The following is a 71,287-nucleotide window of genomic DNA, read 5'->3' on the forward strand; positions in this document are numbered from 1 at the left end:
ACTTCAGAAATGCACCAGAAATTCCCTAGACCTCTAAAAATCTCCAAATTTTGTGGAGAGGTTTATTGTACCCTTGTTTACTTGGGAAAAATACATTACAAAATGTATCTATCACAAATCCCAAGATTGACACAAAATTCAAAACTAGCTACATGATTCAATTGAACTTTGACCTAAAGTCCTAGTTTTGGCTTCCTCTTGATGTATTTGCCCATACCAATCCACAATGCATCCCTAGCATTGGTTTATATGGCATCTATACATCCAAAACCAATTATTATACTATATGACCCCAAATGTCATATTTCTTGCATGAAACACAAATCATGTGTGTCAAATCCCTAGGTTTGAGACTCAAATCCGTCTCCAAACCTTTTGGCACATTTCATGACTCATCTAGAATCCCAAGTAGTATCCACTTGAGATCCATTGGTCATGGGTCCCAAATTGACTCTTTGAGCTCCCCTTAGAGCTCTTAACCTTAGTCACCTCCCTAGGTGACTCATCCACACTTGCTAGGCCACATCGGTGCACCTCCGGTGACACTTGTCCTACGAACCTAACTTTCTTAGCCTTGGACACCTTGTCCTTGGTTAATTTCTCCTTACCTTTAAATGACTTTCCCTTTTCATTTATTGGCTTCTCCTTGCTATAGTCATATGCAACCCTAGCATACGACTTTCCTTTAGCATTGGAGACACTAGATCGGTATCCTAGACCTGATCTATCATTGTTGGGTCTTTGACTGCCCAACACCATACCCAAACCCTTAGATCCAATACTGAATCTTTCTAGGGTTTTCTCCAATTTATCAAGCTTTGCCTTCAAATCTTGATTTTCCCTTTCTAGGTTCCTAAACCTAGAATCAACATGTCCACTATGGACATTCCTAGACCTACCCATTTTTCTAGGTATATGTCTCCCCTTCTTGGGATTAATGCCTTGGACTTCCTTAGGTCTATCATTTCTAAAGTTATCATTAATTGGTCTCCTAGGGTTATGATCTACAATTACCCTATTCCTATCATGATATTTAAATCCAGAGTTATGCATGGGTAAATAATAGCAATTATTCCTAGCATGCATGGAAGAATTTAAATTTAACTTCAAATTTAAACTAGGGTTTACCTTACCCTTTACCTTTGGAGCTCCCCCTTGACTCGAGCCTCCATTCTTCCTCCACTTCTTTTCCCACATCTTCAAATGCGCCAATTTCTTGAGCTCTCCCTTCCTTGGGCATTTGGTGTGGTAGTGACCCATTTCTCCACATGTGAAGCACACTATGTGCTTTTTCTCCTTCTTCTTCCTACAACTCAAATTAGATTCAAAATGAATTGAATTGAGTTTAGGAGATATTTCTTTCTTACCCATAGGACATCAACTCTTGTAGTGTCCCTTTTCATTGTACCCGAAGCACACAATGTGATCTTTTAACTTTGCTTCAATGGAAGTACTCACTAGGTTGACTTCCAAGACTTCTTCTTTACTTGTCTTGGATTCTTCCTCAACCTTTGAGGATGTCTCCTCATCCACACTAGGGGATGACATTTCTTCATCCTTCTCCTCCTTCTCTTCTTGGATTTGTATAGGACTCTCATGAAGCGCAATTATCTTTTTCCAAAGGTCACTTGCATTCTCGTATTCACCTACATTCAATATCGCATTAGGAGGTAATAAATTAATTAAAATTCTAGTTACTTCCTTGTCCGTCTCTGATTGTTCCCTTTGCTCATCGGTCCAATATCGACGTCGCAGGCGCTTTCCCTTCTTATCCGTTGGAGCTTTAAACGGTTCCTCCAATGCAATCTATTGGTTCCAATTCATTTGGAACCACATCTCCATGTGCTTCCTCCAATAGTCAAAGTCCTCGCGCTCGTATGGAGGTGGGATTCGGATGTCCCATCCAAGAGGTCCCTTCGACTCCATCTTCTTCCTCTAACCGCTCTCTTGGCGATTAGTCTAACAAGAGCTAACCTGGCTCTGATACCACTTGTTGGAGGATCTTGCGGCCGGCTAGAAGGGGGGGTTGAATGGATAGCGCCCCCAATTACTCGCTTTCTATGTATTCATTAGTGCGCAAGCGGAAATATAAATACTAATTACGAATACAAAAGCTAATGACAAAGAAAAGAACAAGCAAACCAATGCACGTCGATGTAACGTGGTTCGGAGATGATGCTCCTACTCCACGGCTGTCCTTAAGGTGGACGATCCCGATCCTTCGGTGGATTAGTTCTCGGCAAACTCCGGCTACTCAAGCAACTCCTTGTGGGTGGAGAAACCTCACCACAACACCAACCAAGAACACTTGGACACAAGAGCCTTGAGCACTTTGGTGACTACTAATTAGGCTTTAACCAAGTCTAATTTCATCACCTTGGCCGGCCATCCCAAGCTCCTTCTTATAGAGCAAGGACCAGTCGACTGGTGCCAGCCCAACAGCTCTCTACCAGTCGATGCTACAGTGCACCAATCGACTGCTACAGTAACTGCTACAGTGTCGTCAACTGCTACAGTGCCCCTGTTGACTGCTACAGTACCCTATGGGATTTTTTCCCCGGGTACAATCTCTTATACACTCCACGACTCACTTGACTCTTCTTTGCAGCTTTGACCTCTTGCTTCAAGCTGACTTTCTTTGGCTCTCGTCCCTCGGATGCATCCAAGCCTGCGGCTCGTCCCCAATGTCATCCTCCGCGTATGCCTCGAAGTCGCTTCCATCGGCTCTTGTCCTTGCTGCCTTGTCCACGGTCCCTCGGATGCTCCATCCTTCACCGGACCCGAAGCCGTCAACCTGAGTCACATGTGTATCCTGCAGTCCTGCACAGCTCAAATACACATATCAAATAACAAGGGTGAACCTGACTTAAACCCTTTACCGAAACACCAAAACACATGGTCGCACAGACCATTGGGATTGCTCCAACAGGTGCGCTGGATAAGTGGCTTCGATGTTGATCGTGAAGAGACTTTAGATAGGAGGGACCTAGTTGAAGGCATATAATCCGGACATGTAATGGCTACGTATATTTTCTTTTTTCTCTTCCTTGCATTAGTGATAAGCTGTCTTAGGTTTAAGGGATAAATAGTAGAATTAGTCTTCCTAGTTTTAAGGGATAAGTTATTGGACTTAGCCTTAGTTTATGGTGTATATAAAGGGTTCTAGAGGTGTGTATTGTTTCATTCATTTTTTCAATCATCTTCATCACTGTAAGAAAGTAGTGTATCAGTTGTCTTCCTCCTCGGTCTATTTTTTTTTTACATATTAGTGTGTGTCTTGGGTGTGCTATTCATTGATTCTAAGCCAACATCTGGTATCAGAGCTTTGGTAGTATAGAACACCCAAGAATCCACAATTCCACAAAAATGTCTGGCATCCCACAAGTTACTGCGAAGGAAAACAACGGAGTGTCATTTCCCTATCCGATGCTAAGCCCTCACAATTACACTGTGTGGGCAATAAAGACAGAGGCGATCCTTGATGCCCAGGGAGTCTGGGAGGCGGTGGAGCCGGTGGAAGGAGCCCAGGTGGATGCAAAGAAGGATAAAAAGGCACGTGCATACATCTTGCAGTGTGTCCCCAAAGACATACTTCTCCAGATCGCAACAAAGAAGACGGCGAAGGAAGTCTGGGACAGCCTCAAGACGAGGTACCTTGGAAGTGATCGAGTGAAGAAGGCACGCGTACAAACGTTGAAGAGTGAGTTTGACAGCCTCCGGATGAAGGAGACCGACACGATTGATGAGTTTGCTGGCAAACTCAGCGCTATGAGCAGCAAGTTCTCCGCTCTTGGTGCCACGCTTGAAGATTCATCTTTGGTAAAGAAGTTACTCGATTCTGTCCCTGATAAGTTCTTCCCTATTGTTGCCGGTATTGAGCAGTTTCACGATCTTGAGACGATACAATTTGAGGAGACTATTGGGCGACTGAAGGCGTACGAGGAACGAACACTACGATTACACAGCAACACCAACGGCACTGAAGGTGAGCTCCTACTAACTCATGCCGAATGGCAAATGCGACAGAAGGGGAGCAACGTGGACACTTCGTCAGGAGGAAAGGGGCGTGGGTCCAGCAGCCCTAGTCGTGGCAAATGGCGTGGACGTGGGCGAGGGCGCGGTCGTGGTCGTGGTATGCCTGATGTGCGTAGATTATATACTTTTTTATGCATACTTTGACGCACATCTACTTATATTTCATTGACATAATCTATGTTTATTGCACCCTATTTCATTAGAATGTCATACTTTCATTATATTCTGTTCGGAGATCTACTCTTTGCTTATTTTGATTGACAGGACGTGATTTGGAGTAAAAACAGAGTTTAAATTAAGTCTAGAGCTTCCAGAGTGACATGGGCATGCAAAACTATGTTTTCTTCATGTTCTGGCCGTGTAGAACTCACATGGGCGTGTTAAGGCCGTGTAAGGGTCATGTTGGGGCCGTGTGAACCTCACACGGCCGTGTGAAGGCCGTGTGAACCTCACACGGCCGTGTGAAGGCCGTGTGAACCTCACACGGCCGTGTGAAGGCCGTGTGAGGTTTTCTGCACTGCAGACTGAAACTAAAACGGCCATAACTTTGTGCTCGGTTGGAGATTTGGGCTGTTCTTTATACCGACTTGTAGATAACTTCAAGATCTACAACTTTGATGAAGACTTAAACGGGAGAAAACCCCATCTTGGTGGCATAAAAGATGTTTCAATGAAACATAACTATTCAAAGCTAAGACAAAGGGTGTGCAAGGGCCATGCAAGGGGGTGTGAGCTGCACACGTCCATGTATGGCATCTAGTGCTGAAACCTCACATGGCCGTGTAAATCTACACGGCCATGTGAGGTTTCAAGAGGCCAAGCAGGACATGGCCGTGTGCACCACACGGCCGTGTAGCATTTCCAGAGAGCAGAAGGGTTCTGGCCGTGTGGAGTCACACGGCCGTGCAGGTTTGGCAGAGAGGGAACTGGACATGGCCGTGTGAATCTCACACGGCCGTGTCACGGGGCCGTGTGGCGCCCGATTCCCTCCTCTATTTAAACCCTTCTTCATGAATTGAAAGGGGATCTCTCCCCCTTTGGGAGAAAGCAAGATTTGGTGGTTTCCTCCCATTCTTGGGAGGATTTCTGGGTGATTCTAAGGGAGATCTCGACGATTTCGACTCCGGAGCGAGGATTGGATCCGAAGACAAGGCTTCTTTGTAGATAAGTTTTCTCTTTTCCCCTCTTCTTGTTTTCTTGGATTGGGGATTCAAGGAATGCTTGTAATCTCTATTCTATCGGGTTTTCTTCCTCGATTCATGGAGTAGATCTTGTATTCTAGGATTAAGGGAGTATTTGTATGATGGATTGATGTAATCTCTTTTGGATTTGCCATTTTCTTGTTTCAATGACATTATCTTGCTTGTATCAATTAGATCTTGAATGATTGATGGTGGTTTGTGCTTAATTCTTATTCTTGATTGATTGTTTGGATATCTTATGGACTTGGTAAGGATAAACTCTCACTCGATCATCCGAGGGATCCACGTGACAGGTGCAAGCCCGTGTAAGGACGTTTGAGAGATAATCTTGAAGAGGAAATAGGAATATTCAAGAGAGTAGGATGGATTCTATGATTAGCTTCTTGTATCTTTATAGATTAATAAGGTGTGGGCTTCTATGTTGATATCCGAGGAAGGCATAGTAATAGGTGCGCTTCTGTGTAAGGACAACGTAGGTTCATGTCTAATTAATCCTATTTAGATACATTTCTCAGTCCTTAGCCGGTTGTCTATTGCAAGAGGGAACCGGCAACTTTCTACATGCTTGGCAATTGAGGAATAAGAATTGGTGAACCATTTACATTCAAGAAATCTTACGAAGAAACCGAAACTCCTAGAATCTCCCTTTATCATAATCCAAAACACTAAACTCTTGTTTGTCGATCTTTAATATTAGATTTGTTTACCTTTACTTTGCTTTTGAAACGATTGGATAGTTGTTTAGCTAATTCGCATTGAGACATTTCTAGTGCTTATTCCAGTCCCTGTGGATACGATAATCTTTTATACTACTTGCGACATTTCCGTACACTTGCGGAGCGTAACAAGTTTTTGGCGCCGTTGCCGGGGACTGCGTTATAACATTAGGAATTATCAATTGAGTTAGACTAAACATAACTTTTCTTTTTTTCTTTTGATTTGCATAGTTATAACTAATTGTTAGAATTCTGTTTTCGTAAGTTTTTCCTTTCTTGAATAACATTCTTGACAACTCTTTTTGTTGGAATTCTAATTCTAATTCTAACTTTGCATTCTTGATTTCTAGTACTCTAATCTAACTTTTCTCTATTTTCTCTTTTGATCTTGTTTCTTTCTTCTTTTCTTTTGTAAACATATCTTGAAATTTTTAGCATATGAATTATTCTTGACATTTTTTCTTTTTTCTTTTATCTTTTCTTTCTTGTTTTCATTATGCACTTTCTTTCTTGCAATTTAAATTCTGCATTTGCTTTCTTGCTTTTCATATTGCATTTTATTTCTTGTTTTTGATTCTTGATAATTTTCTTTTTCTTCTTGAATATCCATGAGCAGTAACATGTCAAGCAGGACCATGAGAAATTTTTCTACACCCTTTTCTGCAAGATTTTTATCTCCCATTGTGCAACCTCAAATTGAAGCAGAAAGTTTCCAACTAGACCCAGAGATAATTTTCATGATACAAGGTCACAAATTTGGAGGAGAAGTATCAGAAAGTCCTTATCTGCATCTTGAAACATTTTTAGAGATTTGTGATTTGGTGAAATGTGAAGGAGTATCAGCAAATGCAGTTCGATTGATGACATTTCCTTTCAGTATCAAGGATAAAGCAAGGACTTGGCTATATTCTCTCTGTCCTCAAAGCATCACAAGTTGGGAACAATTGGAGAAGCAATTTCTGAATCATTTTTTCCTCCAAGTAGAACGGTGTATATGAGGAATTGCATAACAAATTTTGCTCAGACATATGGAGAATCATTATTTGAAGCATGGGATAGATTCAAGAGTCTTCAAAGACAGTGCCCTCATCATGGTTTTGAAAAATGGTTGATTTTGCACATATTCTATGGGGGAATTTCTTTCTCAGACAAGAGTTTATTGGATTCATCAGCTGGAGGTTCTTTTATGGACAAAAGTGTAGATGAAGCTTATTCATTAATTGATCAAGTGACATTGAACCTCCATGAATGGTCGAACAAAAGTTGGATGGAATTTCCCTCAGATATTCAAAAAGTGCAAGCTATAAATGTAAGAGAGCCTGTCAAACAAAATGAAATTCAACCACCTAAAAATGTTGAAATTCACAAGTCACAGAGTGAGGAGTTCAAACATTTGGGGGCAAAGCTTGATAGTATTGTTTCAAAATGGTTTAAAGAAGATCCCCCTCCTACACAGTCAAGATCCAATGAAAAGTGTGATGATGTTGGGTTGAGAAGTGGAAAAAATCATAAAGAACTTCTGAAGAACGACATGTTTAGAATTGAGGAGAAGAATAATAGAAAATCACAAGAACTCAGTTCCATTTCTCCAGGAAGTTCCCAAAGGTCACAAGTATTTTTCCCTCAACGATTGATCACACCAACACTAGATAAGCAAGTTGGTCCTCCTCCAAAAGCTCAAAGGGAATTTGGGAAAAAGAAAGCTCAATATTTCCCAGGACCTTCACTAAGGGTTCCTTTTTCACAAAGGTTAGTGGGGGTCAATGAAAATAAAGACTTCGGCAAATCCTGTGACACTAATATGGTTGAGTGCAGATTTTTGAATGTATATGAAGATGAAAACTCTTCAAATAAGGATTTTATTGATAATGCAGTGGTAAATAAGTTTTCAGATCTACCTCCAAATTTTATAGGGTGTTATAGTGACTTTGAACTTTCAGATGATAAATGTGATGTAGTAGATCAACTTAAAACTGCAAGTGAAGTTATTTATCCTCAAGTTATTGATTCTCCTATTGAGGACATAGATGTTGGTTTATTTTTTGATGTTTGTGTTGATGATGATGATATGGAAGAATGTGTAGGGAGCTGTGTTGTGGAAGCAGCATCTCAAGGATCACCACCTTTGTCAAGACAACCCTTAGAGGTTTTAAGAATTGATCATGTTGTGGAACAATGTGTAGGGACTTATACAGAGCTAGTAGAGTCTCGAGAATCACCATCATTGATATCATCAACACCTAAGTTAGAGCCAGAACCATCATTTGATTCAGAGGAAGTCACATCTACATGTTTAGAAATTTCAGGTATTTCTCAACAAAGTAAGGTTAGTATTTCTTGTGATCTTTTGGAAAACTTTATGGAGGTACCTATAATTGACTTTGTTGGATGTGATTCAGTTTTTATTACTTATTCATATTATCTTGATATGGTTCTTGCTCTATACTATATAACATGCTTGTGGGAGATTTGTTTTTCTTTTGGATGTGCAGATTTCACATGGGCCAATACTTGGAAGCTCAATCTGAACCGTCTTCGACCACCTGAAAAAATTTCCAAGAAGACGAAGATGGAGAGAGTTATACTTTACTTTGTAGCTCCTTTGATGAAAGCTCCCTCCATAATAAGAGCCCTTGGTAGGAGGGTTCTAAAATATCTTACCCCTCCAAGAGCAAGATTTAGATGAATCTAATGAGGTGGTCGAGCTAATGACCTTAAACAAGCGCTTCTTGGGAGGCAACCTAAGTTCATTTTCCTTATTTTCTTTTATGTCTTTAGTTCTCTCTTTATAATAAACATGTATCCTCTACTTAATTTTTCTTGTCTATCTTATTGTTGTAGAATTCAAAGTTGTAGAGGAATGTGAGTATTGGATGGAGGAGTATCTTTAAAAACATGAACGTCAACCATTTGGAGCTCATCACTTGGTAACTTCTTTTAAAATCTCCTCCACATTGTTTTTAGTTTTCATTGGGACAATGAAAAATTTAAGTCTGGGGGGATGCATTAGATGCATTTGATTTGCTTTGTTTGTTTTTGTTTTTGCTTATGTCTTGCATTGTGTTTTGATTTTTTGTGGCATACATCTTGAGAACATCAAAATTTCACTTATATGCTTTTTTGGATTCAAGTGAAATGTTAGCACGATTATTGGCTTGATTCATGATGTTCGAATGATGCTAGTAGTAAACTTTGTGTAGTTCTTTTTTCTATCTTGGGAAGCATTAATAAGCTAAGAATCTTATTGTTATGAGTTTTAGTTTTGGTTCAACCTTAAGGATTTTATCTTCACTACACTTGTGCTTGATGCTTGAATAGTTGATGTCATTGAAATAGTCATGATTCATCTTGTTTGCTTAGTACTTGGTTTCCATGGTGATTTCTCAACTTTCATTTTGGTTACTGGATGAGGCTCAAATCATTAAAGCTCATTTGGAAAAATCAAAATATCCCAACATGTGTGCTAAAAGTACATTTATGAATAAGTTTTGCACAATGCAAACACTTATAAAAAAAAAAAAAAAAAGAGGGATATAAAAAACAGTTGTCATGAGTGGAATCTAGCAAGTCACCCCTTTGAGACCGAGTTAGGTTACTGGGGAAATGACTGCTTAGCTTCCCTTGAGATTGAGCACACCTTTGAGACCTTGGGTTAGTTGAGAAATATGAACCAAGTGAATGGTGAGTAAGTGCCTATCACTGGTTACTTGTCTTTCACTGGAAACATTAGGAATTCAAATTTGATGACGACTTGACTAGGACATGGATTGAAACTTGAAGGGTGTTGAGTTACTTTTACACTGTGCACAAGATTCTTATGCTTGAACCATACTTTACTTGTTTCCATGATCACGCTTGTTAATGAAACTTTTTGATAGAATTAGGAAAGTGCACTAGGTTTTATGAATATGTTGTAGAACATATGAATTTAGACTGCAGCATTTTGCTTGAGGACAAGCAAAGGTTTAAGTCTGGGGGTGTGATGTGCGTAGATTATATACTCTTTTATGCATACTTTGACGCACATCTACTTGTATTTCATTGACATAATCTATGTTTATTGCACCCTATTTCATTAGAATGTCATACTTTCATTATATTCTGTTCGGAGATCTACTCTTTGCTTATTTTGATTGACAGGACGTGATTTGTAGTAAAAACAGAGTTTAAATGAAGTCTAGAGCTTCCAGAGTGACATGGGCATGCAAAACTATGTTTTCTTCATGTTCTGGCCGTGTAGAACTCACATGGGCGTGTTAAGGCCGTGTAAGGGTCATGTTGGGGCCGTGTGAACCTCACACGGCCGTGTGAAGGCCGTGTGAGGTTTTCTGCACTGCAGACTGAAACTAAAACGGCCATAACTTTGTGCTCGATTAGAGATTTGGGATGTTCTTTATACCGACTTGTAGATAACTTCAAGATCTACAACTTTGATGAAGACTTCAATGGGAGAAAACCCAATCTTGGTGGCCTAAAAGATGTTGCAATGAAACATAACTATTCAAAGCTAAGACAAAGGGTGTGCAAGGGCCATGCAAGGGGGTGTGAGCTGCACACGGCCATGTATGACATCTAGTGCTAAAACCTTACATGGCCGTGTAAATCTACACGGCCATGTGAGGTTTCAAGAGGCCAAGCAGGACATGGCCGTGTGGATCTACACGGCCATGTGAGGTTTCCAGAGGCTAAGCAGGTGGTGGCCGTGTGCACCACACGGCCGTGTAGCATTTCCAGAGAGCAGAAGGGTCCTGGCCGTGTGGAGTCACACGGCCGTGCAAGTTTGGCAGAGAGGGAACTGGACATGGCCATGTGAATCTCACACGGCCGTGTCACGGGGCCGTGTGGCGCCCGATTCCCTCCTCTATTTAAACCCTTCTTCATGAATTGAAAGGGGATCTCTCCCCCTTTGGGAGAAAGCAAGATTTGGTGGTTTCCTCCCATTCTTGGGAGGATTTCTGGGCGATTCTAAGGGAGATCTCGACGATTTCGACTCCGGAGCGAGGATTGGATCCGAAGACAAGGCTTCTTTGTAGATAAGTTTTCTCTTTTCCCCTCTTCTTGTTTTCTTGGATTGGGGATTCAAGGAATTCTTGTAATCTCTATTCTATCGGGTTTTCTTCCTCGATTCATGGAGTAGATCTTGTATTCTAGGATTAAGGGAGTATTTGTATGATGGATTGATGTAATCTCTTTTGGATTTGCCATTTTCTTGTTTCAATGACATTATCTTGCTTGTATCAATTAGATCTTGAATGATTGATGGTGGTTTGTGCTTAATTCTCATTCTTGATTGATTGTTTGGATATCTTATGGACTTGGTAAGGATAAACTCTCACTCGATCATCCGAGGGATCCACGTGACAGGTGCAAGCCCGTGTAAGGACGTTTGAGAGATAATCTTGAAGAGGAAATAGGAATATTCAAGAGAGTAGGATGGATTCTATGATTAGCTTCTTGTATCTTTATAGATTAATAAGGTGTGTGCTTCTATGTTGATATCCGAGGAAGGCATAGTAATAGGTGCGCTTCTGTGTAAGGACAACGTGGGTTCATGTCTAATTAATCCTATTTAGATACATTTCTCAGTCCTTAGTCGGTTGTCTATTGCAAGAGGGAACCGGCAACTTTCTACATGCTTGGCAATTGAGGAATAAGAATTGGTGAACCATTTACATTCAAGAAATCTTACGAAGAAACCGAAACTCCTAGAATCTCCCTTTATCATAACCCAAAACACTAAACTCTTGTTTGTTGATCTTTAATATTGGATTTGTTTACCTTTACTTTGCTTTTGAAACGATTGGATAGTTGTTTAGCTAATTCACATTGAGACATTTCTAGTGCTTATTCCAGTCTCTGTGGATACGATAATCTTTTATACTACTTGCGACATTTCCGTACACTTGCGGAGCGTAACAATGCCGAGCCAAGATAGTGCAGGAGGCACTAGCAGCAATGGCAGAGGCACTCGAGACAAGAGACATATAAAGTGTTTCAATTGCGAGAAAATGGGGCATTATGCGTCTGAATGCTACAACAAACGGCGTGATGATGAGGCTCACCTCACTTGTGCCACCGATGAAGAGCCAGCACTGATGATGACCTTGTCCCACGAGGAGTCTGACGCTAGGCATGAGCGGCAGGATACCATTCTGCTCAGTGAAGAGAGGTTGCTACCGGAGATGTACCGAGGCGTTAAGAAAGAAGATAAAGATGTCTGGTACCTTGACAACGGTGCCAGCAACCACATGACTGGCCATCGCGAGAAGTTTTAAGAACTAGATAAAACCATCACCGGGAGGGTGAGGTTTGGCGATGGATCAACTATTGAGATCATGGGCAAGGGGACGATTGTGTTCGAATGCAAGAATGGCGATCGGAAGGCTCTCCATGAGGTATACTACATTCCGAAACTTTGTAGTAATATCATAAGTCTCGGTCAATTGACAGAAACTGGGAACGAAGTGCACATGGAAAAAGATATCATGAAGGTGATTGATAGGAGCGGGAAGCTCTTGATGCGGGTAAAGCGAACACAAAATCGCTTGTATAAGGTAACCTTGAAGACATTCAAGCAAGTCTGTCTCCTAGCAAGCCTAGAAAACCCAACTTGGTTATGGCATACAAGGCTCGGACATGTAAATTTTCACGATTTGAAGCTGTTAGGGGAGAAGAAATTGGCAGTTGATGTGCCTCCATTGCCCCAGCCGAACAAGCTTTGCGAGGTGTGTGTGATCGTCAAGCATGCAAGGTCGCCATTCCCGTGTCAAGCAAACTTTAGAGCAGAGAAACCATTGGAACTTCTCCATGCTGATATTTGCGGACCAAATTCACCATGTACACTAGCCGGTAACAAGTACTTCCTTCTAATTGTTGATGATTTCACAAGGTGGATGTGGGTGTTTATATTGGCAGCAAAGAATGATGCATTCCGAGCATTCAAGAAGTTCAAATTCTTGATAGAGAACAAGACTGAATACAAGATCAAAACACTCCGGACAGACCGGGGCGGCGAGTTTCTATCCACAGAGTTCACTCAGTTCTGTGAAGATGAAGGAATCGAGCGACATCTCACGGCTCCCTACACACCCCAACAAAATGGTGTTGTGGAGCATCGTAATCGCACCATGATGGCCATGGCAAGATCTCTCCTCAAGAGTACACATATGCCGACAAGGTTCTGGGGAGAGGTGGTTAGGCATGCTGTCTATCTGTTAAACCGTCTCCTAACTAAGGCGCTAGGAGAGCGCACGCCATTTGAAGCTTGGATGAGGAGAAAGCCACATCTCGCCCATTTGAGAGTGTTCGGTTGTGTTGCATACGTGAAAAATACAGCCCCTCACCTCAAGAAACTCGATGACAGAAGCTCACCCATGGTATACTTGGGTGTCGAGGAAGGTTGCAAAGCTCATCGTCTATGATCCTGTCCGAACCAGGAGTCAACGGACACTGGGCACGTGGCGCTCCCTGCTGAATCCTCGAGCGCTCCGGCGAACCTGCAGCAAAACCGAGCCGGGAGGGGTGTCCCGGCGATGGTCCTCCGACGCTCAAGTCAGGCGAGGAATCAAGAATAGGTGGCCTCAAGATGAAGACTTTTTTCTTTTTTTTATTTCATACCTCCGGTGAAGAAATGGAGGCTTTATATAGACCTCTCGAAGAAGCCTGGGCACGCCAGTCAAAGCAACCACCTGCCTTTGACCATGCCCAGGTATGGGTATGTCAGAAGGGCCATGCCCAGATATGGATCTGTCAGGAAGACGTCCTTGAGGCCATACTGCTACTGTATCAACCTTCCCATGATGTGACGGCAAGATCCTCCATCGTGTGATATTGTGTACGGCCTAATCATCAGACATACTTCTGCTGATATCCCATAACCCGAGCCGAGCGCATAGGCCGCTCGGCCACCTTTGTACCCTCGCTCCTATCCTGGCCGAACGAACCACCCGATCGGCCCTTCGGTCCCAGCCGAGCGGACTTCCGCTCGGCCCTTCGATCTTCCTGCCTTGGCGTCGGAAACCCAAGCCCATGGATGGGTTATCTCTAGCTCCGCTCGGACCATTACCCGCTTGGCCAGCCCTCCATCCGTCCTTAGGTTGGGACCCTTCAGAAGGTGGGCCCCCAATTCTTACCTCCGGATCACTTGCCTTCCCTTCAAGTCTAGTCGAAGGAGGAAGTGAGTCCGACTGACTGGACCATATGTGTCCGAGCGGGCGGTCGCCGTCTTTCTGTAGCTTATAATATCCATGGGGTCGTTCGGCCCTTCTGCTAAATTCAGCCGCTCGGCTCTTCGTTTTGGTTGCCTTGTCACTCAACATGGGTGTTTGCTTGTCTAAATCTTCTCGGAAATCGTGCAATCTTTTCCATTAAGGCGAAGCGTGCGCGGTATGGGCGCATTAATTGCGCTCGATGACAGGGCGCCACGTGTCGACCATTGTGTGGCGGCGGCGTCACTTACGATGGGACGCCCCCGTTTGAAATGGACGGCCTGATGGCGTCCTCGTTTCTCGTGACCTAGATCGGACGGCGGAGGCTGACCGGCCTCGGCTGTATAAAGCCTCCGTCCCCTTTTTTGGCCGGTCACTTGCTCGCGCTTTGCCTTCTGCTTCTTCCTCTGCTGCGACCTCCGACGATCTAGTGTCTGTTTTTAGGCGGCGATCATCTCCTCGGTGATTCTTTCCACCCGTTTCCTTCCCAGTGAGTCTTCTTCCTTCACTTACTAGGTCTTCTCTGCTCATTTCGCCCCTTTCGTTTCCCTTCGATTTCTTGCTATTCTTTCGCCTCTCCGAGATGGCAAGCTCCTCCGAACCCGCTGTTGGCGTTCAGGGCCCTTGGTACCTGACCATGGAGAGCCGATTTGATGAGGAGGGTGCTCGGCGCCTGGTTAAGACGTATGGGATTCCCGATAACCATGAAATAGTTATAGCCGACCCGACTGACCGGCCACATGACCCGCCGATCGGCACCATTTGTTTCTTTCTAGACCAATTCCAGGGCGGCCTTAGATTTCCTACCCATCCCTTTATTTTAGAGGTTTGTAACTATTTTCGCATCCCGCTCGGCCAACTTGTGCCGAATTCCTTTAGGCTGCTGAGCGGGGTGGTCGTCCTCTTCAAGCTGCACAGTATCCCCCTTGACCCCAAAATATTCCACTTCTTCTTCTACCCCAAACAATCCGAGCCGGGCACTTTTATTTTCCAAAGTAGAATAGGCTTTAAATTTTTTGATAATATGCCGACCTCCAACAAACACTGGAAGGAGTTCTTCTTCTATATCCGCCTTCCCGAGCGGCCAGCATTCCGAACCAAATGGCAGACCGCTGTGCCGACTCAGCCGGAGCTTGGCAAGTTCAGAAGCAATCCAGCCTATCTCCATGCGGCGAACTAGTTGTCCGGTCAGCGATACAAGATCGACCAGTTGCTGCTCAAAGGGGTGTTGTATATTTTCGGATTGTCTCCCGTTCGGGCAAATCTCCCCTTCCGCATGAGTAAGGATTCTTTACTCTCTTAGTCTTTTTTGCCTAATTGATTTTAATTTCGTTTACTGCAGCTGAAGTCATGTGGCGCTCCAAGGCTACTGATCATCTGAAGTTGAAGGCCGTGGAGATTGAGGCCGCCACAAAAAAGGAACTCGCCGAGCGGGGTCTTATCCCTAGCCGCCCGGCGGACTTAGGAGAGGGGGGGACACAGTCCGCCCCGGAAATAGAAGCTCCCCAATCCGCTTCAACGGAGGTTGAGGCGGATCCTGTTTCCTCTGCTCCCGCCGAGCTGGGCGTTCCCCAGGTCGGGGATCCTCCATTGGAGGTTCGGCGGAAACGTCGAAGAGACTCCAGCCGTCCGCCGACCCAAGAGGCGGAACCACAGGCGCCAATCGACGTAACTTCGCCGGATCGCACGCCATCACAGGTCGGGACCCCTGCGGTTTCGCCCACCGCACGGCCTTCCAGCTCTCCTCCCCGGACTCGTCGCCGCTTACGTCGGTTGGGCGAAACTTCCACCATAGGGGAGTCCTCGCATCAGGCGGCCGCGACTGAAGAAGCGCCGTCCGGCCATCCGACCCTCAAGACCACCCTCCGATTCCCATCGGAGGAATATTTACTGTCCGCCGATCGGCCATCGAGCCCCGTTCACGAAATAACCTTGACGGGTCCGCTCGCCAAGCTTTTTGAGGACGCGCAGATTCAAGTGGCCCTCATGACTCCCAAGCAGCTCGGCGATAACAACATGCAGCAGGCCACTCAGGTACGTTCATTTTTCTTCCTGTACCATGCTACCGTTTGACTTATGATGTTATTATTCCCCTCACAGCGTTGGGCTGAGCAAATCGCCACTAGCCATCGGCTAGCCGAGCTGGAGGAGCTCCTTGAAAAACTTCAAGTGTCGGGGGGTCCGTCGGCTGAGCGAGAAAAACAAGCCTTTGAGGCCGAACAAAAGAAGGCTGCCGACCTGGCTATGGAGGTGGCTCGGCTAGAGGGCCAAGTCAAGAAGCGCGAAGCGGATGCCAAACGCGCTACTGCCCGGAAGAAGCGAGCAGTAGCCGATCTGGACAAGATGAAAGTAGATGTCCGTGCGCTAGATCAGCGATCCAAGGATCTGGAGGCCCAGCTGAACGCCGAGCGAGAGGACCGTTCGGCAGAACGCACAAAGGCTGCGATGGACTTGAAGGCCCTCCAAGATTCCTTAATCGCCTCCCGGGCGGTGCTCAAAAAATATAAAGAGGGAGAGCCGAGTCGCTTAGCAGCAGCGCGCCAGGAATACCTCCATTCGGAGAGGTTCGGCGTAAAATTCGGTGGCAGCGTCTCCTCTACTTTCGCCGAAGCGGTCAAGGTCGCCATGGCGTACTTGAAGAGGGGTGGCCACCTTGCTGAGGGAATGCATATTCCCGCCTCCGACCTGGCGGCCATGATCGATGATATCCCGGACGCCTTCTTTAATTTTGAAGACCCTGAGTGAGGCGAGTTAAGTGTTTTCTGTATTTCATCCGCTCGGCGGATGCAAAATTTTTGTACGTGCCGTTCGGCCTAATTTTTCCTCTAATGAAATGATGCCCATCTGCTTTTGTCTTCTTACTCATTATCCATAATATTCTTCTGTTTGCTTAACGTGTATGCTTAGAGTCAGTCATGCTCTTAAGCGTTCACCGTCACGCGTCCGATCGGCTTGGCCCATTGCATAAAGTCCGAGCGGGGAGGCCTATTCGCTCTGCACGTATCTTGCATGCGTGAAGTTAACAAACGCCAAGTATCGAAGGACCAACCCCCAATCGGGCCTGAATGTTTTAATATTTGTAGTTTCCGCGGTTTCTTACTCTGATATTCGTTCGTCCGCTCGATGTATTTATAGTCGCCGGACCGACTTGATTTTTAACAACGGTGCTCGTAGGCGCGGGTGTTTATAGCCGATCGGCGCGGCTCTCGATCTTTAACGACGGTGCTCGTCGGCGCGGATGTTTATAGCCGGTCGGCGCGGCTCTCGATCTTTAACGACGGTGCTCGTCGCGGCGCCGTCTCGGCTCTCGATCTTTAACGACGGTGCTCGTCGGTTTTCCGCTCGGTTTTTATAGCCGGTCGGCGCGGCTCTCGATCTTTAACGACGGTGCTCGTCGGCGCGGATGTTTATAGCCGATCAGCGCGGCTCTCGATCTTTAACGACGGTGCTCGTCGGCGCGGATGTTTATAGCTGATCGGCGCGACTCTCGATCTTTAACGACGGTGCTCGTCGATTTTCCGCTCGATTTTTATAGCCGGTCGGCGCGGCTCTCGATCTTTAACGACGGTGCTCGTCGGTTTTCCGCTCGGTTTTTATAACCGGTCGGCGCGACTCTCGATCTTTAACGACGGTGCTCGTCGGCGCGGATGTTCGGCGCAGATGTTTATAGCCGATCGGCGCGGCTCTCGATCTTTAATGACGGTGCCCGTCGGTTTTCCGCTCGGTTTTTATAGCCGGTCGGCGCGGCTCTCGATCTTTAACGACGGTGCTCGTCGGTTTTCCGCTCGGTTTTTATAGCCGGTCGGCGCGGCTCTCGATCTTTAACGACGGTGCTCGTCGGCGCGGATGTTCGGCGCAGATGTTTATAGCCGATCGGCGTGGCTCTCAATCTTTAACGACGGTGCTCGTCGGTTTTTCGCTCGGTTTTTATAGCCGGTCGGCGCGGCTCTCGATCTTTAACGACGGTGCTCGTCGGCGCGGATGTTCGGCGCAGATGTTTATAGCCGATCGGCGCGGCTCTCGATCTTTAACGACGGTGCTCGTCGGTTTTCCGCTCGGTTTTTATAGCCGGTCGGCGCGGCTCTACGGTTTAACGTCTGGGCTAGACGGCCTCCAAGGCTAACTCCTTACCAGGTCAAGCGACCTTGTCCTTCATAACTTTTCCCGTGCTCGAACAAATTTTACGCCCATCCGACCGGCACAGGTCATTTGCTTAAGAATCTATATGCATACGTCGTTCAGCGGAGAATGCTCCATGTGTTTTCATCTTTTTGCTACCTAGTTGGGAGAACGTACTCCTGGCCGAACGACTCGGGGTCTGCTTCGTCGAGCATTTTGGCTTGGATAATATACCTCCGTCCGAATGGTACGGGGCCTTCAATTTTCGAGCGCTTGGCTTGACCCATTTACCTCCGGCCGAGCGGCTCGGGGCCTTCGTTATTTTGTTGGCGGTGCCTTATTTGTTCTTTTGATTTTTCGTTTCTGCATTTCAAGTATTCAGTCGAAAAAAGTACACAGGATGATTTACATAGGCACACCTTTCACCCTGCCCGGTAAGGCTGGAGGTGGTTCGCGCTCCACGGCCTATCTAGCTGGCGACCTTCCTCATCTTCCAAATAATACGCACCCGAGCGGAGCTTCTCGATGATTTTGAACGGAGCTTCAAGCTTGCCGACGTCGCCGACCGGCTTGACTTTCTTCCGGACAAGGTCGCCGACCTGGAATGATCGGGGAATGACGCGCCGGTTATAGTTTTGCTTCATTCGTTGACGGTACGCCATCATCCGAACGGATGCCTTTGCCCTCTCCTCTTCTACCAAATCCAGCTCCATGTTTCTCCTTTCGGCGTTGTCATCATCGTAGCTCTGGATCCGGGCTGACTCAACGCCGACTTCGACCGGAATGACGGCCTCACCGCCATATACCAAATGGAACGGTGTGACTCCTGTCCCTTCTTTTGGCGTCGTTCGGATGGCCCACAAGACGCTCGGCACTTCGTCCGACCAACTTCCTCCCAAATGATCGAGCCGAGTGCGCAGAATACGGAGAATTTCCCGGTTGGCCACTTCAGCTTGACCGTTGCTCTGAGGATAGGCCACGGATGTGAAATGTTGCTCAATGCCGTAGCTCTTGCACCAATCTTCTAACATCTTCCCTGTGAACTGCCGCCCGTTGTCGGACACTAGTCGACGAGGGATGTCGAACCGACAAATGATGTGTTGCCAGATGAATTTTTTAACCATTTGTTCAGTGATCTTTGCTAGCGGCTCGGCCTCCACCCACTTGGAGAAGTAGTCTACCGCCACTAGTAAAAATTTCCTCTGCCCGGCCGCCATCGGAAATGGACCGACAATATCCATTCCTCATTGGTCGAACGGGCATGAAACGCTTGACGCCTTCATTTCTTCAGCCGGTCGGTGGGAGAAGTTGTGATACTTCTGGCATGAAAGGCAGGTAGATACTGTCCGAGCGGCATCTGTTTGTAAAGTTGGCCAAAAGTATCCGGCCAAGATGATCTTCTTGGCCAATGAGCGCCCGCCCGGATGACCCCCGCATGATCCTTGATGTACTTCCTGGAGGATGTAAGCTGAGTCCTCCGAGCTTACACATTTCAGCAACGGGCGCGAGAAAGCTTTCTTGTAAAGCTGATCTCCGATGAGTGTAAACCGACCGGCTCTTCTTCTAAGGAGCCGGGCTGCATATTCATCGGAGGGTGTGGTGCCCGAACGGATAAATTCTATAATAGGTGTCCTCCAGTCGCTGGGAAACGTGAGGCCTTGCATCCAATCAACATGCGCCACCAGCAGTACTTTTTCAATTGGTTGTTGAATGGCAACTGGTGTTATTGAACTCGCGAGTTTGGCTAACTCGTCTGCTGCCTGGTTCTCCGTTCGGGGGATCTTCTGTATAAGAACCTCTCGGAAAGTGGCTTTGAGTTTTTCAAAGGCCTCAACGTAGTGTTTAAGCCGAACACTGTTAATTTCAAAGGTGCCAGAAAGTTGTTGAGCGGCCAACTGCGAATCCGAATAGAGAGTCACCCGACCGGCACCCACATGCCGGGCTGCCTGCAATCCGGCTATGAGGGCCTCATACTCTGCTTCGTTGTTGGTTGCTTTGTAATCCAGTTGGACGGATAAGTGCATCTTCTCCTCTTGAGGTGAGAGCAGCACTATTCCAATCCCACTACCGAGCCGAGTGGAGGACCCATCTACATATATTCTCCACATTGCTTCCGGCTCTGGCCTTTGCACTTCAGTCACAAAATCAGCCAAGGATTGCGCTTTGATCGCCGAGCGGGGTTGATATTGGATGTCAAATTCACTTAATTCTGTCGTCCACTTGATGAGCCGTCCGGACGCTTCTGGATTCAACAGTACTCTTCCGAGTGGACTGTTTGTCCGGACAATGATGGTGTGCGCCAAGAAATACGGTCGAAGGCGCCGAGCAGCTAGAACCAAAGCAAAGGCCAACTTCTCGAGCCCGGTGTAGCGAGATTCAGCATCTTTTAAAATGTGGCTTAGAAAATACACCGGCTGCTCTTCACCGCTTGCCCTCACAAGTGCTGAGCCTACAGCATGCTCAATCGATGACAAATAAATATAAAGTGACTCACCCCCGATCGGCTTGGCTAACACTGGCAGAGAATTAAGATATGTCTTCAATTCTTCGAACGCTTGGTCACATTCTTCATCCCACTGGAACTTAGTAGCCTTGCGCAGGATCTTGAAGAATGGAAGGCTCCGGTCGACGGTTTTGGAGATGAATCTGGACAAAGCAGTTATCCGACCGGTCAACCTCTGCACTTCTCTTGTATTTCTTGGGGGTGGCATGTCCTGTAGAGCTTTCACTTTGCTGGGATTTACTTCGATTCCCCGCTCGGTCACTATGTACCCCAAGAAACGCCCTCCTTTTGCTCCGAACAGGCACTTCTGGGGATTTAGCTTGACTCCATATTTGCGCAGCGTTCAGAAGGTTTCTTCCATATCCTTGACAAGATAGGTCGCTCGGACGGATTTGATAAGAATGTCGTCCACATAGACTTCCAAATTACGCCCAATCTGCTCCTTGAACACCTTGTTCATCAAGCGTTGATAGGTGGCCCCGACATTCTTCAATCCGAACGGCATCACATTATAGCAATATGTGCCGTCGGCCGTTACGAAGCTTACTTTTTCTTGATCTTCCCGGGCGAGCGGCACTTGATGATATCCTTGATAGGCGTCAAGCATGCAAATTAATTCGCAGCCGGCCGTAGAGTCCACCAGCTGATCTATCCGGGGCAGAGGATAGAAGTCCTTGGGGCATGCTTTGTTTAAGTCCCGAAAGTCGATGCAGACTCTCCACTTACCGCCCCGCTTGGAGACTAATACTACGTTAGCCAGCCAGCTCGGGAACTGCACTTCGCGTCTACTTCCTCCCGGATGATGGCATTCTGCTCGGCACTGAAATCCCTTTTCCTCTGCTTCACTGGTCGAGCGTGCGGTCGGACATGCAACTCATGCTGCGCTAGGCTCGGCGAAATTCCGGGCAACTCATGTGTCGACCAGACGAAGACATCATGATTTCGTTGGAGGCATTGGATCAGTTCCTCCTTCTGCTCCTCCTCCAGATCAGAGGCGATAAAAGTCGTGGCCTCCGATCGGGTCGGGTGGATCTGAACCTCCTCCTTTTCATCATAAATTAAAGCAGGAGGTTTCTCGGTGATGGCATTTACCTCGATTCGAAGTGCCTTCCGAGCAGAGTTAGATTCTGCTCGGACCATCTCGATATAGCATCGTCGAGCTGCTAATTGATCTCCCCGTACTTCTCCCACTTTGTCTTCGACAGGGAACTTCATCTTCTGGTGGAAGGTTGAGACGACTGCTCGGAATTCGCTAAGCGCCGGTCGTCCCAAAATGACGTTGTAGGACGAAGGAGAGTCGACCACCACGAAGTTTATTGTCCTGGTCCTCTTGAGCGGCTCTTCTCCCAGTGAGGTAGCCAGCCGAATTTGTCCGACCGGCTGAACTTCGTTGCCAGTAAATCCGTAGAGCGGGGTCATCATGGGCAACAGCTCGGCTCGATCAATTTGCAGCTGATCGAATGCCTTCTTGAATATGATGTTGACCGAGCTCCCTGTGTCAACAAATATGCGGTGAATAGTGTAATTTGCTATTACCGCTTTAATGAGCAGAGCGTCGTCGTGGGGCACTTCAACTCCCTCTAAGTCTCCGGGCCCGAAAGTGATTTCCGGTCCACTTGCCCGCTCTTGGCTACAGCTGACTGCGTGGATCTGCAGCTGCCGGACGCCCGCCTTTCTGGCTCGGTTGGAGTCTCCTCCGGTCGGCCCACCAGCAATAACGTTGATCTCGCCTTGGGAAGTATTGCTTCTATTTTCCTCTTCCCGCGCGGACGGCCGGGACCGCTCTCTAGACGCTCGGCGATTCTCCTGTCTTGGAGATCGGTGCCGATCGAGCGTCTGCTGATGTCGCCTTTCGGTGCGGGTCCGATCGGCTTCATGGGTCCTTTGCCTTCTGTCGATGGGGGGAGACCGTCGTTCGGCTTTCCTGGGAACGGGATTGGCCACGAAGGGAAGACTTCGACAATCCCTCGTGTTGTGCGTATCCGTCTGGTGGAAGGAGCAGAACATAGGGGTCCACCTCTTCTTTGGCTTGGGCCGAGCGGCAGCCACTTCTTGTACGTGCGACCTGGCGTGGGGGGATCGGATTGCTTCGGCCCTCGGTCCTCTAGGTGGCTGCTGAGCGGCGTGCTGTTTCCGCTCGGCATTCCGAGCGGCTTGCGCTTCTTCCACATTTATGTATTCGTTGGCCCGATGTAGCATATGATCATAATCTCGGGGCGGCTTTCGGATGAGCGACCGGAAGAAGTCCCCATCCACAAGGCCCTGCGTGAAGGCATTCATCATCGTCTCCGATGTGGCCGTTGGGATATCCATCGCCACTTGGTTGAATCGCTGGATGTAAGCTCGAAGCGATTCTCTCGACTCTTGCTTGATGGCAAACAAGCTGACACTTGTCTTCTGATAACGCCGACTGCTAGCGAAGTGGTGGAGGAAGGCCGTTCGGAAGTCCTTGAAGCTAGTGATGGATCCGTCCGGCAGCCTCCGAAACCACCGTTGAGCCGATCCCGAGAGAGTTGTAAGGAAGACGCGACACTTTACTCCATCTGTATATTGATGGAGTGTAGCTGTGTTATCAAACTTACCCAGATGATCATCCGGGTCCGTTGTTCCGTTGTCCTCGCCGATCGTCGGAGGCACGTAGTGCTTGGGTAGAGGGTCTCGTAGAATAGCCTCCAAGTATTGGCGATTGATCCGCTCGGGAGATGAGTCCGCCCGGGGAGCTTTCCCTTTTCTGTCATCCCGCCTTGGCATCTCGTCTGAAGAAGGTCCCCTATCTCTTTGAGCTGGTACGGTTTCAGGGGTGCGAAACAAGGCTCGATGGAATGCGACGGTGGCTGGAGGTGCTTCCGCTCGGCCACCTGACGCAGATGTTGCTTGTTGCTCAGGCCGCTCGGCTGCTGCTTTCTGTTTTTGTTCCATAAGTTTGGCGGCCCTTATCTCGACCAGAGCTTCGAGTTCTTCCGTCGAAAGCGCCACCGTGTGTTGTCGTCCAGCTTCGTCCATTGTTTCCAGTCGGATGCAGGAGCGTTCCCACAGACGGCGCCAATTTGATCCTGTCCGAACCAGGAGTCAACGGACACTGGGCACGTGGCGCTCCCTGCTGAATCCTCGAGCGTTCCGGCGAACCTGCAGCAAAACCGAGCCGGGAGGGGTGTCCCGGCGACGGTCCTCCGACGCTCAAGTCAGGCGAGGAATCAAGAATAGGTGGCCTCAAGATGAAGACTTTTTTCTTTTTTTTATTTCATACCTCCGGTGAAGAAATGGAGGCCTTATATAGACCTCTCGAAGAAGCCTGGGCGCGCCAGTCAAAGCAACCACCTGCCTTTGACCATGCCCAGGTATGGGTATGTCAGAAGGGCCATGCCCAGATATGGATCTGTCAGGAAGACGTCCTTGAGGCCATACTGCTACTGTATCAACCTTCCCATGATGTGACGGCAAGATCCTCCATCGTGTGATATTGTGTACGGCCTAATCATCAGACATACTTCTGCTGATATCCCATAACCCGAGCCGAGCGCATAGGCCGCTCGGCCACCTTTGTACCCTCGCCCTATCCTGGCCGAACGGACCACCCGATCGGCCCTTCGGTCCCAGCCGAGCGGACTTCCGCTCGACCCTTCGATCTTCCTACCTTGGCGTCGGAAACCCAAGCCCATGGATGGGTTATCTCTAGCTCCGCTCGGACCATTACCCGCTTGGCCAGCCCTCCATCCGTCCTTAGGTTGGGACCCTTCAGAAGGTGGGCCCCCAATTCTTACCGCCGGATCAGTCTATTTGATCCAAGGCATGTCAAGCTACAAGTAAGTAGAGATGTGATGTTTCAAGAAAATTGTGAATGGACATGGAATGCAGGTGCCAAAAATGAAGAAAAGGTACCAGAGTTTGTGGTGGTGGATACATTCGGCACTAACGAGGTGATTGTTGCAACAGACATTGAGGCCGCAGCGGAAGATGTCACAACACCGGCAGCAACGTCAAGTCCATCTACATCATCATCGAACACCCATACAACTTCCTCGCCTTCGATAACAAACTCACCCGAGTCTTATGAAGGACCGGTCCGTTTTAGATCCATTGTTGATATCTACGCCAACGCTGAGAAAGTGGTTGGTATTGATGAAGAAGAGGACGAGGTGATGTTGATATCTGAAGAGCCGACATGTTATCAAGAAGCTGTAACCGAGGCTTGCTGGTACGAAGCAATGGAGAAAGAGCTGAAATCTATTAAGATGAACAATACCTGGAACTTAACTGAGCTCCCATTAGGCCATAAACCTATCAGCCTAAAGTGGGTGTTCAAATTGAAGAAAGATTCAGATGGGAAAGTCGTTAAGCACAAAGCAAGACTAGTGGCTAAAGGCTATGTACAAAGACAAGGCATCGACTTTGAAGAAGTGTTTGCGCATGTCGCTAGACTTGACACTATTCGAGTCATTCTTGCACTTGCGGCAAATCAAAGCTGGGAGGTATACCATCTAGATGTGAAGTCAGCATTTCTTAACGGAGAGTTAGAAGAAGAAATATATGTCACTCAACCAGAAGGGTTTGAAGTACAAAATCAAAAGCATAAGGTATACAGGTTATCCAAGGCCCTCTATGGACTGCGCCAAGCTCCACGAGCTTGGAACATGCGCTTGAACAGGAGTCTGGAAGAGCTTGGCTTCAAAAAATGTATCCAAGAACATGCAGTATATACAAGAGGTGAAGGAGAAGCAAGCATACTTTTTGGAGTGTATGTTGACGATCTCATTGTGACAGGAAGTAGCAAAGAAAAAATCAACAAGTTCAAACAACAAATGATGACAGAATTTGAGATGAGTGATTTGGGTCTTCTCTCCTACTACTTGGGGATGGAAGTGGAGCAACAGATGAGCAGAATTTTACTTAGGCAATCAGCTTATGCCAAGAAAATTCTATCTCAGTTCAAGATGACAGACTGCAATTCCACAAAGCATCCAATGGAACCCAAGACACAGTTGCATAAAGACTTGGAAGGGACTCCAGTTGACGCCACAGAGTATCGGTGCATCATTGGTTGTTTGAGATATCTGTTACACACACGGCCGGACCTGTCATATTCTGTCAGAATGGCGAGCAGATACATGGAGAGGGCTACAATCATGCATCACAAGGTGGTCAAACAAATTCTCGGGTATTTGAAAGGTACAATCTATTTTGGCCTTGTTTATTTTGGCTACTCGGACAGTGATTTAGCCGGCGATCTCGATGGGAGGAAAAGCACAAGTGGAATGACTTTCTATTTTAACGAAAGTTTGATATCCTGGAATTCACAGAAGCAGAAGACAGTAGCGCTTTCATCTTGTGAGGCAGAGTTCATGGCAGCCACAACTGCAGCCTGCCATGCTTTGTGGTTGAGAAGCCTTGCCAGTGAATTAACAGATGTAAAGCCAAAACCGGTAACTTTGTTTGTTGACAACAAATCTGCCATAGCTCTCATGAAGAATCTGATATTCCATGGTCGAAGCAAGCATATAGATACAAGGTTTCATTTTATCAGAGAATGCATTGAGAAGGGATAGATTGTGGTTGAATTCGTTAATACTAGAGAACAGCAAGCCGATGTATTAACTAACGCATTGTCAGGAGTGAAGTTAGCTGCCATGCGACAACTACTCGATGTCCGTGACTTAGAACCATGTCAGGATTAGGAGGGGTAATGAAGGCATATAATCCGGACATGTAATGGCTACGTATATTTTCTTTTTTCTCTTCCTTGCATTAGTGATAAGCTGTCCTAGGTTTAAGGGATAAATAGTAGAATTAGTCTTCCTAGTTTTAAGGGATAAGTTATTGGACTTAGCCTTAGTTTATGGTGTATATAAAGGGTTCTAGAGGTGTGTATTGTTTCATTCATTTTTTCAATCATCTTCATCACTGTAAGAAAGTAGTGTATCAGTTGTCTTCCTCCTCGGTCTATTTTTTTTTTTTTTGCATATTTGTGTGTGTCTTGGGTGTGCTATTCATTGATTCTAAGCCAACACTGGTGCTGCAAGCAAATTTGCGTAACAAAGAAAAGAACTGAAAACAAGGAACGTCAGTCACTGGTCTATGGAGGAGTCCCTAGCACAGACACTCATACGTTCAAGTCAGGCAAATAGTGGTGGGGAAGATGAAAAACAATAACTACAAATAATGAACTATGATAGTGAAGTCTCGTGTACCTGCGCCTATTGATGAAAATCCCCTTATTTAGTATTACTATTCCTCTATACACGAATCTCAATGCATTACCAAAATAGGGCCGATCATTATGACACTCTGACACCTTTCTTAAAATAGACTCTTAATTCTTATGCCTTGCAGGATAGAAGTTTCCAGTGTACAGCTTGCATGAGGAATATTCCCTTGATTCCCTAGTGATGGTTACACAAAATGCCAAAATTGAACGTTGAGTTGGTGAGCTATTAATGTCTTGTGATGATAGGCTGGCTAAGTCCCTTCCATCGTCCAATTAAACCTTGTTCTTAGAAGGGGTCGACTCGACTAAAGGATGTAAACCACCTGAAGGACCTAGCATCTTTGAGGACTTGACTTGGTCTCTTTGGAGACTTGAGTTGGTCTCTTTGAGGACTTAGCTTGGTCTATTTGAGGACTCAGCTTGGTCTCTTTAAAGACTCAGTTCAGCTTCTTTGGGGACTCGACTCAGTCACTTTGAGGACTCAACTCGATCTTTTTAGGGACTCAACTCGGCCTCATTGAGGACTCGACTCAGTTTTTTTGGGGACTCAGCTCGGCCTCATTGAGGACTCGGAGTCCGGTCCGATCTGTTGAAAGGTCTGATTGGCTAGATTACTCGATTGAGTCATGCGACTATGTGTTTTTGAATCGAACTAAAATAGCCCGGCTTTGGATTTCCTCTAGTCGTGAGACCTTGGGTTAGATCAGACCAAAAGTCCGATTGGCCAAACTGTTTGGCTGAGCCATATAATCTTGTTGACCTCGAAGGTTGTCTTCTCCTTGAATTTGACTACCATATTAGTTAGATTTATTGACTCCGACTCTAATTTTGGGAGCCTTATCTTATTCACCCTATCAAAAGACAATGTGTCTTAATATACATACATTGATAGTCCAGGTTCCGTGTTTGAGTTGGCCACTTTTCTGATACATCATTAAGACCTAATTCACAAAATGAAAATTATTGATCAATGGCGATTAAGGAGTATCCAAATAAGAAATGCAGATTTTCAACTCTTTGATTATGAAAAGATTCAAGCTGGTAAAACAAATTTTACTAGTTTGAACGGATTGTTGTCTGATGTGCTACGCTACCTAATTGTTCGTTCAGTAATGCTAAAGAAGTACCCCAGGAAAGGAACAAGGCAACTATTATGACTATCCAAATTATATTCCTGTTTTATTTGTGTTGACAAGTTGTTGTCTGTAGGCATCTTCTGTTTCAGTTCAATTCAGGGGCATTTAAGACGTCCTTTGCGGCTTTGCCAGAAAGTATGATTCTGATTCTGCATTTCACCTTTTTTTTTTTAAAGTGGTAAACATGGTTTTGACATAAGTTTAAATTGAGAATATTTGTCTGTTGTTCATGAATTCCGCCAGTCATTAGTGATATTACCTAAAAGACAATAGTATCACGAGATAGTTTCAACTTCATAGAGACTTGTCCTGCTTATGATGAAGTTTAAGACAAGAAGAAAATGATGACTTGAGATAGTTTCAGGCTTTCATCTTCGCAGAACCTTATCCTGCTTATCATTCAGCTGGAGGCATCAACTAAGCAAATAACGCATTGAATTTGACTCAAGGAAGAAGAGAATTCTGAATGGAGTAGTTATATAGTGTCCATCGAAAAGGGAAAAAAGAATCTTTAGTTTGAAGAATTATAGGACTGGATGAACTCAGAATTTGGAGTAGAGGGGAAGTTAGAATGTAGTTTGAGCAGAACATTTATCTTCTAGTTTTGTGAGAACAATTTTCAGCTTTCTAAGGCCGCTATTTCATTAATTACTGTTAGGCTTTCCGCCTTGGGCTTACTGCTGGACCAGAATGACGTGCTTCGTTATTTTCCAAATCAAAGCTCGGCCCAACTTAGACCAGTTGAAGGCTCCAGCCTCCAGACGCCCTCGTCCGCTTGCTTAATCGACTGTGGATTACTGAAGTAGATGAAGCGCTCCATCGTCTAGATCGCGATCCGTCTCCAAGATCTACTGGTAAGGCCTGCTTCTCTCTTCCTCTTCTTTCGGCTTCACTATCTGCGTTTTTTATGGTGAACTAGCTTCCCTTCTCTTCGCCTCTGTGTTTCGCATTCTTAAACCGTAAGGTATGATCTGCTAATGTGCCAAAATCTGCAATTTTTCCACTTTCTCCGGGACTCGCCCGCTCCCCACTTGTTAAAGCCTAGATCTTGTGATCTATGGCTTTCTTTGAAAGACTTCCTGTTTTTGTTTTGAGAAATAGCTTTGCTTGATAGGGCTTATGCGAAAAATAAGGCTTTGGTGATTGAGAGAAGACGGATTTTTGGCTTCCACTGTTAGACGTGGGTTACTACATGGAAGTGCACCTCAAAGATCTATTTGCTAGATTCCAAGAACAATTCGGCTTAGGTCCGGGCCTTGGACCTAGCTGTGGAACTCTCCTTCTCAAGGTTGAAGGAGCTTCTCCAGCATTCATCAAATCCCTCTTCCGGGCTGCTGCAGCCCTGTTCCGTACTGAACCGTGGAAGAGACTGCGGCCGAAACATCTATTTGGCATTCAGGTAGGGAAGGACACAGATTGGCCCAACAAGAAGCAATTGTTTCCTTGTGCCCAATTTATTGGAGGAGATGGAGGTGACCTTGGCGTCCACTTGTTCAAGTCCGATCAGGATGCGCTGAAAATGACTGGTGCAAGGGAGACAATTCGGGTACCAAATATCGAAGTGCTTAGGGTGATTTTTGAGCAGGAATCTTTGTTATTTCCCTCTAACAAGAGAATGGTGAAATCTCTCTCATTGGAATCCTCTGGCCCGGATAGGTTTCCTGTGATTGATGTTGCACGATGCACATCTGCTGGTGGGCTGCAGTTTAGAAATCCTACCCTTGAGGAACTCCGGTATGTGTATGCTTTCATGAAGGCAGCAGCTCTTGTGCACCCACTGCTTCAGTTCTCCAACGATAGCATGCATCGAAGAGGAAGGTTTATGAACCTTGAACCGTTTATGGAGACGGTTGATGTGCAATGGCCTCCTGAAGTCACCAAAGGTGGTGACCTTGTTGCTGTCACTATCTCCCATCCAACCAGTCAAGTGTACGAAGAGAAGAAGCTAGTTCCAACCTCAGCTAAGTATATGGAGCAGCCCAAGGAAGAACTTCCCATGGCGGATCCAAATTCCGTTACTTTGAGACATTGCTCTATGTGTGACAAAGAAGTTCAGGACGATCAATCTTTGTGTTGCGGACGATGTGGTGCGGTGGTTTACTGTGGCCCGGTGTGTCAGAAGCAGCACTGGAAGGATGCACACAAGGGTTCATGTGGTCTCTACAAAGCAATGATGGAAAGGGAGGAAGAGTTGTCCATGAAGGTATTTGTCTTTCCCTGCTTCATCGAGAACCCTTGCAAATGGCTCGAGTCATTAGGTCTCCACCACAAAGGAATGTGGAGAAGGAAGTGCAAATGCTATTCTCATTGCCCATTCGGTCTACTCCCTGGAAAGACTAATGGAATGTTAGAGGCGTGGGGAAGCCTAAATGATGGGGAGTTTCCGAAAGATTCTACATTGCCAGGTTATCTGAGTGGAGGTTCAAACCTTACCCTTCTCTCTGGTTGGTCTGAGTACTATAATCTTCGATCTTTGCCAATGTCGAGCCCAGTTTCTGCAATACTCTCACACCCTTTGACCATTCACTACATAGTGACAGCTCTAGCTATAATTTCTAAGAATTGCTTAGTCAAAGGAAAAGAAGTGATTGTGCATTACCTTGGCCCTGCTGCTGAGTTAGACTGGATGCCTGCATTTTCTGAGTTAGGGCACCTACTTAATGGGTTGGGCAGCCTACAGATAGTAATGATCGGTCCTGAAGTACCCAGCAACCTGTCGGGGACTGTTGCAGGAATTAGTGGTAGATTGAGAATTCATTTTGCAAGAGGAATGTATCAAGAACAAGGCTCTTACCAATCTTCTCCACATGTTGTGATTGCCCTGAACAGTGGATTGGAAAACTACGGGAGCTGGGAGGGTGCTCTGGACCTTGTTAAGTCGATGAATGTGCCAACTTTTTTCACTGAAAGATCAGAGATATCGTGTGCAAATGCTAAGCAAGTGCTACGAAGGGCTGGCCTCCATATCACTCACCCTGTAACACCAAACCCATTCCGATCACCACTGCGTGACCAAGCACCTTCGAACAACCTACCGTCATTCAGCAATGGTTTCATCTTTGGTGTGAATACCTGAACTTTCGAACACTTTCAGGGCCATGTTTAAATGTCTAGAAGGAGATAGATTGTAAGAGCAATGGATCAGGCTGGGAACCAAGCATTCAGAACATTTTGATTGTCATTGATCTGTATTACAAATGTGACAAGATTATCATACTTATTTTTGAGTATTTTATACAGCACTATTTTTGTGTAATAAATTATCAAAAATATTGAAAAGGGAATTATTTTCTAAAAAGTAAACTTCATTTTCGCTCTTCTTTTGTTCTTCATAGGATTTGATTAAGGATAACTCAGACTTCAATCAAACAAAATATTTTTTGTTGTCACGGATATGAAACCGCAATGTGCCGCCAATCGGGTATCGGATGGAAGTTGCAGAACCAACCCGTAGCTTTTATATCCAGCTGATCCGAGTGGAAGAACTCCTCCCAGCACACTCTGCTAGGCTGCTACCCTGGTGATTCAAAAAGTCAAAACCCTAGCGGTCGTCAGAGTTAGAGAATCGACTTCTTCTCTTCGTCTTTTCTACTAGCCGGTGAGATGGCGTCGGCCATGACAGCGCCGGGCTCGGTTCTCAAGAGGAAGGATTCGATGGCGTCGGCTCCGGTGAGGGAGGGCGACCAGCTTATCGTCACCCCGCTGGGGGCGGGAAACGAAGTGGGCAGATCCTGCGTCTATATGTCCTACAGAGGAAAGACCGTCTTGGTAGAAAGCTGTCACCTTGTCTACTTTTCTTGTATATGATGTATTGCCCACTTCCCCCATGTAATTTCTTCTCGCGTTTTGTCGATGGAGAGTAGAATCTGGTCTGAACTTGTGCCTTGGTTTTGATTGGTAGTTTGATTGTGGGATTCACCCAGCATACTCCGGGATGGCTGCGTTGCCTTATTTTGATGAGATCGACCCGTCAACCATCGATGTGCTTCTCGTCACGCAGTATGTACTAATTCCCATTTGCATTTCCCCCTTTTTCCTCTATCATTTCCCGGGCAGACGACGATTTTTAAAACTATTGGCATATTGACATTTTGTTAACCAAATAGTCGCTAGTAAAATAAAAATTAGAGAATGACATATGGGTGCAAACTTTGGTGGTGTTTATGCTATTAGAATGCACCAAGTTATTAGAGTTGATAAATGAAATGCATGATCTCTTCTTGGTTACCTCCTTTTATCACCTGGTGTTTATCTCCTTGCAAAAGGTCAATCCAATAAGACACTCAATTGCAGTTTATCATTTTCATAGCTTATTCACATTATCAATTTAGTTTACCAATATAAATGATCTGATTGGATATATCTGCTGATGTCAATCCCTTTAGTAAACAAAGATGTTCAATTTCTTTGATATTTGTTTGAATATATTATGTCTCATTGGCTGATTTTTATTCAGTTATCCATATACATTTCAAAGTCCGAGTTTGTCTCATTGGATGTGCATTGTGCTCCATATTGCTAACTTAAGCTTCTGATGAACTTGTGAGACACTGGATCTAGGAAGTATTATCTCTTGTAATCTGTTTTAGGTTTATGCTAAATAATATACACTTTTCCTAAGTTCTCTGTTGGGAGCAAAATGATCTAATTTGATTGAATTTCCGGAACTTGCAGCTTTCATCTTGATCATGCTGCATCACTTCCATATTTCTTGGAGAAGGTGATTTTTTTCTATAGAAATAAAAATCAAGTGATTTTTTTACATAAATTTGCATGCTTACATATTAGGAATTCTATTCTCAGACTACTTTTAAAGGTCGAGTTTTCATGACACATGCTACAAAAGCTATATACAAGCTGCTTTTGTCAGATTATGTTAAAGTGAGCAAAGTTTCTGTAGAGGATATGCTATATGATGAGCAAGACATTCTACGTTCAATGGACAAAATTGAGGTATACTTGATAAGATCAAAGTCTATTTATCTCTCAAAATAATGAATCTTTAGTATTATAACCTTCATACTCTTTCTTTCTTGAGATTTCGCATTTACTATTGTTGTCTTCGTGGAAACTGGACTTGTATATCATGTTGGCTACTTATGTTTTAGTAAAAAAATTTACTTCCATGAATTGCTCTTTCTAACGAAACAAATGCTCTAAATTGGAAGACGTGATTTGCTGTCAGTGAGTCTTGAGTCTATAAGAAGGAAAATGGAGAGCGATTAAGATAGTCATAGGATGATATGGATAATTATTGCCAAAACCACTGCAGATAATCCAATCAGAAACAAATAACTAAACCATTTAATAACTTCAAATATGGATAACCCAACCAAATATGAATTTTTAATTATTTGTTTTCAATGATTGCATCTTTACACAAGGCAATGATCATTACTTCCATTTCAGGTCATTGATTTTCACCAGACACTAGAAGTAAATGGGATTCGTTTTTGGTGTTATACTGCTGGCCATGTCCTGGGCGCTGCCATGTTCATGGTTGACATTGCTGGTGTCCGGATCCTCTATACTGGAGACTACTCCCGTGAGGAGGACCGTCATCTCCGAGCTGCCGAAATTCCACAGTTTTCTCCTGACATCTGTATCATAGAGTCCACTTATGGTGTACAGCTACATCAACCACGTGTTATTCGGGAGAAGCGTTTCACTGATGTTATCCATTCAACAATCTCTCAAGGTGGTCGGGTACTCATCCCTGCTTTTGCCCTTGGAAGAGCCCAGGAGCTGCTCCTCATCCTTGACGAGTACTGGTCAAATCATCCAGAACTCCACAACATTCCCATATATTATGCTTCACCCCTTGCTAAAAGATGCATGGCTGTCTATCAGACCTACATAAATGCAATGAATGAGAGGATCAGGAACCAATTTGCAAATTCAAACCCCTTTGACTTCAAATATATTAGTCCTTTGAAAAGCATAGAGAATTTTGATGATATTGGTCCCTCGGTTGTCATGGCAAGTCCAAGCGGCCTACAAAGTGGTCTTTCAAGGCAACTATTTGATAAATGGTGTTCAGATAAGAAAAATGCATGTGTGATTCCTGGTTATGTGGTTGAGGGAACCTTGGCAAAAACTATCATCAACGAACCCAAAGAAGTCACCCTCATGAATGGGCTTACTGCCCCTCTTAACATGCAAGTATACTATATCTCCTTTTCAGCTCATGCAGACTTTGCCCAGACAAGTGCCTTCTTGAATGAGCTTATGCCACCAAACATAATCCTTGTACATGGGGAGGCCAATGAGATGGGAAGACTTAAGCAGAAGCTAATTACCCAATTTTCTGACAAAAATACAAAAATTTTGTCACCTAAGAATTGCCAGTCAGTGGAGATGTATTTCACTTCCGAGAAAATGGCTAAAACTATTGGAAGACTAGCTGATAAAACACCAGAAGTAGGAGAAACTGTGAGCGGCTTACTAGTCAAGAAGGGTTTCACATATCAAATAATGGCACCAGATGATCTCCATGTCTTCTCTCAGCTGTCCACTGCAAACATTACCCAGCGGATCTCAATTCCTTATTCTGGTGCTTTTTCAGTCATAAAACACAGACTAAAGCAAATATATGAGAGTGTTGAGGCTCCTATTGAAGAACCTGATGTGCCTACACTGATCGTGCATGACAGAGTGACAATAAGGCAGGAATCAGAGAACTATCTCACAATGCGGTGGTCATCTGATCCTATTGGTGATATGGTATCGGATTCGGTTGTGGCTGTGATCTTGAATATTAGTCGAGAAGGTCCGAAGGTAACAGCTGTTGCAGAAGTTGAGAAGACTCAAGAGGAGACAGCGAAAATGGCTCATAAGGTAGTCTACAGTTTACTCGTGTCATTATTTGGGGATGTCAAGGTTGTGGAGGAAGGGAAACTGATTGTCACTGTTGATGGGAATGTCGCACGGCTTGACGAAAAGAATGGTGAGGTGGAATGTGACAATGACAGTTTAAAGGAGAGGGTGAAGACAGCATTCCACCGGATTCAGAGCGCTGTGAGGCCAATTCCTCTTTCAGCAGCTTGATGTATTGTATCTCTCCATTAAAGTGCAAGGCTTACTGCTCAAGTATTTGATGCAGTTTGATCTAAGATGCAGTGTTAGCAAGAATCAGTAATTGAACTCAGTAGTTTGGTGTATGATTGTTCATGCACTTATTCTGCTAACATGCTCTTATTGTCGTTAGGTTTCAGTAAAAGTGAAGTATTTTGGGAACATGGTTTGACATTGCATCCATCAGGTTTATAATGTTTCTAGTTGAACACCTGAAACTATGGAATGATCCATCGAGCCCCAATCTCCACTGGATCCAGTGATGGTTCTGCCATTGCATTGGACAATGAGATCCTCAAGTGTTTGGTTTGATACCAAAATGCTGAGTAGCTCAGAAACAGAAATGTTGTGTTAGGCTGCAACTTAATATTAAATATATTAATAGTTGGTGAAATCAATACTAACTATATATATTAAATAATATTTCAAGAGAATAATTGGTCCAAAATGTGTTTGGATTGCCCTTTTATTTGTCTGGTGACAACCCGTTAAAATGCTCCCGCGAAATGCGCCCGCTCGAACTGCAGCTCCGTTTTTCTCTCTCTCCCTCCACCCTTTCATTTTTGTCTCGATCCTCAATCAGACTCTTCTCTTTCCGTATTCCATTCAATGCATCAAATTAAAGTAAATTCTCTTTGAATTGCGATCGCGCTGGATTCAAATCCGCAATGCCGGCCCGAATCCCTGTTCTCCCGGTGGCCGCTCTCTTCTTCCTCTGCCTAGCGGCCGGCGTGAGAGCGCAGGACTACGACAACGACGAGGCGATCCAGCCGCCGCCCAAGGCGCAAGACAGTTGCAACGGCGTGTTCCTCACCTACAACTTCATATCGCGCACCAAGGAGTTCCCCCATGTCAAGAACACCTCGGCGCAGTCATGGGCGTTCAAGGCTCAGGCCACCATCCTCAACACGATGATGTATGAACTCGAGGACTGGAGCATTTTCATCGGCTTCCAGCACCAGGAGATCCTCGTGTCTGTCGGCGGAGCTGTGATCACAGACGGAACCGACTTCCCGGCGCACGTCGGGAATGGCACGACACTGTCGGGATACCCACAGACGGACCTATTGACCTCGATCGAGACGGCGGGGGACATGTCGCAGATCCAGGTGGTAGTGGATATAACGGGAACGCAGTTCGGGGTAAAGGCACCGGACACGCCCATGCCTCACACGATCAAACTGGAGAATCCCGGCTACAAGTGCCCTGCGGTCACCAAGAAAAGTAATTGACATCCCATTTTCAATTAAGATCTTGTTAATTGATTACATTCGCCATTGATTATTCTTTGAGGTCACGTCGTCGTCGTTGTTGTCGTTGCAGAGACGCAGATGTTCGTGTGCTGCGTGAAAGACCCTAAATTTAAACCCAACAAGACGGACACCCACCACTTCCTCCCCCGGCGGTACGGCGACCTCACCTTCGCCTACGACGTGCTGCAGTCGTACGATAGCAACTACATGGCCCAAGTGACCATCGACATCCACAGCCCCCTCGGCCGCCTCGATAACTGGAATCTAACCTGGGAGTGGAAACGCGGCGAATTCATCTACAACATGCGCGGCGCCTACACTCTCCGCAAGGACGGCTCCGATTGCCTCTACGGCAAGGCCGCCAAATACTACCAGGACTTCGACTTCTCCAAAGTCATGAACTGCGAGACGAAGCCTACCATCGTGGACCTGCCGCCGGAACGCTCCAAGGACAAGGACATTGGCAACCTACCTTACTGCTGTAAGAACGGCACTCTGCTCCCGCCCATCATGGACCCGCCGCAGTCCAAGGCCATCTTCCAGGTGCAGGTCTACAAGCTCCCGCCTGACCTCAACCGCACCGCGTTCTACCCGCCAACGAACTGGAAGATCCACGGCGTGCTGAACGCCGACTACGTCTGCGGCCCGCCATTCCGAGTGAGCCCCATGAAATTCCCCGACCCCAGCGGCCTCATGTCGGAGTCGGAAGCCATCGCGAGTTGGCAGGTGGTGTGCAACGTCACCCGACCCAAGAAACACGCCTCCCGCTGCTGTGTCTCTTACTCCGCCTTCTACAACGACTCCGTCATCCCTTGTGACACCTGCGCCTGCGGCTGCGACGACTCCAAGTCCTGCAACCACGACGGGCGCGCTCTGCTTCTGCCCCCGGAAGCTCTGCTCGTCCCCACCGAGAACCGCACGGCCAAGGCCAAGGCCTGGGCCAAGATCAAACACTACCACCTCCCCCAGCAGCTGCCTTGCCCCGACAACTGCGGCGTCAGCATCAACTGGCACATCATGTCCAACTTCGGCAAGGGGTGGACGGCCAGGATCACCCTGTTCAACTGGGAAGACTACAACTTCAAGGACTGGTTCGTGGCGTTGGAGATGGACAAGGCGTACCTCGGCTACGAGAAGGCCTATTCCTTCAACTCCACCAAGCTAATAGGACCCGGCGCCATCAACAAGACTTTCTTTCTCCAAGGATTGGAGGGACTCAATTACCTCATCAGCGAAGCGGAAGGCAAGAACCCGGAGACCGACCCGAGAGTTCCTGGGAAACAGCAATCCGTCATTTCCTTCACCAAGAAGGAGACGCCAGGGATCGACATTGTGAAGGGTGGCGGGTTCCCCACCAGAGTTTACTTCAACGGAGAGGAATGCGCGCTGCCGGAGAGGATTCCGAGAGCATTTGCAGTTCATCAACATAGTACCGTTAGCCCTTTGGTAGTGATGCTACTTGCTGCCGTCGTCGCGCTTATATTGATCTTGGATTGATGCTGTTGATACAATAGCTAGCTAGCCGTCGAGAGTCCGATTTAGAACAAAGCAACATGAAGAACTTAAATTATATATGGCTTGAGCAGTGAGGATCCTCTGTGCTCGGTGAGTTGCTGTCATCTATATTCGATTGAGTTGGAGGATTGCTACGAACTTTAATTTGTGGCGGTCATGTATATGATACGATGCCTCATTTTTGCCATGGCTCAAACCAAAGCTGAATGATGTAGAGGCATACAGTTGAGCTGCTATACATATATGTTGTATTTTATGTGCATTAAAACTCATATCCATTACTTTTTAATCATTTATCTTCTATTCATTCTTTACTCTTCATCATTAAAAACTCCATAACATAAACTATACATGTAAAATACGGCAACAAAAATTAATTAAATAATAAGATTAAATAGAAGAATAATTTTAGCGGAATTTTCTGAAATTTTTATAAAATTTTTGAAAATTTTTCGAAGGTCGTAAGGTGTGAGTTACGGAGATAATTATCGGGCCACGAAAAAGCCTATTTGAAAATTTATTTTTCTTTTCCATTTCTTTTTCTTTTTCTTCTCCCCTCACCCGACGTCGTGCCCAACTCTTCTTCCTTCTCCGACTCCTCTCCTCCCGATTCCTCACCGTCTCCACGTCTTCTCCATCGACGGCGCCGCCTCGCCTCGGTTCACCTCACCTAGCGCATAAAACAGTGACCAAGAGAAGCCAGCACTTCTCTTCCACCTCTTCCCTCTGCCCTAGTCGTCTCTCGCTCGCCACTGGCTATTGTCGCCGACGATCGGCCGACACTGCCCAGCATCGCCGGCACCTCCTAGCGCAGCCAACACCTCTCCCCTCTTCACTGCACCGATTTCTCTGAACCCTAGCTCTGTCCGACTCTTGCGTCATCTTCAAGCCGTGCCCTAAATCACGGCTTGCTGCCACCACCTACCGACGCCAACCACGAACCAACCAAGGGGGAATCCGAGCCCTAGTTCCGCTGGGTTTGTTTGTGGTCGGCCTACCAGATGGGTATTTTCCTTATTGTGTACCCTGATATTGAACTCCAACTATTGATTTCTTCCTTGTTGATTTCAATAGTAGCTTGCGGTGTCTTCTATCGGAGAGGAAAATCTGTTAGTACAAAGATTAGCTTCCTTGATCCATCGACAACAAATTTGTGGCAGCAGTAAGATCTGGCTAGCACTTTCCGGCAACCACTCCTCTTGGCAGTGGGTCAACAGGGGCTATCTGGCGATAGGGTAAGATGAGGATTAATAGATTGATTAAATTTGTACTAGATTGGTTGGGTAAGGGATTGTGGATCATGATTTGGAAAAATTAAATGATTCAAACTTAGCCTAGTCTAATTTGTTTATGGGATGAGTTAAGATTTGGCTAAATCTAATTTAATCAAATGGGGTGGATGAGTTAATCAATGATCAGTTAAGGATGATTAATAAAGAGGGTTTCCTAATTGAATTAGAATTTGATTTAGCTATTTGTTATATGTAGGAGTAGCTAAATCTGTATATGTTTGATATTACATGACTTTGATTCGAGACAGTGTCTCGACGTGGGATCTATTACGGAGGCGATCTCCACTTTTTGAGGCGGGTACCTTGACTTATCTCTTTTGATATGTCATGTTGATATGCGTAGTAGGTTATAGCCTTTAGTAATACTTATATTTATCATTGTTTCGGTATGTCACTACATGATACCTGTTGCATGCTTTCATCTGTTTTGCATTTATGATTTATTATTGTCCTGATTATTTATGCTCATAGTGGTAGTGACATATCATGCGTTATGATATACCGGACTAGACATTTATCATATCTAACACGTGTACCTAGAGTTCCTTATTTGATCCATGTATTTTCTTTGGGTACATATTTTATGGACATAGATATGGGCAAGATCTTCATGTTTAGTGTCATGCACCATTTTGCATGATTGCATGCTGAGCGATTGGTAGCCCCATTATTATTGAGCTCATCACCAGTTATATGGATCTGCACACACAACCACTCATGGGTTAGTGGTATATCAGGCAGGGTGTGTGGCAGTTTGCTCTGTCAGTGTTCCGTTGGTCCACTCATGGGTAGTGTGATGCAGCGTGGTAACACATCAGGGATCCCTCCTCTAGACTGTCTCAGGGAGATGAGAGCATTGCGCTCCCCCACTTATGATTTGGAGTAGGAGGATAGGTGTACTCCGACAACATCCTGTCCACTCGGTCACTTATCAAGAGCAGTGACGACAGAGTGTACAGTTGTCATAGCCCTATCCACTGGGTCTCACCATCGTATGTGAGATGGCTGACTAGCGTCAAGGGTGACCATGTCATTTACATCCTATGCATGATTGCATTTATTATTTGTGTTTGCTGCACTTTGTTTGTTGCATATTTGGTGGATGCATATGATTGACATGCATACAGGAGGCATGATATTTTCGGTCTGACAACCTTACTATTCTGATAGGAGGCCCTGGTGAGTACAGTTCTCTTCAACCTTTTCTGTTTTGCATTTCCAGCTTTTGTCTAGGAGACTATACTCCATGATTATTACTATTAGTTATAGTTTACTATGCATATCAACTTGGCATCCGCTGAGGATTTGACTCACCCCATTAATATTGCCATTTCAGGTTGATGCTGTCAAGAGGTTCCAATCGCTAGTCCCCACTTCGCGTTGCGTCGGTTTTCTACTCTTTAGTCTTTTGGTTCCTTGTTGCATTTCATATATGTGTGTGTGATTTATATATTTGTACTCGAGGAGTTTTATCGAGTTTTTAGTCTACTACACTTCTTTTTCTGCTGTGTTGGTTTCTCTGTCGTGGTTTTAAGGTTTCCTTCATTGTAGTGGAGTAGGTGGTTTTCAAATATAAACTGCGGTTGTGTCAGCTAGAGGTTGAAATATATGTAAACTGCATGGTTACGTTGTTTAGTTATGTTTATTGTTATTGTTTCGGCTATGTTGGTCGATGTATGTGTGGTGTTAAGAACCACAAGTACACGGATTCGTCGCCAGTAATAAAAATATCTATCCCACAGGGACTAGTTATAAGCACTAGCAATTGTTCACTAAGGATTAGCTAGACTACCAATGGTTGTGAATGATCTAGGGAAGAAAGGTCGGGAAGAAGAATCGAGAGCTGGTGAGTCGAAGTGTTCACTTGGTTATGAGGAGTTCTAGGAGGTCGGTTTCGTTGTGGTGGTGTTGATGTGTTACGTTTTATCCTACGCTCGTTGTCCTTTATCATGTAATTGCCGGAAGCTAAAGCAGCTATTCTTAAATACCAGAATAAAGAAGGACCCAAAGAAGTCATGTTACGGTTTACCCTTGTCACTAGGGCACCTCGGCAAATCTTGAGAACACAACTCTAATTGGTAAGTTAAGAATAGTAGTTAAAAGCTAAGGTTGGTCTCTCACTTCCTTGAGGAGAATTTGCCTCTCCTTTCAAGGAAGTATCCTAGATGTCCGTGAACGGGTTACCCCTGTCACTAGGGCCCCTCGGGTGTACGATTTAGGGATAATCCCTTGTTGGAATGTATACTAAAAGCCTAGCTTTTGTATAAATATTTATTTAGAAATAAAAATCATATTGGTCAATATCTACATTTATATACTAAGTGTAGTTGTTCAATTAATTTATATTGTAGATAACATGGTGTGTGGTGTCACACACAAAAGATCATGTTATCAATTCCTTATAAATTATAAACAGTAGCTCACGACTGAGATGCAAAGGAACAAACCATTGGAATAGTCGTAGTGTAATTAGATATTAGTTTTATCTTGACTGATAAATTACACTAGTACACTCTGAGTGTATTGAGCAGGACCATTTAAGGTAAGTTCTTTTTATACTGACTTAATAAAAGAACAAGACTTTAGTTATTATGGAAGTGTGTTCTCTTAATTCTAATATAATAACAAGCACATATATTTAGTATTTATTTCTTTGACTTATCAAAGGGTGAGATTTAACTCGATAAATCAAAAGGCACGATAAGTTGGGAAATAATATTACTTATAGTGTGTGTTGTTGATTATAGAAGGAAACTGTGTCCTAGAAATCTAAGTTGATAATGTCCCCAAGAGGAGCTCATAAGGATTGTCATGTTAAACCCTGCAGGTGGACTTAGTCCGACATGATAATAAGGTTGAGTGGTACTACTCTTAGACTAAGATATTAAATAAAGTGAGTTGTCAGTAATTCAATAATTAGTGGGCATCCGACATCTTAAACACAGGGAGATTAACACACTCATGATAAGAATGAGCACAAAATGTAATTTAGGATTGGTGCGGTAGTTCAACAATAATTCTTTAGTGGAATGAATTATTATTGATGAAATTTAGTTGGGTGTTCAAGGCGAACACGGGAAGCTTAATTTCATCGGGAGACCAAAATCAATTCCTCCTCTCGGTCCCTTTCGGTCCGGGTCTTCTTGTCACGCCCCGAGAGTAAGGTTGTCCGACGAAAATCGGACAGCACCTCCCCTGTAGCAGTGACAAATAGAACCGGTATACAACACCACAGATAATACATATACAAATATATATCACAACCACACAGATAATATACAGCCCACACGGCTGGACAATCAAACACAGCGAAAAACAAGAATAACAAAGATAAACTAACAAAAACTCACCGCGGGCCGGCCCGGCTTGACTCCTCGACAAACAACCAAATACAGAATAGCAAGTCCACAACCCAATTATTACAATGCTAAATTCAAAGGTTCAACTCACAATAACATGAAAACCAAAATCATAAAACCGTCCTCGGAAGTGATGTGGGACCAGCAGTCGGGATCCTCCTCCAAGCGTACTAGCATCGCTATCAGCTACCTGGTGAAATTACCAATGCGGGTGGTGAGTATAAAAACTCAGCGGGTAATAGAGTAGACAGTGCATGAGTATCATAAACAGCTAAGAGTACAACAGGATACAGTCTCGGGAAAGATAAATAGCAGATACTACTGAGTAAACAAAGTACATAACCATACCTGAAACCATATCCTAGGCTAGTAAGGGAAGGTAGATGTAGCAAAGTCCTGCTACAGTACTGCTCATAACTACATGGTATCATGTGAGGTATATACAGGTCAACAGTAAGTAAGCCAGTGTCTAAACACCTAACATAGGTATAAATCTCAACCTAAGTAAGCATAACAGCATAAATAAACAACAGCAGCATAATCTAGCAACAGCAGCATAGATAAGCAACAACAGCATAAGTAAACAACCAGCAGATATAATAACAACAGCGTATGTACGGATGGTCACCCCGCCCACCTCTCTGCACCACGACCCCTGTATGGTCGAGAGGCCGGATCGATGACAAACTGTACCACCCAAAGGCCGCCACTACTCTCGAGTGACCGGATGGACAGGTGCATAGTAGCTGAATAGCTACGTCTGCGATGGGATCCCTGCTGCCGCAACTCCAGCCGCCACTACCCATGAGTGACCGAGTGTGGCACGACAGGACAAGCGGCACGCTCCAGCTACCACTACCCATGAGTGGCCGAGCGTGCGGCCCAGGCCAACGACCGTCTCAACCACAAGGGAGCCAAAGTCGTCGGCTATGCATGCAATGACATGATGCGAATAATGCAACAGTCATCATATATATATAACAGGAAATCAGGTATGCTACATGAATCCGCATGCTCAATACTAAGCATAAATAAACAGTAATCAAAGCAGGTAAACATGGTATCAGGTGTCCATATATCCAATACCTACTATCTAATGTCTGGTATCTAGTATCCAATCCTAGTATTATAGTATCTGCTAAATATCATGAATAGCAACGAGAGACTGTATAGATACAGAAACGAGTAGCTCAAAGATTGAGTAGATAAAATATCAAGCACAAGAAATAAGACGAGTGGAGTCAGGATAAATACTACGTATATGAAACTAACTCATGCACTAGGATCAATATCTAAAGAAACAAGTCAAGAAGTACCCGCCTTAATTGTAGGCTGAATCCGACGCCAACCTCGTCACGATGCTCGTCCCGATCAAAGTCCTGTGTCAGCGTATCAATTTTAGCTATATATATATATATATATATGCAACTAATGAGCTGTACTAGTGTACACGACAGATAAATTGGTTCCAAGTTCCATTTATTATCCAAACGTAACCACACTGAACTACTAATACCCAAACCACACTCCGAGTTTACATTCTCTATTCCCACACTCCAGCAAAACCTTAACCTTGCTAAATTTGCTACATCACCATATACAAATAAACATCTACTGAACAAGGTTATCACCTCCTTAAATAAAACCAACAACTATCAATCATCTGAGCATCCAACAAAACAACTTCCCATTTGCTTCCAATATTCCAATCTCTAACAAAATCAACATACCTTACCTAACTCCCCGCTGTTGACTCACTGCCCGTAGGTGGAATCGTCGGCACAAGCACAATGGTGCTGCTCACTACCTCAAATTCACCATTCAGAGCCTCCACGAGACTACAAACCAAAGCAATCTCACTGATCAGTACCCCATTCAAACAAAATTCACTACCTAGGTCTACAGATCAAATTCCTGGAGTTGTGGAGACCTTACCTACTGTTTCCCGGAGGCAAACCAGCTGCTGGAAGTCGTGGCCGAGCCCCTCTCAGTGAGCCACTGCCAAAACAACATCTAACTCAATACAATCCTCTCAACCTAGCATCAATTCACAGATCTTCATAGCCAAGAAACCCTAATCTACACCATCCTCACCTCAATTTACCTCCGCGACAGCATAAACCACCGGCGGTAAGGCGAAATCCGATGAACTCAGCTCAATACTATAGCCCGGGAAGGCGAGATAACTGCCGGGGTACCAATCCTCGCCACCCTTGATCTCTGAAACCGGCGATACTCCCTCTGGATCTCCGGAGTTCGGATCTGCTCCTCCTGCCCTTCGCTCCTTGCACGAGGCCGTAATCCGAAGAGAGGAAGGGGTAGAGGGTCGGGGTAGAGGACTGGAGGCTTCGGCGAGGCTTCGCTGAACTCCGCGTCGCCGTGAGCTCGGTTGCGAAGTGCCGTCGCGGCGCTGGGTCGGCGGTTTCGGGAGAAGAAGTCACGAAGGAAGGAGGGATCGGCGTTTTTAGGGCTTCGGTAGGGGGTTACTGTAGCTTCTTATAAAGGTAGGGTTTAATTTCTTCCCAACCCTTAATTAGCCCTTCTCTAATGATGATTTCCAATACCATCTTAAGCCCAATAATTTATCCCCTTAAATACGGTCATACGTCCTCCAAATAAATCCAGAAAAATGTCCAAAAATTTCCTTAAATCATTATAGGTTATTTTATTTTGTCGTATCTCACACTTCTTCTCCAGGTCCGCTCGCTTGGGTGATTTCGGCTATCCGGAATAGGGCTCACCCGAACCCAACTTTCGGTCTTTTCCTCGAGCAATCTTCCGCTCTAGTTTCTCGTCCCTTGGAATCACCATGTGCTTCCTTCTCATCCGCCAGCGTACTCTTCCACAGCTTTTCGTCCCTTGGACGCACCGATCCCATCGACTCTCTCTCGTGCTGATCTTCTCGCTAGCTGCGTCTTTTGCTCCTCGAGCAATCTTCCACTCTAGCTTCTTGTCTCTCGGAAATACCGCACGCTCCCTTCTCGTCTGCTGGTGTACTCTTCCGTAGCACCTCGTCGTTCAGACGCACCGAGCCCGTCGGCTCTCTCCCTTGTCATCTTTCTCGCTAGCTGTCTCTTTTGCTTGACTTCCTGTGTTCCTAAGTTCTTGCACACTTAGACACAGGGCTAAACACAACAGGACCTAATTTAACTTGTTTGATCACATCAAAACTACCTTAGGGTATCAATAGTTCTTCTGAAGAGCACTTGACTGTTTGTGTCATGCTGTCGACCTAGGTTTGGGACAGGAGACCTTTCATCTTTTTCGTGTGCTAGGGTGTGAGGAGTTCAGAAGGATCGATGCAGAGCCATTTTTGAGAATGCAACCTAAGTGTAACGCTGACCTAAATGAGCTTGGTCCCTTGCGAGCTTGACTTGGAATTTGATTGGGGGTAGATTTGATTTGTGAGTAGGGATCCTTCTAGCGAGGCTTGATCGGCTCTGCCTGTGGAGGAGGTAGAAAAGAGATTGGCAATGCTGCAATGGGGCCAATCGATGTTAGAGGATCAGTCAATGTTCGATCGGAAAGAGCGAGGTCCTAAGGATGAACCTCATGTTCGAGAGGAGCAAGCATTGAACTCTCCTCCCGTTCGGACAACGGATGAGGTAGAAGGGTGTCAACGGAGGCTGGAAGTGTAGGTGTAGCCGATCAACGTCATTTGCAACAAATAATCAGAGGTTTATTAGAGGTGGCAGAATGGGAAGGAGCTGAGGCAGGCACCATGGAGGGACAAGTAAATGGCAACTCCTCAGTGTCAGCTACCACATCACTGCTCGCTGCCCTATTAACGTCCTCCTCGCTAGTTTGTCCTCCATTTGAGTCAACTGGCTGAAGTTCATCGTTGGGCAGCTTGGCTTTAATGGGCTGGTTAATTTCTTCATCGTCTAATTTGGTGGACTCAGCCGAGCTAGCTTTCCACATGATTTTGGCTGCAAGACAAGAAAGGGAAATCAGTTAGATATAACATTAGAAGGGTGCTTAATTTCTTACCAAAACTATAGGGTAGCTTGACTTGAATAGGGCTAAGCCTAAACATGTACAAGACGTCCTCCAAAAGTAGCTTGTGGATGTTGAATTTTAGATCAGACAGGAGATTGGATGTAGTGAGGTAGATCAGCTCCCAGTGGAATTGACACAATGTGGGCACAGGGGGGAGTTCCATTCGCCAGCCAATCGGAAAAGATGGAGGGGGAATGGGTCGGAGATAAAAGTAGTGAAATTTTTAACCTTTGTTAGAAGAGGATATTTTATTAAAGAAGATAGAGCTTGTTGTAGGACCGTTAGATTCGATAGAGGGGGGGGGTGAATATCGATTCGAAAATATCGAGTATAAGCGCAGCGGAAAAGTAAAGTAGACATAGGGTTTTTTACTTCGTTCGGAGCCTGTGACGACTCCTACTCGAAGGCCCGTACTCCTTGAGTACTTTCGTTGGGCAATTCACTAGCAATTTGGATAATTACAATTTAAGTACAAAAAGATGCTAATGAAAAGAAAAATAAAGCTGTACCGACAGACAAGGAATTTAAAAGAGCAGGATCGTGTCGTCGGAGCTTTGTGAGCGTCGCAAAGCAGCAGAGCGAGTAATCTCAGAGTTCTCAGATGTGAAAAGTTGATTCTGAAGCTCCTGCCTGGGGCTTCTTTTATATGTTGCTCCGGGCGTCTGGATTCCTTCCGGGCGCCGGGAATGTGACGTAACTGTTGGTGCGGGTAGCACTAACGGTCTAACCCAGGTTTTGATGAATGACAAATAGGATAAGTTAGTTGTGTTGTTGTCTGACACTTTGATCGAGTGTGCAGGAGAAGTCCAGACAGGTCGACGGGCTGATCAGATGTCTGGCACGAAGTCCAGCTAGGTCGACGGGCTGACCGGATAGCTGGCGAGAAGTCCAAGCGGGTCGACGGGCTGACCGGACGCTTGGCGAGAAGTCCAGCTAGGTCGATGGGCTGACCGGATAGCTGGCGAGAAGTCCAAGCAGGTCGACGGGCTGACCGGACGCTTGGCAAGAAGTCCAGACGGGTCGACGGGCTGACCGGACGTCTGGCAGGTAAGTAAGGTAAGTCACTGGAGGGGAGTGACTGCGAGGACGCGTTCCCGGGAAGGGAACATTAGGCGTCGATCCGGCTTAGATCCATTTCGGATATCTAAGTCGAGATCGTGACTAGATTCCGGTCTCGGAAAGACGGAATCTAAGTCATACTCTTTATGCTAATTTTTATTACCTAGCGTATCTGTAAAAATGTGCTAACAAACTGTGCTGCAGGGTTTATTTGCCTCGGACTAACACTGTTTTGCAGGTAGGGAACAGTGAGGGTCCGGGCGCCCGGAATGGCTCCGGGCGCCCGGAAGTCCGGGCGCCTGGAAGGGATCCAGGCGCCCGGAGGCAAATTTTATCCCCAGGACGACGTTGACACTTGGAGCATGCTGGTTGGGAGTGTTACGTCACACTCCAGGCGCCCGGAGCAGCATATAAAAGAAGCCCCAGGCAGGAGCTTCAAGATATCAGTCTTCTGAGAACTCTGAGTCCAATCACTCTGCTGCTCTGCGCTCCAACAACGTTCACAAAGCTCCGACGACTCACTCCGGCTCTCTTTTTAATTCATTGTTTGTCGGTTAGCTTTGTTTTCTTTCTTTTCATTAGCAATATTTGTACGTAAATTGTAATTATCCGAATTGCTAGTGAATTGCCCAACGAAAGTACTCAAGGAGTACGGGCCTTCGAGTAGGAGTCGTCACAGGCTCCGAACGAAGTAAAAATCAACAGTGTTCATCTCTTTACTTCTTTACTTTTCCGCTGCGTTTTAACTCGAGATTTTCGAATCGATATTCACCCCCCCTCTATCGAATTCAACGGTCTTACAAGTGGTATCAGAGCAGGTACCGCTCTGATTTGGTGCAACCACCAATCAGACAGGGGGTGAAATCATTTTTTTTAACAATTCCAAACTGATATTATTATCTTTTTGGAAGATTTTTTCTCGTTGCATTTAAAATCTAAATTGGTACAACACCAACTTAGAGTTTCTATTTCTCCCGTACTGCTAATCCAAGACGAAGTCTTGGGATTTTTTTCCAGTTAATTTAGTGTGTGCAGGATAAGATGTCTCAACAAGAAGGCTTCAGCACAGTACGTCCTCCCCTATTCAACGGGGATGACTTTTCGTACTGGAAGAGGAGAATGGAGGTCTACATGAAGACAGACTACGACCAATGGATGAGAGTCACAAGGGCTTACAAAATTCCAGTAGACTGTTAGGATCTCTTCGTACGGCTAGAGAGGGGGGGTGTGAATAGCCGCCCCAAATCGCTCGTTTCTTCCTACAATTCGTTAGCGCAGCGGAAAAATAAACTAGAAACGAAAGGAAGAATATCAAACCTTGACACAAGGATGTAACGAGGTTCGGAGATGATACTCCTACTCCTCGGCGTGTCCGTAAGGTGGACGAGCCCTATCAATCCGTCGGTGGATGAGTCCCCGGAGAACCGGCTAATATCAACTCCTTGTGGGTGGAGAAACCTCGCCACAATCACTTGCAACAGCAAGCTAAGAGTACAAGAGAATACAAGAAGTAAATACAATGAATGTAACAATACAAGCTTGCCTTCTTGTCGTCGACTGAAGTCCTGGAAGCAACAACTTCACGGACGAATGCCAACAAGCAACTCAGTCGAAAGAAGCTCACGCGGGGCTTCGGAAGTGAGCTCAACAAAGCTCAGTCGAAGCTTAAACTTCAGCAGCAGAACAGAAGTTCTAAGGAGGAAAAAGGAGGAGTTCCCTGCACAGAAGATGCCCTCGTCTCCTTATACCTGCGAAGAAGACAGCGAAGAAACTAGCCGTTGCGTCGCAACGGCTAGAACCCTGATCGGTCTGTGGACCGATCAGGGAAGAAGCCTTCGCTTCTGTTCCGTCCCTGATCGGTCCATGGACCGATCAGGGAACCTCCTGATCGGTCCACAGACCGATCAGGGAACTTCCTGATCGATCAGGCTTTGTGCTGATCGGTCCCCTGACCGATCAGCCCCTCTTGCGCCTCGCTCCTGTTCGGCTTCTGATCGACTCCTGATCGGTCACCAGACCGATCAGTTATCACACAGTATGCTACTGATGTGTTACTGATCGGTCACCAGACCGATCAGAATATTCGCGGTATCACTGGATCGATCACCAGATCGATCCAGCTCATGGTTTTCGCCCAAACCAAGTCCAAACCAACATCCGGTCAATCTTGACCTGTTGGTACATTGCGCCTAGCATCCGGTCACTCCCTTGACCTGCTAGGACTCCCCGCTAAGTGTCCGGTCAATCCCTTTGACCCACTTAGACTTTTCTCTCCGTACCAAGTATCCGGTCACTCCTATGACCTACTTGGACTTCCCATCACCAGATGTCCGATCACCCTTGATCCATCTGGATTTTTCCCTTGCCCGGCTTCACTCACTAGGACTTTCCACACTGCCTAACATCCCAGTTAGGACTTTCTCACTGCCTGGCTTCACTCACCAGGACTTCCCAACTGCCTAACATCCCAGTTAGGACTTTCTCACTGCCTGGCTTCACTCACCAGGACTTTCCAACTGCCTAACATCCCAGTTAGGACTTTCCCACTGCCTGGCTTCACTCACCAGGACTTTCCCCGTGCCAAGCTCCCTGCTTGGACTTCTCTAGTGCCAAGTTTCCATACTTGGACTTTTTGCGTGCCAAGCTCCCTGCTTGGACTTTTCCAGTGTCAAGTCTCCATACTTGGACTTTTCGCGTGCCAAGCTCCCTGCTTGGACTTTTCCAGTGCCAAGTCTCCATACTTGGACTTTTCAGGTCAACCAGGTCAACCTTGACCTAGGGTTGCACCAATAATCTCCCAACCATCTATTCTTGTCCCATATCAAGAATACAACTCTTCCACGAGTGTCAAACATCAAAATACAACTCAACTAGGTCAACCTTGACCTAAGGTTGCACCAACAATCTTCCTAAGTCAAACATCAAAATACAACTCGAGTCAGGTCAACTCGAGTCAGGTCAACCAGGTCAACCTTGACCTAAGGTTGCACCTACAATCTCCCCCTTTTTGATGTTTGACAAAACCCATAATCAAGTTAGGTTAACCCGATAACCTAACTTAGGTTTTCCAACCATCTTCCAATGTCCAATATTCTTTCCTTGAACATTCTCTGGACATTCTCCCCTTAGGTTAACCCGATAACCTAACTTAGGTTTTCCAACCATCTTCCAATGTCCAATGTTCTTTCCTTGAACATTCTCTGGACATTCTCCCCTTAGGTTAACCCGATAACCTAACTTGGGTTCTCCAATAATTCTCCCCCTTTTTGACACACATCAAAAAGAATTCCAATGTTCTTCCTCGAACATTCCTTGATATTCTTCCCCTAGCTTAGGTTAACCCGATAACCTAACTTGGGTTTCTCCAATAATTCTCCAATGAACACTCTCCCCTTTTTGACATACATCAAAACGAAAAAGGAGGGTATCAAGGTCAAGAGTTTCTTTCTAATGAAAGTCTCATACCTTTCATTGAAACTCTTAATTTCCCCCTTGATACTAAACTCAACAATCAACTTAGTGATAATCCCATATCACTAATCCTCAAAAGTCTTAAGGAGTAAAAACTCCCCCTAAGAGTCAACTCCCCTTGACAATTAGGTAAAACTCCCCCTAAAGGTTAACTCCCCCTTGACCATTGCACCAACAATGTCCTTGTGAGTTCCAAACCTTTAGAAATCCACAAACACCATTTCCATAACTGAAATTTCAGACCAACAGCTGAAAATCAGAAACTGGCACGCTCTGATCGGTCCCCAGACCGATCAGAGACCCCATGGATCGGTCCCCAGACCGATCAGGCCATCACCAGATCGCACCAAGGTCTCTGGTTCTTACTGGATCGGTCTGCAGACCGATCCATGCTTCACTGGATCGGTCCACAGACCGATCAGGACTTACCTGGATCGGTCCCCAGACCGATCCAGACTCTGATAGGCAGATTTCTGAAATTTCCTTCCCGAAATTCAGAAACTCCTAGAAAATATCAGAAAATTCGAAAAATTGTGAAATTTTGAGGATACATTCCTCACAACATATACTATCATGGAAAAATAGTTTTCTATGAAAATAACTTCCATTTTTCAATCTTGATACAAAGTTCAAAAACTTTGAAATAGTTCAAGTTTAACTCAACTTTGTATCACAATGTTCAATGATGAATGCTATCACTAGGAAAGCTTCATCAAGGTTTTTCAAATCAATTTTAAAATACTTTTAAAACCATTTGAATTTGGGACCATAATCTTAGGGCTAGATGTACATGACTTGTACACAAGCTTTCCCTATGATCCTCCTTCTTGAATTAGTCTCATCTAGGTACAAGAACTATGCACCTTGATCCTAACTCATGATCCTAATATCTCACACACATCTAAGGTGTATCAAACACATCCAAGTCAATTTTGATGTGAGATATGGGTTTAGGTTATCTTAGGCTAGATTCTCATGCATTTTCTAAACATTAATTTGATCTCCATATCAAATTGTGTCTTAGTCCTTAAATCAATTTCATTGATCATTAATGCACAAGATGATGACATGGCATATAATGATTTCATAAGTAAAAACATGTGCCAATGTCATGATGTCATGGCATAAAGTTTGAAAACTTAAATAAAGCATGACATATAAACTAGCCTAAGCATTATCATGACATTTCAAATGATAATAAACTAAATATGATGTCATGGCATGGCATATGGCAACCAATCATGGCAAGTTAGCACAAATAAAATACCTAAATTCTCTATCTAAGTATCCTTAGCCTTAGCTAACTTAAAATCTAACCCTAGATTGCCCATATATCCCTAAGAGAAAACCAAAATCTCAATTATGGTATTTCTCTAGGTTTTCTTAAATTGTGCCAAATAAGATTAAAATCGATATTTTTCAAATATGGCACAATTTACTCTTCAAGGAGTAAATAATAATTCTTTTTCATTTTCAAAGGTTATCAAAACCTTGAGAATGCTCCTTGAGTGTCAATTTCCTCAAAGTTGGGTTAACTACCCTTCTAATTGGAGTTGACACTCTCTCTAACCCATCTATGGGGTAGAGAAGATGCTCCTAGGAACCCAATACCTATTTGAGCTCATTGGGTTCACTAAATATTCACTAGGGATGACTTCCCTAGCAACCCTCCTAATGACCCTCTTAGGCTTTAAAGCCTTGGTCATTTGGGACTCATCAAGATCAACTCTAGGGGTGACTCCCCTTGTGACCTTGGTGGTGGTCTTCCTAGCCCTAGGTTTTGTTCCATAATCGAATGGAACACTATGATAAGTGGGCTTGACCACTTGGGACTTAGGTTTGTGACCCAAACCTTTCTTGTCCTTGGACTTAGGTTTTTGACCCTTAAACCCTAGAGATGACTTATCCATGTTCTTAAGAGTCTTTTCCAAAGTATCAAGTCTTGACTTCAAGACTTGATTCTCCTTCTCTAATACCTCAATTTTTGATTTATCACTCTTCCTTGAGGTATTCTTAGGCATATGTCTAGTTGATTTAGGATTCCTACCTAGGTTATCCTTAGCCCTAGATGGGTTGATCCTAGGGTTAGCCTTTCTAGAATTATCCTTATCTAGACTCACATGTTTAGCTCCTAAGCACATGTATTGATTCCTAAGGTTATCATGCTTGTTATTATCGACAAGTGCAATAAAATTCCTAGCATGCATTTTATTAGAATTGCAAAGATGAACCTTAGAGGTTACCTTAGGGTTTGCCTTAGCTCCCCCTATCGATGTGCCCGGTCTCTTGCCCTTGTGAGGTTGCCTCCCCCTCGGACAATGGCTCCTATAGTGTCCCCTTTGCTTGCATTGGAAGCACACGATGTGCTCCTTGCCCTTGCGTTTCGGGACTCCGGCTTCCTTGACCTTTGGCGCCGGTGGAGTCTTTCTTACCCTCTTCGGGCACTTACTCTTGTAATGTCCATGTTCCCTACACTCAAAGCACATAATGTGTAATTTAATTGAACTTAAATTGCTTGAGTTACCTAGGGTTGAGGGTGGATGTGAGCTCTCTTCTTCATCCCTTTCGGAGGTAGAAGCTTCTTCTTCTTGCTCCGATCTTGAAGAAGAACTCACTTCCTCTTCTTCTTTAGATGTTGAGTGGCCCTCAACTTCTAAACCTTCTCCTCCATGATGTGAGCTACTTGGCTCACTTAGCTCCTCTTCATGGCTTGAATTTGAGCTTCCCTCATGGAACTTGGCCAAGTTATCCCATAATTCCTTGGCATTGTTGTAACCTATCTTACACAAGATGTTAGTAGGCAATGAAAATTCAATTATTCTCGTTACCTCTTCGTTGATTTCGGATTTGTGAATTTGTTCTCTTGTCCACTCCTTCTTCTCAAGTGGTTTTCCTTCCTTATCCACCGGAGGAGTAAAACCTTCTTGTACACAAAACCAATTCATTATGTTAGTCATAAGAAAGTACTTCATCCTTACCTTCCAATACGCGAAGTCGCCGCATTCGTAGAAGGGTGGAATGGTGATGTCTTCTCCATAGAGATCCATTCTCTAGCTTTGCTCCCACGGGTGTTGATTCGATGAAGAGCGACCTCGCTCTGATACCACTTGTTAGGATCTCTTCGTACGGCTAGAGAGGGGGGGTGTGAATAGCCGCCCCAAATCGCTCGTTTCTTCCTACAATTCGTTAGCGTAGCGGAAAAATAAACTAGAAACGAAAGGAAGAATATCAAACCTTGACACAAGGATGTAACGAGGTTCGGAGATGATACTCCTACTCCTCGGCGTGTCCGTAAGGTGGACGAGCCCTATCAATCCGTCGGTGGATGAGTCCCCGGAGAACCGGCTAATATCAACTCCTTGTGGGTGGAGAAACCTCGCCACAATCACTTGCAACAGCAAGCTAAGAGTACAAGAGAATACAAGAAGTAAATACAATGAATGTAACAATACAAGCTTGCCTTCTTGTCGTCGACTGAAGTCCTGGAAGCAACAACTTCACGGACGAATGCCAACAAGCAACTCAGCCGAAAGAAGCTCACGCGGGGCTTGAGTGAGCTCAACAAAGCTCATCGAAGCTTAAACTTCAGCAGAGAAGTTCTAAGGAGGAAAAGGAGGAGTTCCACAGAAGATGCCTCGTCTCCTTATACTGCGAAGAAGGCATGAAGAAACTAGCCGTTGCGTCGCAGCTAGAACCCCGATCGATGCGTGGACCGATCGGAAGAAGCTTCACTGTTTCGTCACGATCGGTCCATGGACCGATCGAGGAACCTCTGATCGATGCGGGGACCGATCGGGCTTTATGATCGATCCGACCGATCGCCCTCTTGCGCCTCGCTCTGTCGGCTTCGATCGACTCGATCGGTCACGGACGATCGGTTATCACATATGCTATCGATGTGTTCGATCGATCACCACCGATCGAATATTCATATCCTGGATCGATCACGGATCGATCCGACTCATGGTTTTCGCCCAAACCAAGTCCAAACCAACATCCGGTCAATCTTGACTGTTGGTACATTGCGCCTAGCATCCGGTCACTCCCTTGACCCGCTAGGACTCCCGCTAAGTGTCCAGTCAATCCCTTTGACCCACTTAGACTTTTCTCTCCGTACCAAGTATCCGGTCACTCCTATGACCTACTTGGACTTCCCATCACCAGATGTCCGATCACCCTTGATCCATCTGGATTTTTCCCTTGCCCGGCTTCACTCACCAGGACTTTCCACACTGCCTAACATCCCAGTTAGGACTTTCTCACTGCCTGGCTTCACTCACCAGGACTTCCCAACTGCCTAACATCCCAGTTAGGACTTTCTCACTGCCTGGCTTCACTCACCAGGACTTTCCAACTGCCTAACATCCCAGTTAGGACTTTCCCACTGCCTGGCTTCACTCACCAGGACTTTCCCCGTGCCAAGCTCCCTGCTTGGACTTCTCTAGTGCCAAGTTTCCATACTTGGACTTTTTGCGTGCCAAGCTCTCTGCTTGGACTTTTCCAGTGTCAAGTCTCCATACTTGGACTTTTCGCGTGCCAAGCTCCCTGCTTGGACTTTTCCAGTGCCAAGTCTCCATACTTGGACTTTTCAGGTCAACCAGGTCAACCTTGACCTAGGGTTGCACCAATAATCTCCCAACCATCTATTCTTGTCCCATATCAAGAATACAACTCTTCCACGAGTGTCAAACATCAAAATACAACTCAACTAGGTCAACCTTGACCTAAGGTTGCACCAACAATCTTCCTAAGTCAAACATCAAAATACAACTCGAGTCAGGTCAACCAGGTCAACCTTGACCTAAGGTTGCACCAACATAGACAACTCCGGGAACATAGTAGACCCTGAAGACTGGACAAATGATATAAAGAAAAAGGCATCAATTGAAAACAAAGCCATCAATACTCTACACTGCGGACTAACACGAGAAGAACTGAACCGGGTCGGACCGCATCAAAACGCTAAGGAGCTTTGGGATAAACTGATCGAGCTGCACGAAGGAACAAGCGACGCGAAGGTAACAAAAAGAGATTTGCTGTTAAATAAAATTTTTAATATAAAAATGCAGGAAGGAGAAACGGCAAGTCAGCTCCACGCGAGGGTCAAAGATATCCTCAACGGTCTCCACGTGATAGGCCACCAAATGGAGAACCGAGACTTAATCAGGTACGCGTTAAATGCTTTTCCGCGAAACAATTTGTGGGCATCAATCGTAGATGCCTACAAAATTTCAAAAAATTTATCTAAATTAAAATTGGACGAACTCTTTTGTGAATTAGAACTTCATGAGCAAACTAACGCCGGGGTCGAGAAAGGTGTAGCTCTATTTGCAGGTTCCTCTAAAGAAAAGAAGAACAAGCCCGAATCCGAAGAAGATTCCGATCAAGACTCGGAAGACGAAGAACACCTGGTGAACCTGGTAAGGAAAATGTTCATCAGGAAAAAGAGAAGCTTCAGCAAACAGGATCTTCAGAAGATCAGTTCGCCAGCCGACTCAAGAAATGTCACATGTTTCGGATGTAACAAAAAGGGGCACTACAAGAACGAATGCCCAAGATTGAAACTTGACAAACCAAAGTCAACAAAGAAGAAAGCCCTCAAAGCAACATGGGACGATTCCTCCTCAGACGAATCGGAGGGAGAAAGGCAAAAGCACCAAAGTCACCTCGCGCTGATCGCTCGCGAAGCTGAAACGGAAGAGGAATCGGAAGACGGGTCCGAACCCGAATCGAGCCACGAGTCCGCACTCGTTTCCGAAGGTTCCGAAGAGGTATACCTAAACTTAAATCGTAAATTCTTTAGAATTGTCTCGTGTTTAAATAAAAAATTAGTTAAATTGAAAAATAAAAATAAATCGCTTCTTGAGAAAAATCAAAACCTCAAGGAACAATTAAAAAATTCGAATCCAACTCAAGATCGAACACTTGAGGAAGAGAATTTATCATTAAAAAATGAAATTAATAAGTTAAAAGAATTGTTGGAAAAATTCACAACAAGATCTAAAAATTTAGATTTAATTCTAAATAACCAAAAGGCATGCTATAATAAAACCGGACTTGGATATAAGTCAAACTCAAACAAAACCTTTAAATCATTATTAACCCAACACAAAGCAACTAAACAAGCTTGGGTCCCGAAAGCGTGCTTAACCACGCAAGTAGGACTTAATCAATTCTATATACCTAAAGATAAAATACATTATATAAACTTGAATAAATCAGATCAAAAACTAAAATATAAATCTAAATTAAAATCAAAATTCAAAACTCAACAAAATTTAGATTATCACCAAGTTGATTATAACTATAAAAAGAATCGACACAAACCCAAATTAATGGCCAATAATTCAGGGGGAGGCTCCAGAATAGCTGGCACCTCCAAAACTAACCTACCCGACAGGGTAACCCAAAACAAACTAACCCGGCAGGGTAATTAGGATTAGTTAAAGAGAGACCAAGTTTAACTTGACTCATGGTACTGGTGAAGTTTTTGGATGATAGTACGTTAGGGAAGCTTGGGCATCGCATGTCTAGAAAGATATGGCTTCGATCTGGTGCATTTGGCCAAGTGGAACTGACCGAAGCTACCCTTAAACGAATCCTAACCAGTTAGACCAAGATTTAGTACTAAGTTCCGTGGATAGGACTATTTGGAAAACTTTGAAAGGTTGGTTACTTCTAATGATGTCCATGTGACTCACCAAGCTTAGAAATTTATCCGAAAAATGCCTATTTGTGGAAACCAAAACTAAATCTGAATCTAACACACGTTAAACCAAAACTCCATAATTAAAAATCTAATTTCATCTCACAAAATCATAGGATTCCCTGATTGATAATATAGATCGGGTGAGATGAATAAGGCTTAAAAATTAATTTCAAAATTTCAAAATTTTAAACTTAAAAATTAATTTCAAATTTTCAAAATTTTAAACTTAAAAATTATTTTCAAAAGTTTAACTTAAAAATTATTTTCAAAATTTTAATTTTAACTTAAAAATTATTTTCAAAATTTTAACTTAAAAATTAATTTCAAAATTTTAATTTTAACTTAAAAATTAATTTCAAAATTTTAACTTAAAAATTAATTTCAAAATTTTAATTTTAACTTAAAAATTAATTTCAAAATTTTAATTTTAACTTAAAAATTAATTTCAAAATTTTAATTTTAACTTAAAAATTAATTTCAAAATTTTAATTTTAACTTAAAAATTAACTTCAAAATTTTAAACTTAAATTAATTTCAAAATTAAGATTTTTTTAATGATTGATTAAAAATTGATAAACTAAGACTAACATAAAAATCCTACTTGTTGTAGGAAACCAAGTGGATTTTGGACAGTGGTTGCTCCAAACATATGACTGGAGATCACACCAAGTTCACTCAATTAACCTACAAAAGCCTAGGAACAGTTGTCTTTGGAAACAACGGTAAACTCAAGGTAATTGGTATAGGTAATATTGAATTAAAAATAGATTTCATAATTACAAATGTTCTACTTGTTGAAAATTTTAAATACAATCTTCTGAGCATAAGTCAATTATGTGACACTAGGTATAAGGTAAAATTTCTATCTACAGAATGTTTGATCAAACATCTAGATAATCCAACTATAAGCCTAAAAGGCTTTAGAAAAGACAATATTTATGCCATTAACTTAACCACTTCTTCAGTGAAGTGTTATTTAACACAAAAAGAAGAAACCTGGTTATGGCATAGAAGAATGTCACACACACATTTCAGAAACATAACTAAATTAAATGGTCTAGTTAGAGGCTTACCAAAATTACCTAACTTAGATTTAACGATATGTAATGCTTGTCAACAAGGCAAACAAACAAAATCTACCCACAAACCAATTAATGAATCCCAAACCAACTCAGTCCTAGAACTTTTACACTTAGACCTATTTGACTCCCATGGAGTTAAATCAATAAATGGAAGTCTATACTGTTTAGTTATAATAGACGACTATTCTAGGTTCACTTGGGTCAAATTCTTAAAAAATAAAGATGAAACCTTTGAAATTTTTACAAATTTCTGCAAACAAATTGAAAATGAAAAGGCATAAAAATCAAAAGAATCGAAGTGATAATGGAGGAGAATTTTAAAATCATAATTTTGATAAATTTTGCCTTGAAAATGGCTATCATCATGAATTCTCTTGCCCTAAAACTCCCCAACAAAATGGAATTGTAGAAAGGAAAAATAGAACTTTACTTGAAGCATCTAGAACTATGCTAAACGAATACAACTTACCTAAATATTTTTGGGCAGAAGCTGTTAGTACAGCCTGCTATGTACAAAACCGAACAACACTAAACAAAAAACACAATAAAACATTTTTTGAAATATTTTACAACAAACAACCTAATATAAAACACTTTAAGGTATTTGGTTGCCCAGCCTTTATCCTAAATACTAGAGAACACTTAGGCAAATTCACTTCCAAAATAGAAAATGGAATTTTTCTAGGGTACTCTCTGAATAGCAGAGGCTATAGAATTTATAATAAAGTTACCTTAAGAATTGAGGAAACCACCAATGTAAAATTCAAAGAATCCAATCAAAACCTAGAACAAGCCCAACCTCAACCAGTTGACCCTGTTCATGAACATATCAATTCTGAAGGAACAAACCAAACACAAAATCATGAAGAAGAAGAACAACTACAAGAAAGTCAACCTTCTAGAACCATAAGAGTCAACCCAAACCATCATACTGATCAAATAATTGGTGACCCAGACCTTAGGGTCCAAACTAGGTCATCTTTCAGAAACCTAAGTCAAATCTCGTTAATCTCAAATATTGAACCCAGAACTGTAGCTGAATCCCTACTTGACCCAGACTGGGTCATAGCTATGCAAGAAGAATTAGCTCAATTTGAGCGCAATGAAGTTTGGGACCTAGTACCTCCACCTAACGATAAGAAAATAATAGAAACCAAATGGGTATTTAGAAACAAGTTAAGTGAAACTGGAGAAATTACTAGAAACAAGGCCAGGTTAGTTGCCAAAGGGTTCAGTCAAGTTGAAGGACTTGACTATGATAAAACTTATGCCCCGATAGCTAGACTAGAGTCCATTAGAATGTTACTAAGCTATGCAGCCCATAAAGGATTCAAACTATACCAAATGGATGTCAAGTCTGCCTTTCTTAATGGATTAATAAAAGAAGAAGTTTATGTAGGTCAGCCACCTGGTTTTGAAAGCCTAGAACACCCTGATTATGTCTACAAATTAAAAAAGGCATTATATGGACTTAAACAGGCACCTAGGGCATGGTATGAAAGACTAACTTCTTACTTAATCTCTAAAGGGTTCAACCAAGGTCAAGTTGACCCAACACTATTTGTGAAATCAATAAAAGAAGATATTTTTATAGCTCAAATTTATGTAGATGATATCATCTTTGGTTCAACAAACTCAGAGTTTTTAAACGAATTTACAAATCTAATGGAACACGAATTCAAAATGAGTCTGGTAGGAAAATTAACTTATTTTCTAGGGTTATAAGTCAAACAAACAAATGAAGGAAATTATATTTATCAACAAAAATATACTAAGGAGTTACTTAGAAAATTTGGAATGGAAAATACTAAAGAAATAAAAACACCTATGGCCGTAAACACAATCCTAGATGATGATCCTAATGGGAAATCTGTAGACTTAAAACATTATCGGAGCGCAATAGGCAGTCTACTTTACTTAACTGCAAGCCGACCTGACATTTTATTTGCAGTTAGTATGTGTGCTCGATACCAAACCTGTGCTAAAGAATCTCATTTGACTCAAGTCAAAAGAATCTTTAGATACCTCAAGGGAACCACAAATGAAGGAATTTGGTATCCTAGAACCAACAACTTTGAATTAATAGGATATTCTGACTCAGATTATGTCAGATGCAAATTAGACCGAAAAAGCACAAGTGGTGGATGCCAACTACTTGGTCCATCCCTTGTCAGCTGGTTTAGTAGAAAGCAACACTGTGTTGCACTATCTACAACTGAGTCAGAATACATAGCTATAGGCGAATGTGTTGCACAGTTATTATGGATGATGCATACTCTAAAAGATTTCAACTTAAATATCACAAATGTAAAAGTATTAATTGACAATATAAGTTCAATTAACTTAACCAAGAATCCTGTGCATCATTCAAGAACCAAACATATTGAAATTAGGCACCACTTCATCAGGGATCATGTTACTAAAGGTGATATTGAACTCAAGTACGTTGAGTCTAAATCAAATTTAGCTGACATTTTTACAAAACCACTCCCTGAAAGTGAATTTAGCAACTTACGACGACAATTAGGGATGTGCTCAATAGACTAGGAAATTTCAAAAATACTTTCGAAATTGATTTCACCAACTTATAGGCTAAACTTGTTTGTTTTCAAACTTTCCATTTTTTAGACTTTCGAAAACAGTTTTGGCCTTAGACTAGTTTTGAATCCTTAGAAAGCATGTACCCATAGGTTTAGTTCTTGAGCATCTCACCAACATCTTAGGTTTACCTTGCTTGTGTTTGATAAACATAGAAAGGGGTGAGATGCATAGGCCAACTGTCTGGACTTAAGATGCTTATTTCAGTGTATCAACATAAGTCTGGACATTAAATACAATTCAGATATTAATCAGATTAAAGTTCATCAGTCAAGTCAAACACTGATTGATCATAATTAACTTAATCTGACTAACCAAGTGAAAGCTACTATCTTCTGATAGTTAGTTAGTACCTAATTGGTTAGACAGCTGGTAAGCGTTAAGTATCAAATTCAGGGGGAGAAATAAAACTACTTTAGTTTTTCAAATTAAATTTTAAACTTAATTTTGAAAATCAAAATTTAAAAACAACTTGTTTAAAATTGTGAATTTTTTTTAATTCACAAACCTTTTATCCTTTTTACCTAGTCTTTGAAAACTGAACTTTTCAAGTATTTTAAACCATGGTTTTGAATCTAGTACGTTTAAACTTTGAAAATTTGATTTTGGAAAACAAATTTTATCAAAACATTCAAAAAAGTAAAGATTTAAATTTAATTTAACTTTACTTTGAAAATGTTCCTGCATCTAGTTCTTAAAATTTGATTTCACTTAGTTTTGACAATTTGATTTGAAGGTTAAACTTTACAAAAATTATTTTACAAACTTAGTGTTGAAAAATAAATTTCAATTAGTTTTGAAAAATAGATTTTTCAAACTTAGTTTTGAAATTTTTGAAAACTTATGTTTGAAAAGCGTTTCAAAGTTGAAACTTGTTTTGAAAATTTAATCTTGAAATTTAGACCTTATACACTTATGTTTGAAAATTAAACTTAAAAGTTTTCAAATATTTATACTTCCCCCAGTCAACTTGATCTTTTCTTGGATTTAAAAATTGTACTTTTGTCCTTGAATCCTGAACCAAACTCAGTTATTTTTCAAGATTAAGTGTTATTGTTTTAAGTAACTCTACACTATGATTGTTTACCCTTGTTTTTTTTTATGAATGCCAAAGGGGGAGAAGGGTTAGGTGGTTAAGTTAGCTAAACCAATCTGAAAAACAAAAACTAACTTTAAAACCACACAAATGCATGGTGTTTCGTACATATGCTTTCACTAACTTAACCAGGTTGTCATTTCATCAAAAAGGGGGGAGATTGTTGGTGCGGGTAGCACTAACGGTCTAACCCAGGTTTTGATGAATGACAAATAGGATAAGTTAGTTGTGTTGTTGTCTGACACTTTGATCGAGTGTGCAGGAGAAGTCCAGACAGGTCGACGGGCTGACCAGATGTCTGGCACGAAGTCCAGCTAGGTCGACGGGCTGACCGGATAGCTGGCGAGAAGTCCAAGCGGGTCGACGGGCTGACCGGATAGCTGGCGAGAAGTCCAAGCGGGTCGACGGGCTGACCGGACGCTTGGCAAGAAGTCCAGACGGGTCGACGGGCTGATCGGATGTCTGGCAGGTAAGTAAGGTAAGTCACTGGAGGGGAGTGACTGCGAGGACGCGTTCCCGGGAAGGGAACATTAGGCGTCGATCCGGCTTAGATCCATTTCGGATATCTAAGTCGAGATCGTGACTAGATTCCGGTCTCGGAAAGACGGAATCTAAGTCATACTCTTGATGCTAATTTTTATTACTTAGCGTATCTGTAAAAATGTGCTAACAAACTGTGCTGCAGGGTTTATTTGCCTCGGACTAACACTGTTTTGCAGGTAGGGAACAGTGAGGGTCCGGGCGCCCGGAATGGCTCCAGGCGCCCGGAGGCAAATTTTATCCCCAGGACGACGTTGACACTTGGAGCATGCTGGTTGGGAGTGTTACGTCACATTCCAGGCGCCCGGAAGGGATCCAGGCGCCCGGAGCAGCATATAAAAGAAGCCCCAGGCAGGAGCTTCAAGACATCAGTCTTCTGAGAACTCTGAGTCCAATCACTCTGCTGCTCTGCGCTCCAACAACGTTCACAAAGCTCCGACGACTCACTCCGGCTCTCTTTTTAATTCATTGTTTGTCGGTTAGCTTTGTTTTCTTTCTTTTTCATTAGCAATATTTGTACGTAAATTGTAATTATCCGAATTGCTAGTGAATTGCCCAACGAAAGTACTCAAGGAGTACGGGCCTTCGAGTAGGAGTCGTCACAGGCTCCGAACGAAGTAAAAATCAACAGTGTTCATCTCTTTACTTCTTTACTTTTCCGCTACGTTTTAACTCGAGATTTTCGAATCGATATTCACCCCCCCCTCTATCGAATTCAACGGTCTTACAATAACTGCTCAAACCGAGATGCTCCATGTGGCGACGACTTGGCCTGGATATAATTTGCTTTCCAGGCGCCCGGATCCCTTCCGGGCGCCTGGACCTCCGGGCGCCCGGATCCCCTCCGGGCGCCCGGATCCCCTCCGGGCGCCCGGACCACCTTGTTCCCGAAAACTCCCTTTTCCTGCAAAACAAAGTTAGTCCGAGGCAATATATATCCTGCAAAATAGATTGTTAGCACATTTTATAATAGTATGACTTAGATTCCGTCTTTCTGAGACCGAAATCTAGTCACGATCTCGACTTAGACATCCGAAATGGATCTAAGCCGGATCGACGCCTAATGTTCCCTTCCCGGAGCGGCGTCCTCGCGATCCTCCCCTCCGGTGACTTACCTCACTTACCGGACGTCCGGCCGTCGACCGTCTAGACTTCGTGCCGGCTATCCGGTCGACCCGTCGACCTGGCTGGACTTTGTGCCTAAGCGTCCGGTCAGCCCGTCGACCGCTTGGACTTCTCGCCAGCTATCCGTCGACCCGCTTGGACTTCTCGCCAGCTATCCGGTCAGCCCGTCGACCTGTCTGGACTTCTCCTGCACACTTGATCAACGTGTCAGACAATAACAAACTAACTTAACCTGATTTGTCATTCATTAAAACCTGGGTTAAATCGTTAGTGCTAACCGCACCAACAATCTCCCCCTTTTTGATGGAATGACAACCTGGTTAAGTTAGTGAAAACATATGCAAGTAACAACATGCATTTATGTGGTTTTTAAGTTAGTTAGTATTTTCAAATTGGTTTAGCTAACTTAACCACCTAACCCTCCCCCTTTGGCATTCATAAAAAATAAGCATGGATTAAGTAAGCATACACATAGATTTCAGACAAAGTAAGAAATAATGTCAAGTTAATCTGGGGGAGTTTAAACTTTTGAAAACTTGTTTAAAGTATTATCTTTTAGCTTTTAGAAAAATAGCTAAGTGTAGATAGTCTAATTTTCAAGCATAAGTGTATAAGTTCTAAATTTCAAGATCAAGTTTTAAATTTTCAAAACAGGTTTCAACTTTGAAACGCTTTTCAAACATAAGTTTTCAAAAAATTCCAAAATTAAGTTTGAAAAATCTATTTTTCAAAACTGAATGAAATTTATTTTTCAACACTAAGTTTGTAAAAGATTCAATTTTCAAAATTAAGGAAAATGATTTTGAGAAGTTTAGTTTGTGAACTTAAGTTTTGAAAAATCTAATTTCCACAATTTTCAATAACAAAGAAAATTTTTTTTTTAAAACTAATTTTTGTAAAATTTAACTTTCAAATCAAATTGTCAAAATTAAGTAAAATCAAATTTTAAGAACTAGATTTTTAAATTTCAAGTGTAGATAGTCTAATTTTCAAAATCAATTTTCAATAAAAAGTAAAGCCCAATTCTTAAAAACAACTTAGTTTTATAAGAGTTAGTTTTCAAAAATAGTTTTAAGAAATTTTTAAGAAAACATTTTTCAAACACAAATTTTAAAATATTTTAAATAAAGGGAAAATTTTAATTAATTCCTCCCCCTGAACCTAACATAAAATTTTGAAAATATTTGCTAAAAATATTCAAAGTAAATTTTTTTTAAATAAGGTAGAATTTTCTAGAGAGATTTTAAAGAGAAGATTAAAAAATAACGCTTAAGGAGATAATTAAAAAATAAACCTCCCCCTGAATTTATTAATCCTTCTTATTTATTACTTTTTCTAGGGGATTTTAAAAAAATTGAACCTCCCCCTGAATTGGTTACTCCCCTTAATTTAATATCTCCCCTTTAATACTAAGGTTTGGTTGTGTTAAATTTCAAAACTCTAACACATTTGTCTAATTTAGTAACACTTATATTATTATCACTGTATCCTTGGTATAACTGTTTATTTGAATTTGATTAATCAATTATTAATTAATTTTAGATTCAGGCGCTTAACTTTAGTTTAAGGTTAAATAAGATAAGATTTTATTAATTCAATAACAGTTAAACATTACCAATAATTTATTGATTATTTTTTACTTGATTTAATAATTTAATACTTAGTGAAATAATTTAAATTTCATACTATTTGATTGAGTTGATCAATGAAAGTGTTAGTTATAATTATTATTTTTATTTTTATTTATTTATTTAATTTTTTTTAAAGGGATTTCTAAAACAGCATTTAAAAGGAAAAATGATTTTTATAATATATTTTATGTCAATTAACATACGTTTGATTCAGTTTTGATATTAGATTTAAATTAATATTAGTGGTTAATTTAAATTTAAGTTTAATTTTAAGTTTAAGTTAAAATTTTAATTTTCATTGTAATTTCAATATTAAGTTTTAATTTAAGATTTAATTTTTAGTTAAGTTAAATTAAAAATTAATTTTAAGGTTAAAATGATGTTTTAGATTAAAAATGAGTTTAAAGTCAAAATAATAATTTTTAAAGTCAAAATAATCTATAGAAATAATTTATTATTACTATTTTTAAGTTAACAAAATTTCATTATAGTGAAAAAATAAGAAGAATTTTTCAAAATGATACATAATTTTTAAAATAGTATTTAAAGAATTTTTAAAATAATTTTTAAAATAATTTTTAAAGAATTTTTAAAATAGTTATTAAAGAATTTTTAAAATAATTTTTAAAGAATTTAAAAAATAGTTTTTAAAGAATTTTTAAAATAGTTTTTAAAGAATTTTTAAAATAATTTTTAAAGAATTTTAAAAATAATTTTTCAAGAATTTTTAAAAATAGTTTTTAAAGAATTTTTTAAAATAGTTTTTAAAGAATTTTTCAAAGAATTTTAAAAATAGTTTTTAAATAATTTTTAAAATAGTTTTTAAAGAATTTTTAAATAATTTTAAAAATAGTTTTTGAAGAATTTTTAAAATAATTTTTTAAAATAATTTTTAAAAGTTTAAAATAATTTTTAGGTTAAAATAAATTTTTAAGTTAAAAAAAAATTTAATTATTAAAATAAATTTTGAAGTTAAAAAAATTAAGTTTAATTTTTAAAATAAATTTTTAAGTTAAAAAAAAATTAATTTTAATTTAATTTAATTTTAATTTAATTTTAAATTCGAAATTTAATTTGGAAATCGAAATTTAATTTTAATTAATTTTAATTTAATATGAAATTTAATTTTAATTTGAAATTCATAATTTAATTTTAATTAATTTTAATTTAATTTGAAATTTGAAATTTAATTTTAATTTGAAATTCAAAATTTAATTTTAAGTAATTTGAAATTCAAATTTTAATTTTAATTAATTTTAAATTCAAAATTTAATTTTAAGTAATTTGAAATTCGAATTTTAATTTTAATTAATTTTAATTTAGTTTGAAAATTAATTTAATCCTTATTCATCTCACCCGATCTAGATTATCAATCAGGGAATCCTATAATTTTGTGAGATGAATTAGATTTTATTACAGAGTTTGGTTTAACTTGTGTTAGATTCAGGTTTAGCTTTGGTGTCAACAAATAGGCATTCTTCGGATAAACTTCTAAGCTTGGTGAGTCACTTGGACGTCATTAGAAGTAACCAACCTTTCGAGGTTTTTCGAATAGTCCTATCCACGGAGCTTAGTACTAAACCTTGGTCTAACTAGTTAGGATCCATTTAAAGGTAGCTTCGGTCGGTTCCACTTGGCCAAATGCACGAGATTGAAGCCATATCTTTCTAGACATGCGATGCCCAAGCTTCCCCAACGTACTATCATCAAAAAACTTCACCAGTACCATGATTCAAGTTAAACTTGAACCCTCTTTAACTAGTCCTAATTACCCTGTCGGGTAGGTTGGTTAGGGTTACCCTGTCGGGTAGGTTAGTTTTGGAGGTGCCAGCTATTCTGGAGCCTCCCCCTGAATTATTGGCCATTAATTTAAGATTTTTGTATAATTAGAGTTGGTTTTAGTTAAGTTTTAATGTTTAGTTTATAATTTAAATTTAAGTTTTTAATTTTGAATTAATTAAATTGGTCAAATTATCTTTCTTTAAGAGAGTGTATTTAATATTTGAATTTTCTTTCAATTTCAATTTTATTGGGTTAATTAAATTATCTTTCTTTAATAGCTTATTTTTAAAGTTTAAGTTTTTATTTATTTTTAAATTTGAATTAACTAAACTGTTTGAATTATATTTTCTTAACGGTTTATCTTTTAGCTTTTTATTAATTGTTAATTTTGAAATTTCTAGATTATTTTTGTTTAATTTGTTATCTTTAACATTTAATTTTAAGTTTGTTAAATTCCGTTTTGATTTTATCAAAGTGTTTGATTTTATCCTTATATTTTCTTTGTCTTTTAAATTGATATGGTTAATTGAATTAGTTAGATTAGTTTTATCTTTAAAGTTTAAATTTTTATTAATTAAATTATCTTGGTTTTGGATAGCATTTTCTAGACTGATTTTATCTTGATTATTAAATATTTTATCAAGGTATTTATTGATTTTATCCATTTTCTCATTTTTAGCATTTAAATTCAAATTTATTTTAATGTTTGACTTATTTATGTCTAAATGCTCACCTAATTTTAAATTTTCTGAATTAATTAAATTATTTGAATTGATTTGGTCACTGTTCGGTTTGACCAAGTCAAGGTTGATGTCAAATTGATTAGAGTCCTGATTGACTTGATTAGAGTCTAGATTATTTTGTGATTTTGAATTTAAATCTAGATTATCATGCATCATACTTGGACTAATTTCATACTTATCATCATGCTGATTATTTAAACTACTATTAGCAGGGGTATTTTGATAAATATTACTAACCTTGAGCGCAACCCCTAATTCAGTAGGCTTCTCCGTTGGATTTGACTCGAGTCCATATTTGACTTTAACTTGATCTTCTAGCTCCATCGGCGTCTCGTGAAGCTTGATCAACTGGGTCCACAGCTCATACACATTCTTGTATTTTTCTAATCTGCATAAAATATTGTTAGGTAAAACATTACAAATAATGTTACTTACCTTTTTGTTCAGTTCCGAGTTTTGAGAAGGTTTCCTCAAAATTAGCATATAATCGATGTCTACACTTCCTAAGAAGCATTCCATTAATCGCTTCCAGTAGTTGAAGTCTTCATGATCGTATGGTGGTGGTTCGCAGGGGTTCCGTCCTTCTTGAAGAGTCATTATTCTTACACACAGAGAAACAGAAAAAAAAATCTCAAGACTTGGTCTTGGATTAGCAGTGTTGAAAAAAATAATATTTCACTATTTTCGGAAAAAATAATAAAATATTATTAAAATATTAATAAAATATTTGAAAAAATATTATTTCAAAATTTTGAAAATGTAATATTTTTTAAATACTAAACAATGGTGAAAAGATGGCGATGTATTTTTCAAAAATCGTTTTGGAGGGGAAAACACGAAAGACGTAAGGTTTTATTTAAAAGACAAACAATATCTAATTTTTTTTCTTTAAAATGACCCCCCTTTGCTTGATTGGTGGTTGCACCAAATCAGAGCGGTACCTGCTCTGATACCACTTGTAGGACCGTTAGATTCGATAGAGGGGGGGGGTGAATATCGATTCGAAAATATCGAGTATAAGCGCAGCGGAAAAGTAAAGTAGACACAGAGTTTTTTACTTCGTTCGGAGCCTGTGACGACTCCTACTCAAAGGCCCGTACTCCTTGAGTACTTTCGTTGGGCAATTCACTAGCAATTCGGATAATTACAATTTAAGTACAAAAAGATGCTAATGAAAAGAAAAACAAAGCTGTACCGACAGACAAGGAATTTAAAAGAGCGGGATCGTGTCGTCGGAGCTTTGTGAGCGTCGCAGAGCAGCAGAGCGAGTAATCTCAGAGTTCTCAGATGTGAAAAGTTGATTCTGAAGCTCCTGCCTGGGGCTTCTTTTATATGTTGCTCCGGGCGTCTGGATTCCTTCCGGGCGCCTGGAATGTGACGTAACTGTTCAAATCGAGATGCTCCACGTGACGACGACTTGGCCTGGATATAATTTGCTTTCCAGGCGCCCGGATCCCTTCCGGGCGCCTGGACCTCCGGGCGCCCGGACCACCTTGTTCCAGAAAACTCCCTTTTCCTGCAAAACAAAATTAGTCCGAGGCAATATATATCCTGCAAAATAGATTGTTAGCACATTTTATAATAGTATGACTTAGATTCCGTCTTTCCGAGACCGAAATCTAGTCACGATATCGACTTAGACATCCGAAATGGATCTAAGCCGGATCGACGCCTAATGTTCCCTTCCCGGGAACGTGTCCTCGCAGTCACTCCCCTCCAGTGACTTACCTCACTTACCTGCCAGACGTCCGGTCAGCCCGTCGACTCGTCTGGACTTCGTGCCAGCTATCCGGTCAGCCCGTCGACCTAGATGGACTTCGTGCCTAAGCGTCCGGTCAGCCCGTCGACCTAGCTAGGCTTCGTGCCAGACATCCGGTCAGCCCGTCGACCTGTCTGGACTTCTCCTGTACACTTGATCAACGTGTCAGACAATAACAAACTAACTTAACCTGATTTGTCATTCATCAAAACCTGGATTAAATCGTTAGTGCTAACCGCACCAACACTTGTTTAGGCTTGTAGGAGACGAATGTCCGATTCAGATTTCTTAGGATAATAAAAATAGTGAAAGACGCGGGAGTGCAGAGCGATACGGTACAATCAAAAGAGAATAATGACCCCATATAATAGCCTAATGGAGTTGGGAGCTAGCTGCTGGAGGGTAATATGGAAATATCTACAAACTTCAAAAGGAAGGGATGCAATGGAAAATGAAGGTCGACCAAAAATTTGTCCTTGAAAAGGGTAATGTAGCCAGCCGGAGGAAGATTGGGATGATCATGGGTTGAGGGTATGATGACGTGATGGTCAACAGGGAGCTTATAGGTGAGGCGTATCTGCTCCACCTCTCCATTAAAATCTAAGGTGGTTGAAGTGTACCACAGGCCGATAATGGCAACAAGGTGAACAATGGCCATGATGGGGGAGAAGGGAGAACAAAGAAGGTGAGGGAGAGCGGAATTTACAAGAGAAGATGATAACTTGAAAATAGTTCAAGCGACGACGATGGGAGTTGAGGAAGAAGACGAAGGAGAGAATAAGAAAAAGACAAGATTTGCATCAAGTGTTGTAAACTTTAAAAACTCTAATAAAGCCCTACAAGGACAACCTGATCATAGGAGTAGGAGAGAGAGGAAGAATTAGGACGGTTGAATTAGAATGACCATTTGTCACATTAAATCCAAATAGTAACATATATTTTCAAATATTCTTTTTATAGGCATTTGTCACGTGACATAAAAGTATGACCCACTTTTATTAGGTATGAGAATCAGTCATCAATATTATAGTCAAAAGATGTGCTTATCGCACTATGCATTAATTGTGAGTGATGTATCCT

General features: G+C 42.7%; 4 protein-coding genes, 1 long non-coding RNA gene and 1 other non-coding gene across 8 annotated transcripts; 4 read left to right on the plus strand and 2 right to left on the minus strand.

Annotated features, from left to right (window-relative positions):
- Nucleotides 1-3,366: 3,366 nt before the first annotated feature.
- Nucleotides 3,367-4,085, plus strand: LOC122041553. Its single transcript, XM_042601277.1, has 2 exons — nucleotides 3,367-3,985; nucleotides 4,027-4,085. The coding sequence occupies exons 1-2, from the start codon at nucleotides 3,367-3,369 to the stop codon at nucleotides 4,083-4,085; spliced, it is 678 nt and encodes a 225-aa protein (XP_042457211.1).
- Nucleotides 4,086-6,945: 2,860 nt separating this feature from the next.
- Nucleotides 6,946-7,051, minus strand: LOC121993326. Its single transcript, XR_006115193.1, has one exon. It is a non-coding gene; the product is annotated as a small nucleolar RNA R71 (small nucleolar RNA).
- Nucleotides 7,052-28,854: 21,803 nt separating this feature from the next.
- Nucleotides 28,855-31,359, plus strand: LOC121975916 (zinc finger MYND domain-containing protein 15-like). 2 transcript variants are annotated; one of them, XM_042527853.1, is made up of 2 exons: nucleotides 28,855-28,974; nucleotides 29,235-31,359. In XM_042527853.1, exon 2 carries the CDS (start codon nucleotides 29,313-29,315, stop codon nucleotides 31,194-31,196), a length of 1,884 nt encoding a protein of 627 aa, XP_042383787.1. In that variant the 5' UTR covers nucleotides 28,855-28,974; nucleotides 29,235-29,312; the 3' UTR covers nucleotides 31,197-31,359. The 2 variants fall into 2 exon arrangements, with proteins under 2 accessions (XP_042383787.1, XP_042383795.1); XM_042527861.1 differs by having other exon boundaries at nucleotides 28,898-29,084.
- Nucleotides 31,360-31,586: 227 nt separating this feature from the next.
- On the plus strand, nucleotides 31,587-35,358 carry LOC121975902 (cleavage and polyadenylation specificity factor subunit 3-I-like). Of its 2 annotated transcripts, none has more exons than XM_042527834.1 (5): nucleotides 31,587-31,888; nucleotides 32,022-32,119; nucleotides 32,795-32,840; nucleotides 32,924-33,073; nucleotides 33,530-35,358. In XM_042527834.1, the coding sequence occupies exons 1-5, from the start codon at nucleotides 31,724-31,726 to the stop codon at nucleotides 35,165-35,167; spliced, it is 2,097 nt and encodes a 698-aa protein (XP_042383768.1). In that variant the 5' UTR covers nucleotides 31,587-31,723; the 3' UTR covers nucleotides 35,168-35,358. The 2 variants fall into 2 exon arrangements, with proteins under 2 accessions (XP_042383768.1, XP_042383777.1); XM_042527843.1 differs by having other exon boundaries at nucleotides 31,609-31,928.
- A 504-nt stretch (nucleotides 35,359-35,862) lies between these two features.
- On the plus strand, nucleotides 35,863-37,944 carry LOC122041570 (COBRA-like protein 10). The gene is made up of 2 exons (XM_042601298.1): nucleotides 35,863-36,418; nucleotides 36,488-37,944. The coding sequence occupies exons 1-2, from the start codon at nucleotides 35,863-35,865 to the stop codon at nucleotides 37,942-37,944; spliced, it is 2,013 nt and encodes a 670-aa protein (XP_042457232.1).
- A 6,478-nt stretch (nucleotides 37,945-44,422) lies between these two features.
- LOC121992795 lies at nucleotides 44,423-44,724 on the minus strand. The gene is made up of 3 exons (XR_006114998.1): nucleotides 44,708-44,724; nucleotides 44,549-44,611; nucleotides 44,423-44,451 (listed from the first exon to the last, which is right to left on the minus strand). It is a non-coding gene; the product is annotated as an uncharacterized LOC121992795 (long non-coding RNA).
- Nucleotides 44,725-71,287: the final 26,563 nt, after the last annotated feature.

The sequence above is a fragment of the Zingiber officinale genome, chromosome 1B (genome assembly GCF_018446385.1).
Source record: "Zingiber officinale cultivar Zhangliang chromosome 1B, Zo_v1.1, whole genome shotgun sequence".
Lineage (NCBI taxonomy): Eukaryota > Viridiplantae > Streptophyta > Magnoliopsida > Zingiberales > Zingiberaceae > Zingiber > Zingiber officinale.

Coding starts and splice junctions, on each gene's coding strand:
- LOC122041553 (XM_042601277.1), top strand. CDS start 3,367: ATGTCTGGCATCCCACAAGTTACTGCGAAGGAAAACAACGGAGTGTCA. Junction 3,986..4,026: donor CAACACCAACGGCACTGAAG/GTGAGCTCCTAC, acceptor CAAATGCGACAG/AAGGGGAGCAACGTGGACAC.
- LOC121975916 (XM_042527853.1), top strand. CDS start 29,313: ATGGAAGTGCACCTCAAAGATCTATTTGCTAGATTCCAAGAACAATTC.
- LOC121975902 (XM_042527834.1), top strand. CDS start 31,724: ATGGCGTCGGCCATGACAGCGCCGGGCTCGGTTCTCAAGAGGAAGGAT. Junction 31,889..32,021: donor ACAGAGGAAAGACCGTCTTG/GTAGAAAGCTGT, acceptor TTTGATTGGTAG/TTTGATTGTGGGATTCACCC. Junction 33,074..33,529: donor GTTCAATGGACAAAATTGAG/GTATACTTGATA, acceptor CTTCCATTTCAG/GTCATTGATTTTCACCAGAC.
- LOC122041570 (XM_042601298.1), top strand. CDS start 35,863: ATGCCGGCCCGAATCCCTGTTCTCCCGGTGGCCGCTCTCTTCTTCCTC. Junction 36,419..36,487: donor CCCTGCGGTCACCAAGAAAA/GTAATTGACATC, acceptor TTATTCTTTGAG/GTCACGTCGTCGTCGTTGTT.